Source organism: Cydia amplana, chromosome 10, assembly GCF_948474715.1.
Source record: "Cydia amplana chromosome 10, ilCydAmpl1.1, whole genome shotgun sequence".
Lineage (NCBI taxonomy): Eukaryota > Metazoa > Arthropoda > Insecta > Lepidoptera > Tortricidae > Cydia > Cydia amplana.
The window spans coordinates 11429577-11497815 of record NC_086078.1 but is presented as its reverse complement, the minus strand read 5'-3'; the positions used below and the strand labels follow the sequence as shown (position 1 = coordinate 11497815).

Genomic DNA, 68239 nt, shown 5'->3' with positions numbered 1-68239 from the left:
CGAGCTCTTTGAACAAGGACAGGTTTCCTTTAAGCTGAAAGTGAACAAATACTCCGACATGGAACGTGAAGAGTTTAGCCAAATCATGAATGGTCTCATCTACCATGCTGAGTGAGTTAAATTTCTGATAATATCATTAAATTATTATTTATACTTTAACGGAGTTTAACGGAACTTAACCGCGTATAGCCAAGTTTTTAAAATTACCACCAACTCTATGAGTTTTTCTCCGAGATCACGGGGACAATGCGGTCCTTAACCTTTTCGACGCCGTGTCAAACATAAAAACTCTCACGCTGACGCCACGTCACCGAAGTGTCAAAACTGAAATTGAACTTTATGCATATGCACGTAGGTCTATGTTGCTCTATGGTCTGTGACCGATTAATCTGTCTTTGGCGTTGAACCTACGGTGCGGACATATCGGTCATTGGCGTCCAAAAGCTTAAACGTCGGAGATAATTTTAAAGCTTCAATATAGAAGTATCAATTAAGTCTCGTTAAAACAGATAATAAAGTGTGAAAATCGTGAAACTTTACATCAAAATATCATTTAATATCGATGTAAGTTCAAATGTGAAACTCGACAAACAGAAGTGTTTATTGTGACATTTGGTATGAGCCGGGACAAAAGATATCCAGTTTTTAATTTAGTTGGAGCCCCAATACGCTACATACCTAATACACTTAATAATATACTAGCGACCCACCCCGTCTTTGCACGGGTTAACAAATTATACATAAACCTTCCTCTTAAATCACTCTATTAAAAAACCGCATCAAAATCCATTGCGTAGTTTTAAAGATCTAAGCATAGGTACATAAAGACATACAGACAGCGGGATGCGACTTTGTTTTATGCTATGTAGTGATTGACTTACCTACTGCCTACTTCAAGCTGTTGTCTAATAGGTTCATCCATTTTTGTACCTACATTTAAAGTGTACATGTTCAAGTTTACGTTACATTGATTAATGGTGATTGACTGAGTATTTGGCAATACAAAAAAATTATGATTACTGAAGAATTGACTCACGTTATATCTTGCCGAGCCGAACCCATTAGGTACTCTAAAGTATAATCTAACGAATATAAATTAACTCAGCCTCCTTGCGGATCATCCGTGGTCCAAAAGGAGCCGGTCACAAGCCCGGATAAATGAGGAGTGCACTGGTCGCGTTGTCATCTTGGGGGAAACTCCATCATGGCAACGCGCCCCAAAACCCCCAGGGTCAAGGTGGGAGGACGTGCCGAGGGCCCTCACAGCCGGCTGTGGGCAGCGGGGGGTTGGTGCTGATTGGGCTCGCAAGCGGAGGAGGGGAGGGGAGGCAGGGTCTGTGGTGTGTCTGGTGGAAGGGGAGGGGTGACTGTCGGGGAACCCCGGGGTGTCCTTGCGATGCCCTTGGGGTGAACCACTTTTGCTCTGAAGCGGAAACTGGAGTGGTGGGAGATATGCACAAGTGTTAGCCCCGGGAGGTCAAGAGAGATCTCCTTGGGGTAAACCGCGTGCATTCCCATCACAAATAAGCAACACAGGAGCTGTCTTCCCATGCCTGCGAGCTCACTCAGCACAATCGCTGTCGTTAGCGACTATGCGTAGGGGAGTGGCGTCACTACGTAGGGGTAAATGTTGCTGGGTATAGGCAAGGGAGCACTGCCGACCACCCTAATTTTAGTTCTTCCCATAAAATTAAATAGTGCATGGAGACGTCAAAAGATAAAAAACCAAAAACCAACACCGCGCAAGCGGCGAAGCGACCCGTCAGGGTATTAGCATGTAAGGGAGGGAGATCAGCTAGTGAACCCCCGACCGAAGCACGGGAGGGGGGGAAACCAGAGGATGGACCCCCGAACATTAAAGAGAGTGGAACTCTGAGCTCCGACGAGGAGACCGGAGGAGCACGACAAGGAGCAAGGCAGGGTACTCCGGATGTCCTACAACTGGGGGGCCTCACGCTGAATGAAGAAGAGCTGCTGCGTTCGCCAAAGGCGAGGGAAACCGAAAGGGAAGCTACACCGGTGGTGAACGAGCCGTTCCATAAGTATGAGTCCAAGGCGCAGAAGAGGAAAGCCAAGGAACTAAGGAGAAAGGCTGCGATTGCTGGGGAAAGGGGTGGCGTTCCAGGGGGTAATACCGGGGGGGATGCCAAACCTGGCACGAGCAAACGTGGCCTAAAGATGAAAAGGCAGAGTACTGATGAGGGTCGCTCGGAGCGTCCTCCGGCGAAGCGCCAGAACCAGGGCAAGGCGGCTGCAGAGGGACCACGGAACGTCGCGAAGGCGAACCGAGGTCTGGCTGTAGCAGTGTGTCGTGAGGATGGCGTTTCGGTGGACGAGGCTCTGGCGAAGCTCATCAGGAAGAAGCTTACGCAGCTGATCGAGGTGGTCGTCCTTAAGGTAGTAAGGGGGGAGCCTGGTTTAGTAGCACCCAGATTCGCTACGTCGGGGTTGGTGTCGGAAGGATTCTTCCTTGTGACACCAAAATCGACGGAGTCGAGGGAGTGGCTGCTAAGTCAGGACTTCGGTGTGCTGGACGGGCACAAGATCAGCGTGCGTAAGCTGGAGCAGACCAGGGTGCAGGTCTGGGTTCCGGGCGATGCGGATACTGAGTACGTAAAGGAGTTCCTTTACGCTCAGAATCCTGATCGACCGGAACTCAAAATCCTGGACTGGAAAGCAGCAGGGAGAGAGGCTCTGGAGTTAGGAACCCGACTGACCTATATGGTTCCAGACGGGGTTGAGGAGAGCTGGGGGCAAGAGAAGACCAAGATACTGGACTTCTCGGCCACCAGCGTAAGAGTCCGGATTCTGAGGGCAAATCCAAATCCACAACCCTCAGAATCCAAACAAGAGGGACCGGAAGGAGCACCCGAGCTGATGCAGGAGAGTGCTGAACCCGTCGATGTCCATACGGGAGGAGAGGAGAGTATGGATGTCGTCGGCAGTGAACTCTCCGGGTAGCAGCTCGGGGACAACAACACTACACACAAGAAATGAAAAGAAAGGGAGACACACAGGGAACACTACACAAACACACACACACCAACACACACACGAACATATGTCAAGTAAACCTCCAACATTGCAAGGATGCAATGTCCGAGCTGGGACAATATGTTGGGAGGGCAGAAGTTGATATAGCACTGCTGCAAGAACCTTATGCATGGAAGAATCGGGTGGCAGGCCTGGGACATCTGGGGGGAGCTCTCTATTATGAAGGGAATGGTGAGCTGTCTCCTAGAGCATGCATCTATGTGAGCAATAAAATAAGAAATATGGGTTGTGTCATGACCTTATGTTACAGAGACCTCGTTGTGGTGGAGACTCACTTCATGAAGGAGGAGGGGAAGAGATACAAGGTGGCGCTAGCGTCCTGCTACTTGCCGGGCGATGGAGTGGCACCTACGAAGGAATTAGAAGAAATGGTACTGTGGTACAGAGGTAAGGGGATTCCCCTGATTATTGGCTGCGATGCTAACGCACACCACGAGGTGTGGGGTAGCACCGACACTAATGAAAGGGGCGAATCATTGATAGAATTCATAATTAGCAACGACCTAGAAATTATGAACACAGGTAACACACCAACGTTTGTAACAAGGGCCAGGAAAGAAGTACTTGACATTACCATGGCAACGAAGGAGGTGAGCGACAAGGTAAAGAGCTGGAGGGTGGATGTGGAGGACAGCATGTCTGACCACCGCAGACTACTCTACAGTATCGATGGTCGCGTAGAGAAGATGAAGGTAAGAAATCCACGTAAAACCGACTGGACAAAGTACGAAGAGGAGCTAGGGGAACTGGCTTTCTCGGGAGCCAGGTATGAGAATGTGAACGACCTAGAAAATGGGGCTCGCAGACTAAAAGAAATCATAATAGGAGCATACCACAAGGCGTGCCCGGAGAAGCTGCTACAATCAGGCAAAGGGCAGCCATGGTGGAACAGAGAACTACAAAAGGTAAGAAAGAAGGTGCGCAGGGCAATGAGAGTGGCGACAAAGAGGGACGACTCTCAGAGCTGGGACGCGTACAGAGAGGTCAGGAATAAATACACCAGACTTAGAGAGAAGGCTAGACTAGAGGGCTGGAGGAGGTTCACAGGAGATTTAAACAGCTATTCAGAGGGGGCACGAGTGGTGAAACTGCTTGCAGGGGATCGATCGTGCCAACTGGGTAGTCTGAGAGTAAATGGAGACTTAGTCACGGAACCAGAGGAGGTACTAAGCGTCATGCTGAAATCACACTTTCCGGACTGCAAAGAGGTGACAGAAATGGAGGAACAGGATGGTCGGGAGGAGTCTGACTGGGCGGCGGCATTGGAGGTGGTTGAGGAGAAGAAGGTAGAATGGGCGATCAGCTCCTTTGCGCCCTTCAAGGCCGCGGGCCCTGACGGAGTCCTGCCGGCACTACTGCAGAAAGGATATAGATACATAAAAGAGGACTTAGTGGAACTATATAGGGCAAGTATTGCACTAAGATACATTCCAAGGGTATGGAGAGAGGTGAGGGCGGTTTTCCTGCCGAAACCGGGTAAGAAATCATACCAAGAAGCGAAGTCATTCAGGAGCATAAGTCTGTCGTCTTTCGTACTGAAGACTTTAGAAAAAGTGATAGATAAACATATAAGAGAAAAAGTGGAAAGCAGCGGAGACCCGCTACACGGGAATCAGCATGCTTACATGGCAGGAAAGTCAACGGAGACAGCTCTACACAACCTAACGGTAAGGGTGGAAAGGGCACTAGAAACGAAACAGTATGCATTAGGCTGCTTCTTCGACGTGGAGGGGGCTTTTGACAAAGCAACCTTCGAGGCCGTAGAGGAAAGTCTGAAGAGAGAGGGCATCCGACCGACAATAGCGGAATGGATAGGGAGAATGTTAAAGGGCAGATCCATTACGGCGGAGCTGGGAGGAGTAACAAAGTCGATTAGTCCAAGAAGAGGGTTCCCACAAGGGGGATGTCTGTCCCCCCTGATGTGGTGCCTACTTCTAGACTCAATGGTAAAAGAGCTCAACAGAGGTGGTATGTACATGCAGGCTTACTCTGATGACGGAGTGCTGCTAGTGAGAGGAATGGTTCTTACCGTGATGAGAGACATAATGATAAGAGGCCTCAGACAGGTATTGGGGTGGTGTAGAGAGAGAGGGTTGGATCTCAATCCATCAAAAACAAAGCTAGTGTTATTCACTAACAGAAGAGTAAAAGAGATGAAACCTATAAAGGTACAAGGTATAGAACTAGACATGGTAGATGAGTTGAAATATCTGGGCGTTATTTTAGACAGTACGCTTAGGTACAAAACTCACATCAAGGAGCAGACGGCAAAAGCTATAAGAACACTGTTCCAATGCAAAAGGGCAGTCGGTAAGAACTGGGGACTGAAGCCAGGAATGATTCACTGGATCTACAAGGCGATAATACTACCCAGGGTGCTATATGGAGCTGTAACATGGTGGCATAGAGCACATATTAAAGAAAACCAAAGAGACCTAACCAAAGTCCAGAGACTAGCGTGCCTCATGATGACGGGGGCTATGAGAACGACCCCGACACACGCAATGGAGGTAATGCTAGGTTTGAAGCCACTCTGGATTGAGGTTGAGAAAAGAGCCACAGAACAGTGGTACAGAATGAAAGCATGCAAGGAATGGAGAGGAAGCTGCGTGGACAAGAGACATGCGCGGATACAAAGAGAGGCACTATCAAAACTTGAGATGTTGATGGCCAATAATGACCTTATAAAGAGGCAGGAGATATTTGACAAGAAATATAGAATACACATAGGAGACAGAGACAACTGGAAGGTGGAAGTCGGTCACCCGACGACCATTTGCTTCACGGATGGCTCAAGAAGAAGCTCGACTAAACTGGCAGGAGCGGGCATAGTGATCCCCAAACTAGGGGAGAAAATATCAGTACCACTGGGCAGATATGCTAGCGTGTTCCAAGCAGAGGTATGTGCAATAGCGCGCTGCGCAAGCATAATCAAGAAGAGTGTAAAGCAAGAGGGCGCTGTCGTAATATACACAGACAGCCAGGCAGCACTAAAGGCACTAAAGAGAATATCAGTCACCTCCTCTCTCGTGAGAGAATGTCGAGAGGAGCTCAACTTGATAGGCAAGCAAAGAAGTGTCACGGTGGCATGGGTGCCAGGACACCAGGGAGTAATGGGAAATGAGAAAGCGGACGAGCTGGCGAGGATAGGGGCGGAGACGGAATATATAGGTCCGGAACCGGCTCTGCCTATGTCAGCGGATGTCACGAAGGGAGTAATAGAGAAGGTAAAAGAGATGGAAGCACAGAGAGAATGGGAAGAAGAGACTGGGTGTAGACAGTCGAAGATGATGATCAAAGGGTTAGACCACAGGAGAACCAGATATCTTTTGAAACTAGGTAAGAGCAGTCTGAGACTACTGACAGGTATCATTACGGGTCACAATACTCTCAACAGACACCTTAAGATAATGGAAATTAGTAGAGACGCCTCCTGCCCACACTGTGGTAAGGAGGAGACTAGCTTACATTTACTAGCAGAATGTACTATGTACGCGGCACCGCGATATAATACATTCGGTAGAGACACACTGAAAGAACACGAACTAAAGGATGTCGAACTCAAAGATGTCCTTCTGTTCTGCAGGAAAACAAGAAGATTCGAGGAGAATAGTGTGGGAATGCCGCCGGGACAGTAACCTGCAGCTCCAACTCCAGGGAACAGGGCTGAATGAACGCGACACGCGATCGACAGCCCGCCTGCATCCGGCCGGGCGTCCCTACACTACATCTACATCTACATCTACAACGAATATAAATATATAAGTATAGGTATTTTTCTCAGATTAAAGTTTGTTGAAAATTTCCTACTCACGCAATCTGTAAAGCTGAGTTATATGATGTATCTTGACTTAGCTCGGGTAACTTTTGTGTTTAGTAGGTAAATAAGTAAGTCGGTTCAAGTGAGTATAACTTACTTATTTGTATTATAATTAAATGTCCAATCCTTAGCGACAATTCTACAAGTCACGGTTCACGTGTTACGAGAGCAACTGCGAGCCTCCCCGATCAGGTGGACTGGCGTGAAAAGGGAGCAGTAACGGCCGTGAAGGACCAGGGAAGTTGCGGATCCTGCTGGGCCTTTAGTACCGTGAGTTAAATCTAATTCTACTGTTAGTCGTGGGTACATAGTAGGTAAGCCAAATATATCTATGATAGTTATCTTTAACGTTCACTTTTTCGACTGAAAGGAGGTCCGTGTTTTGTATAAACAGCGCTAAAATGCTCTAACCCGATATCTTCTTGTGTAAACAGACGGGCGCTCTCGAAGGCCAGGTTTATATCAAACATAATCGCTTGACATCCCTATCGGAGCAAAACTTGGTCGACTGTGCGGGCAAATACGGATGCCATGGCTGCCAGGGCGGTTGGATGAACAGCGCATTCTCGTTCATTAAGGATAATGGTGGGATTGACACTGAGGTTTCATATCCGTATCAAGCGAAAAACGACCAATGCAGGTATGAGTCTAAGTGTACATTAAACAAGGCGGCCTATATTATTAGTCAACAAGTGTACAATATCCACACTAAAATCGCTAACCAATAATTGAAAAATATATGTCCATAGGTATAATGCCAAGAACTCAGGCGCTACTAACAATGGATACAAGACGATCCCGAATGATGAAGACAAACTGAAGGAGGCGGTAGCAAACATTGGACCTATAGCAGTAGCCATAGACGCCGGCCACGCATTCCAGCACTACGCAGATGGAGTGTACTATGAAAAGAACTGCTCTTCTTCTAAACTCAATCATGGGGTAAGCTGTGACATTGTACCTAAATACTGTAATATAGACATTTTGAGAGTAAAGTTGTTTTACAATGTTGATGATTTTTGAAAGTCGGCAGTATTATTGCAGTGCTTCAGTATTGTGGCGCGACATTGCTGTGAACTGTATTGCTGCAACAAATGTCAAAATTAATGTTGATGCCCGGATTTTTGACATTTTCTGCAACAATGTCACGCAGAAATACTACAGCAGTATTGCTGGTGCAGTCTGAATCCAAATGATACATTTATGTATCTCATACTAACTTTGAGTAACATTGTCAGGTTCTGGTTGTGGGCTACGGCACAGACACGAACGGCGGCGACTATTGGCTCGTAAAAAACTCCTGGAGTAAGGGGTGGGGTAGGGATGGGTACATCAAGATGGCGCGCAACCGCAACAACAACTGCGGCATCGCTAGTGCCGCTTCTTATCCAACTGTTGAATAATGTTATGTGGAAGTTAACTACTACTGTTCGGAACGACCTTTTACGCCAAAAAATTTTTGTTGCTGTACGACAAATTATATTTTCTTAAATCCCTTATGTCCCACGGACGAGAGTCGAGACATCTCAATCAAAATTCTATTGTAAATTATAACCTCAACTTAGTGTTTTTTGTTGGCTTAAGTTAGACTCCTGTTAAAATAAGGGATAAAATAAAATATTAGGTAGGTTTTCAAATTTATAACAATTGAATATATTGTGGTGTGGGACGTTAATTAAGACAACCAATCGGTTATAAGTATGTCTTTATTCTGGATAATGTTCCTAAGTGCTAGCGTATATATAATAATAAGGCTACGTAAGAGTGTGCGTGGCTTAGCGCACACTACACCTCCCTTTTAGAAGGAAAAAAAAAAAAGATTACAATACAAGTAGCTAATAGTCTTTTTTTTTTTTACCTACTCATATTAAACAAAAACATCAAAACACAACTGATACAAAAAAGGTAAAATTTTAGAGTACATTAATCAATAATATTTTTTATTTGATTATCTGATTACCATAAAATATAATAATAGATTTTTATATTTAAATGTTATATTATACCTACATTATAAATTCAAGTTAGGAATCATAACAATAATGAAATATTACCATTAAAAAACATTGTTAAAAAATTACACGCAATGATGACGAAACAAAACTCTAAAACTATTTTCAATGTTACATGTTATTTAATAAAGATATAATAAAATAATTAATATAAACTAATCGCAAACAATCTTATAAAAATAAAGATTAATTAACCTTGGTCGTACATTTCAGTCAGTTTCAAAATTTTTCATTTTCGTTTAATATTCCGTGAATGAGGTACCTTTTATTCATTATAAATTCATTTGTATGACGTCCCTTTTAATATAATACATATTTCCATTTACATACTTGCATCTAAAGCGTGCATATCTCTTTCGGCAAGGGTACACAACGCATTCACATACATGGTCGGCCGACCTTACTATAATTATTTATTTATTTGCTCAGGATACAAGGGTATTTATTTTTAAGCGCGCACACATACTATTTATTTATTCATACAGGCAGTTCTTTTAACACATCCATACACAATATTATTCCGTGTGTCCAAGGGTCTCCACGATTGATGCTCGATCGAATCATGGTCAGATTCATATCGTATTTTTGCCTCATTTTCCTGTTTCCTAGCTGCATATTATAGCTAGTAAATACGATTTGCAGTAACTACATAGTTAGGTACTAATAATTATATAATTAGTAAGAAATATATTTATAATTATCAGCGCGTATAGTGGAAGTCTTCCCACGTACTAGTCAAATGCGTATGATTTAATGTAAATATATCCAGAAGAAAATTAAGTTGTTGAGATAAATCGGTTATGGAAAATTTAACATGAAAGTCGGGATTGAGAAGGTATTATATGGGTAACGTATTTTGGTAGAATTAAGGATGACTCACGCTAGAACGGTCCGGGCCCAGGCCGGAGCTCTCTTCTTCACTGTTTACGGTAAGTGATCTGTGATCATGTGATTCTTTCTATAGAAAACGAAGTGTAGTCGGTCGGTCGGTCGGTCGCGTTGTACATATTTATTTAAATTAGGAATGGACTTTTGTCTTACAACTACTGCGGCCAAATATGTAATGCATTAGTTTCAGTTTTAGTTCAGTTCCACGTAGACGTTACGACAAACAATTTTCCTTATATATATTGAATTTGCTAACATTCTAAATCAGTGTCAATACGTAAAGCCTGGCAGTTCACACGTCATTCCATTCATCTTAAATCACATGCTTGAAACAAATGCATTACCTAAATCTTTAATGCCAAAGATAAGTGTTTTATCTGAATACAAGACAAATAAGAATCTACATAAAGTAAACATGTATATAAGTGGGTTGTGATACGAAGCGGTCACTATTTCAGTGTCAGAGGGCACAACTGCTCAGGTAGGTATAGAAAATTGTACTGTTCAAATATCGAGTTTCATTCAGAAAATATTTTAAAGGTAATTGCTGTTTTTTATGTTTTGTTTAAAAGTTACATAAGGTATATCCAATACACATATTACAATGTTGTTAATTAGCAGGCGTATTCTAAATGTAGCTATATATTATATGCCTAATTAATATTACTTGTTAGTTACCTACTCGTCTCTATACTGTTGACTCCTGAGTCCTATGCATCGTTTATATGTTTCATATAAATATATTATTTCAGCAATACAATGAAGGGTGCGTTTTTGCTCGTATTTGTGATGGCCGCGGCGGTGATGGCGGTCTCTGTAGACGACTTGCAGTCGTTTCGAAGTTTCAAGGTAAATTCATGTTCATAATTACTGTGACTCATTTAGAATTACCCAATCAAATTTTGAATCAAGATTATCTGTATCCCATCAAAAACATTACATGTAAAAAGGTGCAAGTCTCGCAACGCTTTTACTACAAAAAAGTTTTGAGATGTAATGTGAAACCAAGTCGGTTATTTTAATCAGTGCCAGGGGGTGTTAAAACCGTATCAATAAGATATCTTTAATTTGTAATACGTATAATGACTTGGCCATCGCACGGCTGCATAATGACAAAAGGGTCATCGTCACCTATTAAAAATAATTCTAATTGAACATAACGCTAGCGCTAATTGCAGTTTAAGCATTACACATATTTACGAGTACGGTACGAGTAAAGCATTATGTGCGATTGCGTGGCGATTGCCAAGTCATTATATGTATTACAAATTAAAGATATCTTATTGATACGGTTTTAACACCCCCTGGCACTGATTAAAATAACCGACTTGGTTTCACATTACATCTCAAAACTTTTTTGTAGTAAAAGCGTTGCGAGACTTGCACCTTTTTACATGTAATGTTTTTGATGGGATCTCATCTCTTTTTGTAGGCAGTCCTTCTTTTCGGGTACTCATACCCATACTATGTATACACATATCATAACTAAACATATCTTCATTCATACTCACATACATCGTAGTGTATGTACCTTTACTTTACCTACTATTTGTAGGAACTGCAACAGTAACTTTGTAATATCATATATTTATATGGGATTACAAACTTACTTATGCAGTTCTTAGATCTTTAAAACGTGACTGATATTGCAATATTTTTAGGTTTACCCTTTATGTGGCCATTAAACCCTAACTCTGTACCAAATTTCAGCTCTCTGAGTTTATGGGAAGTACTAATTCTATTCTGATGATCATGAGTGAATGAATGAGTGTCATAAATGCGAAACTTTGCTTTCGCTTAACTTCGGAACTAAATGACCTACAGACTTGAAATTTTGGATTTTAAGTATGTGATTATAGCTTACTGGATGACGAAAATTTCTGCGTTCTGATCTTATCCAGAGGTTCTCAAATAGGGGCCTGAAAATGCGGCGAAATGGTTCCAGTAAAGGATGGTACGGCAGTGTTTGCTTCGCGCTCGACTTGGCGGGGGCACTGCCGTGTCCCCAGATATTGGATGGCACGTCTGATTATTTAAATTTAAAAAAATATCAATATTTTTTTAATTATTGAAATATCCATAATATTTTTAAACTGCGCTGCAACGCTACAACTGCCAGATAGAATAGCGCAGATAGAGTTTTGGATCGCTTTCTTCAACTCCTGTTTTTATTTTAGTTAGAGCATAAGAAACGCTATAAGTCAGCGGTAGAAGAAATGCATCGCATGCAAATTTACGTTAAAAATCAGTTGAAGATTATGCAGCACAACATGCGCTTCGAGCAAGGACTGGTTTCCTACAAGCAAAAGCTGAACCCGTACTCTGACTTGAATGACGACGAGTTTGAGCGTAATATGTACGGTGTTCTCCCCGATATCGAGTAAGTATAGGTCTTTTTAACAGACTTCTTAAAAGGAGAAGGTTATTAATTTGAATTGAAATATGCAATTGTTAAAACGGTAAGTAATCAGCGATTCCTTTGATAAAACGCGCCTTTGGGTGTCACATAATATTTTAATGATTTCTCCTTAGTGACAATTTTACACAACATGAATTTGCTGATTTCAACCATCGTATGTCATCATTTGCGAACCTTCCCGATTACGTGGACTGGCGGGAAAAGGGAGCAGTGACTGAGGTTAAGACGCAGGGACACTGCGGCTCATGCTGGGCCTTTAGCACTGTAAGTACCAATACGTAGCTTTTTTTAAGGGTTAAGAGTCTCACGAACCCTCCGCCGAAGAGCCACTCCCATGCAATCGAAACACAAATTAATAATGTAATTATGGAAATAGTCACTTGACTTTACGTAGCATTTGTCGTCCCAATGCATTTCTTTTCGTTTGGCGTTTGTCGATGTACGATTTTCATCTTGGCTAGGGCTCTATACTTTAAAAAGAGTCACCCCTGCTGCCCGAGGGCCAGGAACGCACGCGCATTCGTTTTAACCAATGTATGGCGGTCGTCATCAGCAACGAACATGCGCTCGGACCGTGGGTGAGTGGGAGATGGTCGAGGCGTTAATATACAAGCAGTAGCGTCTATACTGCCGAGCGCGCTTATCTTCTGCCAAGGTACAAAATACTATATTTTTCTCCTGCGGCCGAAACATCCTTAGGAGGCGATCAACTGTTGTTTCATTTCTCTCAGTTGAAAAAATCTAGCGCTCAAAATCGACTCAAATGCAAAATGTTTCTGCAAGTCCTGTAACACTAATGAGGAAGTTTAAAAGGGATCATTATTATCATCATAATAATTCAATATTACCAACATATGTGTAGGTACAGATAATCATTAAAGTGTATTTTAGAAATATTTTCTGCTTAACAGACCGGGGCTCTCGAGGGCCAAGTTTTCATCAAGACTAATCGTTTGATATCTCTATCAGAGCAAAACTTGATCGATTGTACGAGCAACTACAGATGTCGTGGCTGCGGGGGCGGATGGATGAATAATGCTTTCCAGTACATTAAGGACAATGGCGGGATCAATACTGAGGCTTCATATCCATATGAAGCGCAGAATGACCAGTGCAGGTAAAACCAGTGCTGTATTAACAACATACCGATTCCATATATCCTGTAGCGATGCAACCTCCACTTGACTGTCATAGCAATGGATGCTAAATGCCGGAGGCTCGGAGGGTGTATCATAAAGTATACGAAACCAGAGCGGAACCAATCAGAAAAGTTTTCATTACGTATATCTTTAACCTTTACGAATGACTGCGCCTTTCATGAGAAATCACTCGTACTAGGGACACACGTTATCGTCACTCTTCATGAGAAGTATTAAAATCCTATATTAATCTTTACAGATATAATCCCAATAATGTAGGCGCAACCAACAACGGATACGTAAAAATTCCGAGGGACGAAAACAAGTTGAAGGAGGCAGTGGCAACTGTTGGCCCTATAGCAATAACCATTAACTCTTTGCCGTCAATCCACCATTACGGAGACGGGGTATACTACGATCAGGATTGCGATCCTGACAAACACAACCATGCGGTAAGCATATATATCCATAGGAACATTTATAGTTCGGCAGTGTCGTGTCCCATCGATCATTCGCGGCGCATCCGCCATGTCAGACATACATATACATTTCATATTCTTCTAGAGAACAAATCAAATATTAAATATTTTGATTTGTGTTTTTGTAAGTATGTAGTCAAACTACAGAAAGCCACTGAGGACATTGTTATTTTTTCTTTTGTATTTATACGGCATCTGTTTCAGTTTATAATTTCATACACTTAAATCTCTCTGACAAGGTACAAAGGGGTCCAGAATTTAATTTAGTTTACTATACCTCCGCTACACGTAAATTGGGGTTTATAATTTTTATCCCCTTTCAATCCACAAAATAATATATCCTCAAGGTCTGAATATCCTTGTAAGTACTAGTTAGAGTGAGAGCTATGGATAGAAAAGTGCTACTTTATAAAAACCCAAAGTTGAACAAATATGACCTCATGAAAGTCTCTGGGAGCAAGTGCATGTTGTTGGCTGATAGAAAAATAGATACCTACAACAACAATGGATATTATTTTAGGGATGATAAGATTGATAATGGCACTTATTAAAGCTGACCCATGTCTACAGGTTCTAGCTGTGGGATACGGCACGGACGCGGACGGAGGTGACTACTGGATCGTGAAGAACTCCTGGGGCAAGGGATGGGGTCGCAGTGGCTACATCAAGATGGCGCGGAACCGGGACAACAACTGCGGTATAGCTAGCAGTGCCTCGTATCCCCTTGTCTGATTTCAAGGACATTGTCGGCTAACGTCTCAAACCCACCATCAAATGGAGTTTAAAAGACCACTTACTACAAAAAAATCGCATAAACTATCTGGTTTTCCATACAACTTTAAAGGAAATTTTTATAATATTTGTATTTGGGTTATTTAATAAAATTTGAAATATTGAAACATTTTATAAATTTGAATACTAAATTTTTTTCCTATATGAATTACAGGAGCAGCAATAATATAGACTATAATAGTATGAATGCCTGTTTATGCCCAATAACACTACTAATCAATCCATAACCAAAATATCAATGAAGCATTTTCTGAAACGTGAGTATTGTTATGTTCTTCATTTATTTTTCGAACAATTTAATTAGATTAGGTTATTATGTATCTGTTTTAAAAGATTTCATGTCAATGTTACTAGAGGAAAACGGGGTTAGATGAGAAGTTTGATGTGATTTAAAAAATAGACAGGTATTGATCAGAAAAAACCATTACGATATATGGCAGACATGTTAGTATATTACCTACCACACATGGATTTGTCATTGTGATGAAATCAGAACGGAAGTTTTTGAGTAAAACCCGCATTTTTAACAAGCTTTTATTAGGTCGACCTGTATGTAACTATGTAATGGAATCTAAGGTAACTAATTTAACCATCTAACCATCTAATATTTCCCATTCGGGTTTTTAGAACTGTCCGAAAGAATTGAAGATAACAAGAGAATATATTTTATCAGTTTATTATAAAAGAATTAACGGCTTTTTTATGTTTTTGTCATTATAAAATGTACTTCATAAATTTAACCATCTTCAAAGGATCGTAGCGTCATAAAAATTGGCAGCTGTATGTAGTTCTGATGACAATACAATAATATGGTACTGTCGAACTGATCTGATGATGGAGACAGCAGGTGGCCATAGGAACCCTGTGATGAAACAGCGCAACCTAATTGTGTTAGGGGTTTTTAGAATTGTCTCGAATTGAGACGAAGGGAAGTTGATGGACGCAGTGGCAACCTTAGGGCCTGTAGCCGTTGCCATCGACGCACCCAACACGTTCCAGCAGTACGCGGAGGGGGTGTATTATGAACAGGCTTGTAGGACGAACAGTCCTAACCATGCCGTAAGATTTTTTTGGGACAAAGTGGGGAAACTGTACCTACTTCACAATATACTGTAAAACTCCTCTAACTTTTTTCGTAACAACAATTGGTAGCGTCAAATTTAGGTAATGTAGGTACTGTATGTTTTGTTATATATTTCCCGCACTAGTTCGGGAAAGTACTGTAAAAATATTTTAAGTTAAGGCATCTATTTTACTAGCTAAGTACTTCCTTAGTAAAACCCACCCCTCCTTTAGCCCCTTTAAATAATACCATCCGGTGTTCTATGTCCTTACATATACATAATAAGTAAGTGTTATCACGCATACGAGTATCATGGAAACAACAGGCAGACTATCTCCATTCCAAACTTCATCTAAATCAGTTCAGTGCGTTAATGGGCCTTTTTTTTTCTTGTTGTCCCCTACACTTTTTTTTCAAATTTGGGATTTTTATGTTATTTCTACTCAGAATCACGAGCTCTTTCTATCCTAATAGGAGAAAAAAAGTGTCCTAAGGTTTTTATTTCCATTACGTCACCATTTTTCATAGAATGGCGATCGCGGAATGGAAAGATTGAAAAATGTATGGAAATTTTGGGACACTTTTTTTCTCCTATTAGGATAGAAAGAGCTCGTGATTCTGAGTAGAAGTAACATAAAAAATCCCAAATTTGAAAAAAAAGTGTAGGGGACAACAAAAAAAAACGCCCTAATTCGAGGTAGCAGACAGACTAAGTTACTTTCGTATATTTATTAAATAGGGATTTGATAAATATGTTAATAATATTAAGGAAACATAGGTACTAGTAAAGCAAATAGGTAAATACACCTATCAGTTAAGAATAATTTAATTTAATAGCATATTAAGCAATAACAATACGAGTTAAGTGCACACGCACATAATATAATTATAATTAAGTACCTGCTTTCTTTGAAATAAACAGTATGTTTATCTAATAATTATAATATGTGTTATACTTATCTCAATATGTTCTAATAATTATATCTCACTGTCTGGCCGCAGTGGGACACATGCTGACAAATAAATAAATAATTATTATTTACAAAAAGTAATTAGATTTTTATTTAATATATTGTGAAAGTAACAATACTTCCACTATATAGTCTAAAATCTAATGACACCTAACATTATTTACCTGTCCTTATACTTATCCTCTTGGAAGCAAATTAACTCTTGTTTTTGTATACTGAGTGTTATTATCGTCAATATGTTTCGATTTATGTTTAATTTCTCATGATTACCTACATTTTCCAGATAGTAACGATTTCAGGTGGAAAGTTATGTACTTAATGCATTATTTATATTACCTCCCATAATTTAATTTTGTATTCACTAGTAAACAAAGTTTCGAAATACGTAAATAATCACAGGAAATAAGCGTAATAATCATATTTGGAGCGGTTGCAATCTGGTGAAATAATATTCCAAAGGGGTAGCGATATCGCGGTTGGATTGAAATTTCAGTCGAGTGAAGTTTCAGTGACGAAAGTGGACGATCGCATACAATCGCCTTTTCTTACAAACGTAGTTCTTAATTTCCTCTCTGGATGTTATTATTCAAATAGGTAATTGAAATATTTTTACACAGGGTCACTAGTATTACTACCCACTAGGCCAGACAGGTCGTCAGCATTTTTAATTATTTTAAGTACTAAGGTATATTATACTAAGAGTTAGGAGCATTTAAATATTTATATGGAATTCGTTTTAAATTTTTTAATCGCTAACGCATTGGACCGGGAATCCAGAAATGTTGGCCAGAGTTGCTCATCGTTGATTATTTCATTGTGATTGAATTCTGTATATACAACTCCTTATTCTTGTTATATATAATCAAAAAATCGTAAAAATTCCAACGAAGGGGCTATGGTTAATATAATTACATCAAATTATGTAAAAAATATGTTCCATTATGTACCGGTATCGAGGGCGAGTACGAGTCAGTACAATACCAGCGTAGCTAAAATCAGACGATACACCACATGACCGCATTGTCTTTGAATATGTCATCACCAAACATTGGCAGAAAAACGGCCGATCTCCAAGGGTCTACAGACCGATGTAGTTACCTACACTACATGTCTATTTACCTTACTCTACAACTGAAAGTAGAGTAGCAAGACCTACGATGAATAAATAATAATTCTCCGTGATTGGAGAGCACTCGCCATAGCTTCCACTGAAACTGCGACTGGGTGAGATATAGGAGTAACATCCACGCTTGTGTAATGAAGCTATATGTTCAGACAAAACAACATGTAGTAACTTAGTGGGACAATGGACTAACTATGACCATTCTAGCCAGATATGCCTTTGTCCCACCAAATATACGAAGTGTAACTAGTGCTGGGCCCTGTGTCGTTCCCAGAATATTCGACTCGAACGGTTATGGAGGACTTTAATTTTCTAAATGTTCATGTTTCAAAGATTTGTTTGAAACGTCGGTACTTTTGTATTGTTTTGTAACACAATTTTTACTAGTGGCTCTGTGAGCTGTAGACCTCGCGAGCAGAGCTTAAAACTGAATAAATGTATGGCAAAAATATTTATTAAAATATAGGTACCTATAGTACATGTAATATAAACAAAAAATTAAAAACTACATAAAGCTTCAAACAAAAATTAAACGAATACGCTTAACCCGCGCTTGATAAATAAAAAATACGAAATTTTTAATTTTTTCCAAAATAAAAAAATAAAATAAAAATAACTATACGAAATTTAAGTATAAAAAAAAAACAAAAAGTTATGTAGCAGTATACAATTACTAGAAGACGTCATAAAAACGCTTGCATGGGACAAGACCGGTATTAACATCCATGGTGTCTTCTTGTCGCACTTGAGATTCGCCGACGATATTGTTTTGTTTGCCGAGTCCCTGGATGATCTTCAAAGCATGATCCAAGGACTATACCATGCCTCTTTAAATGTAGGTCTTAAGATGAATATGTCCAAGACCAAAGTTATGACGAACATCACTGGCAATTCGAATCTCACCGTAAAGGTGGGAGCCGAAGAGCTGGAGGTGGTCGAGCAATACGTGTATCTTGGGCATATTCTATCTTTTGACAAAAAACATCAGGAAAAGGAGATCTCCAGGAGAATCCAGCTGGGTTGGGCAGCATTCAACAAACTTGCGGACATCCTTAAGTCTGAAAACTTTCCACAATGCCTGAAAACTCGCCTCTTTAATCAATGTGTCCTGCCCACCATGACTTACGGTGCCGAGACATGGACGCTCACTAAGCAGGCTGTGCATAAAATACGAGTAGCACAAAGAGCCATGGAGCGCACCATGCTCGGCATTAAACTGCAAGACCGAGTGAGGAATGTCGAGATCCGACGCCGCACCAAGGTGCGGGACGTGGGTGACGTCATTGCCAAGCTTAAGTGGAGTTGGGCGGGACATGTTGCTAGTCAGAGTGATGGCAGGTGGACCAAAATGTTGACGGATTGGTGGCCGCTTACGGATGAAAGAAGCGCCTGGCGTCCGTTGGCTCGTTGGGTGGATGACGTTCGAAGTATCGCGGGGCACTTTTGGATGAAACTAGCACAGGACCGGGACAAGTGGCGTACAAGAAGAGAGGCCTATGCTCAGCAGTGGGCGACCGAAGGCTAAAATGATGATGATGATGATAATGTACTGATAGTAATTGTACTAGGGATGGAACCAGGGACCTGCCGATGCAAACAAAAAAAGCGAACGTTTGCAAAATACACCATTATAGTTCTTACTAAAGCTGACGAAATTTAGCTACTCATTCTCAAGTAAAAACTAAATATCTAAATACCGCCAAAACCAGCGATAGCGATTTAATCTATAAACATATCTCAAAAAGAAAAAACTCTTATGATACCGATACGACTATTTGTTTAGGCGGGAGCTATCACGACTCCGCCATTTTGAAAAATTTCCAAAAACCGGATCGACAAAAAAAAATTATTTAGTCGTAGAATTCGGTCACAAAATTTTACGAAAATCGGTTAAGAATTGCGACCTGTAGAGGAGAACATCCGGACATACAAAAGCAAAATGCCCGAGTCAAAACGTAGACCTTCGCTACGCTTCGGTCAATAAATTATTCGTCACTTTTTCTGTAGACATCTATTTCTAATTGAATTTTATATATACAGTGAAACCTGGATAAGTGAGATCTCAAGGGACGAGCAGATTTGTCTCACTTAAAGAAGTATTCCACTTACCCAGGCTCTCAGTTAGCCAGGTACAAATAAATGTCTGTCTCATTTACAGAGGGTCCCACTAATAGAGGTGAGAATAGAGGATATATTTCAGTTATAGAGGTGGTTAATAAGGTATTTTGTAATTATCTTTAAAAATAAATAAGATAAAATAATCCTTGTCCCTAAATATTTTTTAAATCTGTTTAAATATTTCATCGAATTTATTTTGAATGATTCTCCAAATGTTATATTTTTCAATTAAATTTGATACGGACTTCATTGCGTCTTAGAAATCTATTAAATGAAAATGTATTTATTCGTGTTAGGTACTATCAAGATTTCAGCTTTCGTTTCGATAGTTTTAACTACATAAAGTACCTAAATGAAACGAAGTCGTTTAGACACAATTAAGCAAATGCGGAATTTGTGGATAGACTAAGATTTAGTAAGAATATGGATATTGATCAATAAAGTCCAAGTTAGAGAGGTCATAGATTGACGTTATCTCAGATACAGAGGTCAATTCCTATTAAATTCTAAAAGAACAATTAGGAAAATGTCATCTTATAAATACAGTCTCAGTAAAAGAGGTAAAATACACTCTCTGTCTCAATTATAGAGGTAAATGTGACTTTAAAATCACAACAACTAATCCCAGTTATAGAGGTTCGTTTTTTCTCACTAACAGAGGTAATTCAGTGCTAAAGTGTCGGGACCGCACCATGAGTCCCAGCTATAGAGGTTTCTCACTTATCCAGGTCCCACTTAACCAGGTTTCACTGTAGTAGGGTGACTACTTAAAAACACAAATTAATAAATATTAAACTCACGAAGTTAACAAACACTCGAGCCCGTGGCTCTTATGTTCAGCGACGTATGCTTTTATTGTGCTCCTGGGACCTGGCAGAAAATGCTTAATGTTCCGCTTTTTGATGAATATTCCCTATATCAGGGGAATATTCCCACACACAGCACTACGTGTAGCGAACACTCTCACCCGGGGCTAAGTATCATACATTCGTATCATGTTCAGGCGGGACGTATGCTTCTATTTTGCCCCTGGGACCTCACAGACAATGCTCAAATTAAAACATTGCAAGCTTTGTTTTTAAATTTGTATCTGGTTTTTGTACGAAAAATGAATAATGCTAGTATTTGCAGACGGAATACAAGAGTAAGTGCCGTGCCGACTAAGGAAAAATGTGTATCATTACAATCTTCGTACCTACAGAGAAAGCTGAAGTAGACATGACATAATATTTCTGCAAGCTTCGTGAAAATGTTGTGTATGTCATATTATGATAATGGCACGAAAACCAAATCGTAGTGTGACTTTCTTTGCCGTTAGATTGTTTCATCATCATCATTAACTTAAGAGTTATTCTCTTGTCGGTGGAGTATCTTCCAGCATTCCCTATCTTGCGCCAGCTCTTTGACTTTCTGATACGACACGACCCCCACTTTTTCTTTCACTTGGTCTAGAAAGCTGCATCTAGGTTTTCCTTTACCCCGCTTGCGTCCTATCCGCCCCTCCAGGATAGTTTTAAAGAAGTGGTCATGTCGTATTAAGTGTCCTATCATTTTTCAGCGTCTATTTGCAATGGTGTTCAGGATAGCTCTCCTTTCATTCACTCTTCTTAGCACCTCCTCATTCGTTATCCTGTCTCTCCAGCTAATGCCTTCCATACGCCTCCAGCACCACATTTCAAATGCTTCCATTCTCTTTCTATTTTAAGACCCTAAGGGGTCATTGTCCACGTTTCACTTCCATAAAGGGCTATACTCCAGATGTACACCTTAATCAGTAGCTTCTTTGTTTACTGTACCGATAAATGAAATAACAATGAAAGGTTTCATACAGCATTTCCAGTACGTAACAGCACAATACTCGTAACGACCTGTAGCAGCGCACTTAAAATAAAATAAAAGGCTGTTTATTTCATGACAAGGCAATATTTGATAGGTACTACCTTTTACGAGCTCGTATAAATGAACAGAGAAACAAAGTTTTGCGCACCTACATCGTATAAAAGTAGTAAAAGCGCTATGAACGTGGGTTAACTTTACCTGATTTCTTATTTTTATATTCAGAAGTTATATTAGTTCAGCCTACACCGTTAAGAAATCTGGGAGTCATTATCTTTATGAATTGCTTTTAGGGTGTTTTACTATTACTGTTAATATTTGTGTTTGTATAAACGTTCAAACGGTAGACACATTTGCATGATTATGAGACTAGAGGGATTAAGCTGTTGTCATTGCCATGTGATAAACTTTCTGAGCTTTGTTATGTTCTTGTAATGATAACAAATTAAATTAAATAAATAAATAAATATTATGGGTCAATCTTACACAAGCTCTCGGGGTGACCGGATGGCCGAGAGGTCTGCATCAGTCGCGTAAACAGAGGACGCTGGTTCGATTCCACCACTGTACGGCTACCATCAGTTTGTCAATGTCATAAACGCCGTCGAGAACGTAATTTACTTTCTATACATCTCGCTCGTACTTGCATATTAGTGCAAACGAGATGTATAGAAAGTAAATTACGTTCTCGATAGCGTAAATTTTATGTCAGTTTTGACACTGTCAGTGACTCATGGTACGGGCTCTGGAGGCCTTGGTCATTTTTTCCTTCGTATATGACATTGTTTCGGTTTATATTCTCGTAAGGTCCTAATCAACAACAATCAACTTTACTTTATATATTATTTATAAAAATGCGCTTCGTTAGTGTGAGGTGTGTGAAAATCTATCACATACTTACATTCATTTTACGATGGCCATAGTCGGCAATTGACCATTTTACTATTAGGGGAATCATTATTTCAGTATAAAATGAAACTAAACGCATTATTAAAAGTATTTATTAATTTAAAATTGAGGTTGAAACGTAAACTTACAAACTTATTACCTATAATAGTATACCTATATAGTAAATTTAGTCGAAGTTTTTTTGGCACAATTTGAGCAGATCATCAAATTGCTTTTACCACTTTCCCACTTTGATGGCTCCTCTACACGATGGGCCAACGGCGGCCACTCCAAGGGACGCAGCCATGCGGTAGAATGAGATAGCAATATCACTTCCTCCCTCTAACGCATAAATGCGTCCCTTGGAGTGGCCGGCGTTGGCCCATCGTGTAGAGGAGCCATGACCAGTACTCTGACTGGAATCCGTCCGTTTGATTAGGCTAAAGTTCAGTGAGCATTTCGTAGTGGAAGTTCGATTTAAGTGTGTTCATTACAAATTGTTTTATCTCATTATCTGTACATCTTTATCTACAATATTATCTGCTCATTCAGTCAAATCTCAAACCGCAACCTGTCTATTATTAATAAGTCGGGTAACACTAAGTAGTACATTATTTCAATTTAGTGGTCATTTTATTGTATGTGGAATCATTTATATATTGCTCCTTTTATACACGTATCTCTAAAGTTAATTCTAATTTGGGATTAATTCAGAGCAACGCCGATGTCCGATTTGTGATGGGCGAAAAATTTTATGAAGGCTATTTACAGCATAATAATTAGATCATAAGAAACTGTTTTGAAAATCATATTTATAACTTTACTTATAACACCAATCGTTTTTAGGATTCCGCAGTTGAATAGGTTTCTTTACCGCCGCGGCATACGGATGGCAGCGTAGCCCTGAGTTAAGACGAATTCCAAAAAAAAATATTATAAAATTCTTAAATTGTTTGGGTATGAAATGTCTTTAAACAATTCACAACATGTGTGAATACTTATTCAACTCCAATACGTCCAAGAAGTCCAATACGTACAGTTTTTATAGACTTAAACATATATTATAATACCTAAAGTAAAAAAATGTGCAAATACATAATATATCCATTTTTGGCCTGAGTTTTGGCCTATGATTACATTAGATCTATGATTATATTTTATCGTCAAGATTATAGCCTGTAATTGTCTGACAAGATAAGTGTCACCATGTCTATGATGGGGCGTTATTCCATATTTTTAATGTATAATACACACCACATTTTAAGTAGGTATCGAATATTTACACAAAAATGGCAGTATTATTGTACTATTTACAAAACTTTTATATAAAAAAATTTTACTTTACCTTCTTCTGATACCATCATTATTATCTTTATATAAAGACAAAATCTTATTCAAACATTTCGGATAAATCAATGGAGGAAATTTTCCTAATAAGTCTAGACCGCCTACGTGCTGGAACTATTGTGTTTATATACCTACTTTTGCTTAGAATCATTTCCCGACACAAAAGCAATTTCAATTTGAAACACTGCAGTACCGACTGTGTCTTAGTGCATAAGTACACAAACACAAAAGTTGTAGGATGAGAATGAATGGTCCTGCCTTACTAGACGCTATTATTCACATTGACCTATAAAACACATAAAACATTTATAAACATCTCAATAAATTAACGTTCTAAAATGATTAATGTAACAACCGACGTATTGAACAAGTTCATATTCAATTAAAAACTACTTCTTCACTCTTTACACAATAATAAAGTCTGATTCTCAGTTCTGCTAAGGAAATTGTCACGTTAACATTGATTACACTATTACGGCTATTCAATACGTACTATCAAGATATGAGTTAGATCACAGAACAAGTTAGAATGGCGATGCGAGCAGGGTACGTGTCGCCGCCGGTTATGAGCAAACGCTCGCATGCTAGTACTCGCCCGCGCTGACCGAAAAACGTAAACATGCCTTTTGCGCCACAATAACGTTCAGATTAAGAAGCCAGACATCAAATCTGTCTAAAGGAGGCGTATCCATTCACCAGGCGCACAAGTTTTTACTACCGTTGCGCGAGAAATGTGGAAATGTGGAGAGGAACGAGCGGCGACACCGGTTCCGATACTAACTGGGCTTTTTCTAAAATAAATATCGAAACCCCGATTCTTTCAAATCTGGACGTTCTTGGGCTCATTCTACTCAGAATCGACAGTACTCTCCATCCTACCATTAAAAAAAGATGTCCCAAAATGTCCATTCCATTACGTCACGTTTTTAGTATGAGAAAAATTTTCACTTGTATGTAACGTGATGTAGTGGAATGTACAATTTTCATACAAAATTTTGGGACATCTTTTTTTAATGGTAGGATGGAGAGCGCTGTCGATTCTGAGTAGAATGAGCCCAAGAACGTCCAGATTTGAAAGAATCGTGTTTTCGATATTTATTTTACAAAAAGCCCAGCGCGCAATAGCCGTTCTAACCTTTTTAATATGTTCTGTGAGTTAGATATTTACAAGGTTCAGACGAAATAGCATCGTATTTGTGTCGATAAAGCATGCCCTCTTACACTTGCTAGTAAGAAAGGAATTATTTGTCACACTAGGCCGGTGCTAGCTCATCAGGTGGTCACAGTCACTCTCACATGTCCTTAGTCGCCTACACATCGCTCGGGGATGAGGAGGCGGATGTTGGCCGCTAGTGAAGCTGGGTCTTGGTGCTAAAGCCATAGTGCAGATATGGAGAGGAGGCCCCATCCCTTGGCCCTGAGGAGTTGCCCCCCGCCGCGCCGCTAGGACACTTGAGCGCCGATCGCAGCTCCGAGGCCATTTCCGAACACAGTGAGGCCTGACCACACAAAGCCACGGTACAGTTTAATATTTATTAGAAAAAACTAATTCTTAGTTAGAAAAATTGTACCTCTTCTTTCTGTAGTTCCGATGTACGGCGGCATTAGGAAAACAAATAAATAGTGTTATTGGAGGCATTAGGAAAAATTAAGTATTATCAGATCTTACTTACTACTATACTCTTACTACTATATCTTAAATAGCGTTAACCACGGCTGCATACCCTACTAATTTAATACTAATTTAGTGCGTGCTGTTCAAAAATTACCTGTTGAACGTGCTATGCTACCCATGTCTGGCTGTCAAGTTTATACATAAATTTATCTACTCTACTGGTGTCACAAACACAGAAGATGCTAGCCAAAGACCATTATTAAATCGTAAAGATTTACCCATGTGCTGACTAAAAGTAAACCTAAAACAAAATAAAGTTAACGATGAAAAATAATGTAAAAAGGTAGAACTAAAGTAAACAAACATGTTGATAAGTTCATAATCACATGTGCACATGACACTGACAGTTCATTATCATTGTCAGTATAATACAAAGATAGGCTTGGCCTGATTTAGACGCATCCATACAGATCTTGATATTTTACGACGCTGACGATATTATAGGTTAAAGTAAAAAAATCTGAAACTGGTTCGGTTTCTACAGAAACAGAAGGTAATTAGCCAAAAAATAAATTACTCTTACTTTGCCTATCAGTTAATCAAACGTAACATCACAATTTTATTCCTGTGATGAGGATAGGGCCCTAATATTAACCTCATTCCATATAAGTCGTAAATGGTTGTTTTAACATTAATAACGTAAAATTAGAACACACATACTTGTAACGTGCTTGTTACAAATAACCTATTTGTAACCTAATTGACTCGCAATGCGAAGTCTAACTTAATGGTGCTTTTGTGTATTATTTCCACAGTTCGGAATGCCCTGAGCATTGTTCTGTAAACTTTGGATGCTTATAACTTCTGGAGTTGCACGATGCTGACGATTAATAGGTACCATGTACCCATTTACTATGTCGAAGACAAGTTTCAATCTCAGGTTTGGTCACTTTCCTCACCTCAAAAAATACCTGTAGTGTTACTGTACTATGGCTGTAGTTTCGAGTACTTACCTATTTACTTCCCCAGTTGCACTATTGATGTTTTACCATAAAGTACGGAGTAAACTCACCCGTTCGTCCACAGCAACTTTGCGACTCTTCCACACGAATTCGCAGACTGCGATGACACACGCCACCCCCATGCCACCCATCAGCACCACGAACACGCCGCCGACGTTAGCGAGACCCAGCTCGTTTGCTGTCGATGACGACTTCGATGTCTCATCCTAGGAATGAAATAGATTTGTTATATAGCTAGCTTGTTAAGCTTCCTATATTTTAGGCATCATGTCTTACTTGAGTTCTGTTTCATATTTTTGTTGCCGTCAAAAAAATCTTATCATTTACCTTTATTAGCCAAAACAGTTTTGCAATAACAAGCGCTTCCTTGTGCGGGGATGATTGCTCTGCGGTACGATACTCTACGGTAAGGCCGTAAAACACAGAAAACAAGATCTAAGTGATCCCATAAGAGCTCCGTGAACAAAGTTTTGTAATACGGAGCTCTAAAAACAGTAGTTTATTTTTGTTTTCTGTGCCTTAAAATCACCATGAAATTCACCTAAATGCACAAAGTTCTCACAAAAATCTGGACATTAATATAGTTTTACCAGGCTCGTTGCCAGGATGTTTATACGTCAATGTTTAGGAAGGACGTTTATACGGGTTTGTAACTTCGATACCAAGTTTCAAACTGCAAGAGCACTCTCCGCCGGTGACGAGCTAAGTAATATGTAAACTGCATCTACTTAATTAGAACTACAAACGCAATTACACCAATAAGCAGTTGCAGTATAAACAAAATAAGTAAGTAAGTATAAGTAAATAGGCTTTATTATTGGAATTCCACTATCAAATCAAAGGATTTGGTAGTGGAATTCCAATAATAAAGCCTATTTACTTACTTACTTATATTAGTTACCGTCTCGACTTACCCTACAGGATCCTCCCCCTCTTTTTTCTTTCCACCATTTCGTTTTCAATATATGCAATTTGCCTTCCTCTTGCAATTTTAAAACAGCACCACTGATTGCAGTGCGGTATGGGGAATCTAAGCAAAGTTAACATATTCTTCAATTTCAAACATGCTTCAGTTAAGTGTTAAGTGAAACGTAACAAATATATGATGTAAAATGTAACATATTAATCCAATAATATTTATCTAAAAATAGTACCTACAAGAGTTTTTGACAGCAAAAGTAATAAGCGGACATAAAATAATACCTACCGATGAAAGTGAATAAGTGCAAACTTTTGCTAAAAACTTCTTGGAATTTCATGAGCCGAAATGACATGTTTTTCAAAGTTATGGGCATCATCAGATGTCAACCAATTATGTCCTTGTTTGTTACTTCATAAATTACACTAGGGTTTCGTATCGAAAAATGTATTTTACCACAGCATTTAATTAGATAAGGGCGATTTAGAACAAAGACTTACTAGGTGGCATCGCGATCCCGTAGCCCTTGGAGTCGAGCATACCGCCGACCTGCGTCAGGTCGCAGTTGCGCTCGACCACGTACTCGATGGTCGTGGACTCCATCAGATACGCGTACGCGCCCTTTCCGCGCATCACACGCTCCTCGCCCTCTTTGTTGGTGGTCGCGAACACTGACGGCCTCGCAGACTCCATAAACGACCACATGCGCTGATAAGTCGAGAAGTTTGAATCCTGTAGAATATAAATTAAATTATAGGAATCAGCAATACCAAAATAAGATTAAGTATAGCCTCATCCTCAGCCGTCTTGATCATAAAATTTTATTTCTTTATAATAAATTTGTCGTCGCTTTAAGCAAAACATATTAGTGAATTTGTCGACGCTTTAAGCAAAAAATATTAGTGTCATCGCGTAAAATTGTGTACCTTCGGATTTTTTTACGAGTCATGCGGGACTAGTTTTAAAATCAAACTATAGCGGCTATCAAATCTGAGTTGCGGCACTATGGCCGAAACTGAAAATTTATGAACGATTTTTATATAAGGTACCTTATAATCCACTGTGCCCAGGTACCTTATCATCGTATTAGATTAGGCTTTATATTCTAATCAACACTTTGAAAATTTAATTTACTTAAAAGAGTACTAACTTTATTTATCTAAAGAATCCATCATCTAGTCATTCAAAGAACAAAGACGCGTAAATTTGAAGAAGCGTCGCCAAAACAAATTTCGCAAATTCTAGTTTACATTTCATTAACGCTCGCTTCTACGAGTACTCATTCTTCACTCGGCTTGAATAGGTGCGTAACTAAGAAAAGTTATTTATTATGCAAAATACTTAATTTTGTTGTCTACAGCTTTATTTTTTACACGAGTAGCCTAAAAATAATCTTACCCTGAAGAAAGCAGCGGTGGAGCCTCCTTTCAAAGCGCCATACTTGATTTTTGTCTGTTTTGCGAGATCCTCCGCGCTCTCAATAGGCGAGTCCATGCGCTCGACGGTAAGGAAAGCGGCCAAATTAGCGGTATACGATGATATCATGATCAAAGTGAAGAACCACCACATTCCAGCGACCATTCTTGTTGAAACCGCTCTGGCAATACATTCAGATAACAAAAGTTAGTTTAATTTATCAAGTTTCTAAGTGCCGCTACATCAAATTACGTTAGTGTTCATAGGAGCTGAAATCACTAAACTAACGTCTGAACATGTTGAGCATCTACTTGAATTGAAAGTGTAGTGATTTGATAACTCGTGATAGGTATGTAGTTTCAAATGAAAATCTTTGTAGGTAGCTTAATCAACTAAATACTGTGTGTGTCTTCTACAATCAATTTCAAAACTCAATCAATATCAGTAGCTTCTTAGATCGATGTTACATGTACTTATTATTTCACAAGACAATGGGTTGTAGAGTACATTAATTTAAAAAATAATTTAAATACTTGTAACATAGATCCTTCAAACTTATCTATGACTTAACTTTAAATTTTGATGCAGCAAGCTATGGATACTACACAAGCACAGATAAATCTTATCTGGTGTACTAGCTGTTATCGGAGAGCCATACCGAATACAAAAACGAAATTCTCAAAACCATATTAGCTAACTATTGTGAATTCAACGCTCATCGAAAGTTACGAAACATCTCTATTTAAACCGGACGGTGTAGGTTTACTTACTCAGTAACTACCGATGCTTGAAATTCACAAAGGGTTGCGGTCGCTTTGAAACTAATTAGTGAAAAGGAGTTCTTCATTCAAGCTTTGTAGTAACCGAAGGCTACATTTCCGTATTTACAAAGATGAATGAAGATTAGCGCTATCGGCTAGATAATTTTACCGAATAGGACCAAATAAAGTGCCTTCAAAAACCTTTTGCGCCACTTACGAAACTTGAAAACTGAGGGTGCAGAATTGTAGCCAACCGTTAGTAGGAGATGGGACTTACTTCGGTGCGATATCCGAACCTTGCTGCATCAAGGAGCCGATAGTGAACCACAGCGAGTTCAACAGAGTGAATTGATTCTCCAGCACCTGCGGCTCGTCAAGACAGTTCCTCGGGCTGTCCCACTCGTACGGGCTGAACCTGCGCCCAAATACCGCCCATTTAATGACTGTCCACTACTCACGCTCACCATCAATTGCTCATCATCATATTCGTCATTTATTTGTCAGAGGCGTAAAACTGCTATTTGTTCAAAATTATGTCCAAATCATAAAATAGTCAATAGGTAATTAGGTAGGTAAGTTATATCTTGAAGCATCAGTCTAAATTACACATTTAATTGATTCAAGACATAATGCCAAGTTATTGACAGTTTCAGATTTAGAGAAAATTTTCATGTTAACATTTTACAACTTTGACAAAAAATTACAAAGCTTTCTTTCGCTTTTCTTTTTGATGGTATGAGCGTATTTTCTAGGAAAAAAGGGCTTTGTCTATCGCACGGAAAAAGTACCCAAATGTTATCGATGTTCCTACCAGTACTCGAAAAAGGACGAGTCATTCTTGGCCGTCCTAGCTTTTCGTAATTCAGACTGTATTGATTTCGCTGAGGTCACTATTCTCCAGCGACACTAAAACCACATTTGAAACATTTTAGTGCCAAATATGTTTTCAAAATCGCTTTTGCGCAATTCATCTATCAGTTATCTTTATCTTACTTGGGTAAAAAGTCACAGCTCTGCTGCATTAGAGATCCAATGGCAAACCACAGACAGTTAGCGAGTGAAAATATATTTTCCATTTTCTCTCCGTCCGGCGACCGCGTTTGATGCCATTCGTACGGAGTAAACCTATTGGATTAGCGCATTTAGCACACATAAAAAGAGGGTTACTTTATACGAGAGGGGTTTTCCACAAAATATTAAATGGCTTTGCTTTAGCAAGAACGAAAGAACGTACCTGGCCAAAATAAACAGTAACACTGAAACACCCAAGTATGCGGTGGCCATATAAATCCAGACGTCCAGAGACAATGGCGAGAGGAAGGAAAACAGGTTCGGTGGTTGTTTTATAGGTTTGCGGTAGAGAACCGAAATTCCGAGGTTCATGAAAGGCATTGTAAAGTCGACCACTTGCTCCCTGTTAAAATAAAAGATTGTAAAAAGTAGAATGTGTGCTTTCTTTGTGAGAATAAAGTACCAAATATTTTTAACCAAATAAGTGTTCGATTACGTACCTGTCGTATGTAATAGTTAGATCCGCAATGGCTACGTCAGCACGTTGTTCTAACAATTCTCTTATCATTCCATCCCATTCTTTAGTCTCCCGATTGAAGGAGCCGTATCTGCCATCAGGGGCGAGCTTGAATGTGTAATTGAAGCCCAGAATTTTAGATATCTCATGAATAAGATCGATTGCGTACCCTTCGAATTGCGCATTGCCTGTCAACTTCTCGCTTGCTTCCTTCCGCATACAATATGGAGAACTCTATGGAAATATTGAATATGTAAATGTGAAAGCAAATAATGTACCTACTTAAGTAATATTTTGATGTAAAAGTAGTAATATGTAGACCTCAAAATTAGCTTTACACTGTAGCATCTTGTGATTTTTCTAATATACAGGGTGGATTTTCTTTTTGGGTCAGTGAGGGCAGCTACCAGATCCCGTGCCGCTACGAGAAAACGGTCTTAGAAGACCTTCCCTCGATTTCAAATTAATGAAGATTGGCTTTCACAGATTTTGGAAAAAACATACAGGGTGCGAGAAAAAGGCCATTTTTGGCAAACTTTTTTTTTTATGCCAATCGATCCCATTCCTATTGAGGATCAAAAGCTTGTATGGAACCAAAAAAAATTTCCGGCTAGAAAAGCCACAAATCGAGGAAAACTTCTCCCATACAATTTGTATGCAAAATTTAAACTTTTATTTTTCACATGCTATTTTAGTATGCCAATCGATTCCATTCCTATCCAGTATCAATAGTTTCCTAGGAGTCAACTTACGATAATGTACTAAAAAGCCACAAATTAATAAAAACTTTTTTCATACATTTACTATGGAGAAAATGTGAAATTTTATTCACAATTTTCTTTCTCGTCCATCAGTCCTACAGCAATGTCTTCATACAGTATTATGGTCCTTAAATGTAACAGGACTGATTGGCCAGATAGAAAAATGTGAATTAAATTTCACGTTTTCTCCATAGTAAATGTATGAAAAAAGTTTTTATTAATTTGTGGCTTTTTAGTACATTATCGTAAGTTGACCCCTAGGAAACTATTGATACTGGATAGGAATGGAATCGATTGGCATACTAAAATAGCATGTGAAAAATAAAAGTTTAAATTTTCATACAAATTGTATGGGAGAAGTTTTCCTCGATTTGTGGCTTTTCTAGTCGGAAATTTTTTTTTTGTTCCATACAAGCTTTTGATCCTCAATAGGAATGGGATCGATTGGCATCAAAAAAAAAGTTAATCAAAAATGACCTATTTCTCGCACCTATTTCATATCGGAACACTAGCTAACAAATTAAGTTCGGCCGCTTACGCCGTGAGGAGAATTAGACAACTGACTAATGTTGAAACAGCTCGCCTTGTTTATTATAGTTATTTTCATAGTGTAATGTCATATGGTATTCTGGTTTGGGGCAAAGCAGCTGACATACAGACTATATTTGTCTTACAAAAGAGAGCCATTCGTTCTATATATAACTTAAGAGCGCGTGAATCATTAAGAGAACTTTTCAAAGAAATTAATATTTTAACTGTAGCTTCCCAATACATATATGATAGTATTATTTATGTTATTAAGAATCTAGACTCCTTCACTAAGAATTCTGATGTCCATAACTTTAACACTAGAAATAGAAATAAGCTTGCTATCAGAAAGTTTCGTGTCCGTAAAGTACAAAAGTCATTCGTTGGGCAATGCATTCATTTTTATAACAAGTTACCTGAGAATGCTTTAAGATTACCCTTTCCAGCTCTTAAGAATTACTTAAAAAAGTCATTGATGTTAAAAGCTTATTACAGAGTCGAGGACTACTTGACAGACAAACATGCATGGTCCAAACCAGAAACTAACTAATAAAAAGTAGTAGCAATTAAAAACATTGTATTATGTATAGAGTTATAGGTGACACAGCTCAGGTAAGCAGGAAAGCACATCAAATATTATATGTTGGTAATTAATAATAATCAATCAGAATTATATAATATGTTTTCCCATTTCTTTTAATAACTTTATTTTCTTTTCCTTTTGTAAGAATTTGATATGTTTTCTGAAAGAGCTACGATTTTGTATGATTCCATGTACATATGTATATTTTCTAAATCAAATTTCTATTACACCTTATGTGTATAATTGCATGAATTCTATAGTAATTTAAATTGTATTTTTTCCCTTATTTTCTCGTAATGCATGTTAATTATAAGATGTAATTATTTTTGAAAAGATGTGTCCCGCCGAGTTTGTTGCCGGTCCCATATTGGGATACCCTCCTCCAATTGAGGGGGGATTTAAATCTTCTCGGGGCAGAGGTGTAGGGTTGGAGCCGGTCTACCTAGCTTTATTTGACGTTCATAAGCGCATTGTAATTATGCCTACTTGAATAAACTATCTTTTATCTTTTATCTTATCACCCTGTATGTTTTTTCCAAAATCTGTAAAAGCCAATCTTCATTAATTTGAAATCGAGGGAAGGTCTTCTAAGACCGTTTTCTCGTAGCAGCACGGGATCTGGTAGCTGCCCTCACTGACCCAAAAAGAAAATCCACCCTGTATTCAAATGCGATTTACTTTAGGTGCCTACTTATTTTCTCGTTTACCTACTTAATCTGACTTCGACAAATACTAATAATGTACTAAAGAGGGGGCGTAAAGCTAGGGAATTAGAAGGAAACAAGATATATGGCGCTCCGAACGAAACATGGAACCCCGTGCGTGTGATAGCTGCAAGCGAAATGAAGTGAAAGTCGTCTGTGAGATGGCGCGCCAATCAAAAAGACGATCATCAAGGTCGTATCATTATAAGATCAAAACCATAACAAATTGTTTAGTTAGAATTTACCTCTTGGGTTTTAACATTTCACCTCAATAACTCTCAATGTAATGTTACGATATAAAATTAAAAATAAAGGTTTTTCGACTTATTTTCCAATATAATCTAGTTTCCGTGTGAATTATTTCATGGTATTTGCAAAACGTGTAAAAATTCAATATAAGAACTAAAATTTATCGTTAGCCCCCTCTTAGGCCAACATCGATTTCCGAGGCCGACCTTACAATAGGTACAATAAGTACATAGTGATGTAAAATAATAGATATAAATGAGCGACAATGTTTCACCAACTTATGCATTGTGATGTGATTTACACGTTATGTGAGTCAAGAGAGTGTACGAGTAAGTGCCAGTTGCACCATCCGCTCTTGACAGACTGATCATCATCACCCGGCGTGCCGCGGCGGTTTACTATGAAACTTTCCATACAATAAAATTTTGCAAACTTCTTAACGATGACAAACAGTTTGGTGCAACCGACCCTCGTATAAGTGTTGTGTGCGCTAATTTAGGTTTTGTGGGACTCAGGAGAGTATTTAAATGTTACCAAGAGATTTATGTCAGTGCGTGCTTACCAAAATCGTCGTCACTATTAGGGTTTTGTTTTGCAGGATCTCAACAATCTGCTTCTGATTCTCGCCGTAAGATCGTGTATAGTTTACGCCTTCTGATGAGTTCCAAATACCGGCTTTCTGGAGGCCGTCCCTTGTGAGTTCTATTATGTCGAGAGTGAAGTCGCTCCTGAATCCTTGATGGTCAAACTTTATAACTCCAGTTAAGCCCTTCATCTCTACCTGTGTATTGAAACAAACGAGCGTCGTGAAACTTGCCTAATCAGCCTGTTCAACTATTTAGTTGCGGAGAGAACTTTGGATTATGTTCGTGCTGCACGTTTATGTGAATTCCGTTCTAGGGCATTTTATTTTTAAGTTGTACCCTCTACTTTTTTTTCAAATTTGGGTTTTTTATGTTATTTCTACTCAGAATCACGAGCTCTTTCTATCCTAATAAGAGAAAAAAAGTGTCCCAAAATTTCCATAGGTACATTTTAGGTCTTTCCATTCCGCGACCGCCATACAAAGTCTATGAAAAATGATGACGGAATGGAAATAAAAACCTTAGGACACTTTTTTTCTCCTATTAGGATAGAAAGAGCTCGTGATTTTGAGTAGAAATAACATAAAAAAATCCCAAATTTAAAAAAAAAAGTGTAGGGGACAACTTAAAAAAAACGCCCTCTAAAGGTGACGGTCCATTTCCAACCGCAGCTGCACTACTGTTCATTTTACTATGGAAATTGACAGTAACAGCGACGCGTTCAGTACCAGTAGTGCAGCTGCGGTCAGAAATGGAATGTTACCCTAACGAATGTTGTCGACTGCTGCTAGGAAGTTAGTTTAGACAAAGCCAAAGACAAATTCACGTTTTTGTGCGTGTCTTGTCCGCCGGTTGTCTACATTTGTAACTATGAACTTTATTGGGTAATTTAAAGCATTGTTTCAAGTGCCTTAATTACAAGGTCAAAAACAATTGATCTTAGGTAAGCATTACGTTATTATTACGTTGTAAACCATTGGCTTAGGAGAAGAAACAGTTGAATTTTTTAATGTAAAATTAAGCACTAATATTATCTCTTTAATACTAAACGAAGTCTTTCAACTCAATATTCACAGTGAAAAGAGAGAGATTGCAATACAATTTTCCGACTTCAGATCTGTCATAATAATAAGGAGAAAAGTTAATTTTATAACGTTCAGCTTTAACGGGGCCGTTTTATGAATGAACGTCGTAAACTCGCAAGCAACTTGGTGATATTAAGATTTATCTTTGACAAGAACCTAAATAAAAACATGATTTATAGTTAAGATTATAAATATGATTATATTATTACTTGCAAAGATACAATCAACATAAGCGGCTCAAGCTGGCGGGAATGACTTAAGGTTAGACTTAAGGTGGATTAGTGCATTTTTAATTTTGCCACCGAAATGCTTTATACGATATACTTTGATAATATTATTTATGCTATTTTTAATTGTTTAACCTTGATGGCACAATAAAACTTGTGTTTCCCGGTAATAATTATAAACCATAAGATAATGAGTAGGCTCAGTGTATTATGTTCTAGCTTTAATGTATGTAATGAATGACCAGTAGCCCCGTTGGACCACCGGCAGTCGCTAAGCTCGCTAACAATGCAGACAACTAATCCTTAGTACCCACTAATCCGCCCTACATTCTCAACTCGAAACAAGAGAACTACATATCCTGTCTCCTTTATACTGCACATGAGTGAGGCAGAAAGCATGTTGAATTAATTTTACTCTAAGTGATGCTTAATCTCACTGTTTAGTCGGCTTTTATTCGGTATTTAGGTGCCTAATATTCAGACGGAACGAGAAATGAAGGTGGCCAAACTTTAATTGCGGGTGCTAATTATACATTTCTCGCAGCGCAGTTTGTTTTAATAGTTACTTTTAACAAGCACACCGTGCCATTATTTTACCCCACTTTTTACATTTATAGCGAAGATGAATATTTATTTTGCTGAAAGGTGAAAAGACACGAGATCCAGTACAAAACATTGCAATTGTTATCGGATAAATTCCTAATTTAAAAGCTAGAGAACTGACAGTTGATTCCCGCGAAGAAATGTTCGAGTTAGAAATAAGATTGTTATTAATGTTTTAAGTCGTTTATAGTTATACTCGTATACTGTTCGAAAAAAAAAGCCTATAACTGAAAATTTGAATCAGCAAAATGATTACAAATAAACCTAATAAAGGCGTCTCACGTTCATTGTTCACACCTGTATATTTAATATGATTCATTGATACAAAAAATTTATTAAATTATACAGAAGAAATACTCACGATCTTCATATAATTGATGAGACTGTAGCCATGAGGCCATGTGTCTTCGGCTTCACACGACAGAGGTCGCACGTCGATTTGCTGTGACGTGTCCAGGTCGTGCAGGGCCTTCGCGAATAAATGTACGGCGTCATACATTAACGCAGTTTCCGTCTGTGTAAAAATAGTACATTACGATACAAGTGCGAAAAATTCCCAACGAGTGGCGATAAATTGAAACACGACTGAAGTTTTAAACCGACACTAGTTGCGAATTACCTTTTCGTACGTATATTGTAAAACGTTTTACATTAGGTGCATATGGCCCTTTAAATTTTAGACATACTTAGGCACGTATAGTGCTAGTTACCGCACTCTAGGACGGTAAATTAGCGCCATATGTACTGTAATAGTTATTTACGATACAAGTGCGGAAAAGTGGAAATTCGAAACGAGTGGCGATAAATTAAAACACGACGAGTGTTTAAATCGACACCAGTTGCGAATTACCTATTCGCACGTGTATCGTATAAAGTTTTACAGTAGGTACATAATATACCATATTATACCATATTATGTACCATATTATGGCCCTTTAAACTTTTGATATACCTACACACGAAAAGTGCTATTTTACGCACTAGTGCGGGAAAATAGGGCCGTATGTACTGTAAGTAGTTATTTACAGTACATATGGGGCTACTTATGGCCCCATATGTACTGTAAAAATCTTTAGATGACATAGAAGAACCCGGTACTATTGATAGCGATGGGAACTGGTTACATAATCATTCTACCGCCATAAAGCTAATTATTTTTACAGTACATATGCCGGCTACTTTTCCGCACTAGTGCGTAAAATAGCACTTTTCGTGCGATGTCGAAACTTTAAAGTGCCATATGTACTGTAAAACGTTGTTCGATACACACGCTCTTCGGTCGTGTTTTAATTTATCGCCACTCGTTTCGAATCTCGGATCCTCTTTTTCGCACTTGTATCGAAAATAACTATTTCGAATTTATTATTAGGCTTTTCGTATAATAGACAGAGCAGAATTAAATCCTGGTTCTACAAAATGAATACGTCAAAAAATTTACAAAAGTGTGTTTACGGACGAAGGTAATTACCTATTATAAGTACATTTAATTCGAGATATTTGTAGTTGATGAATGAATTAATGATAATTTTATATTATTTCGAAGAGTTGAGGTTGGCAAACAAATTAACTTGTTAGTAAAGTAAATAAATATCTTGTGAACTGGTATACTCACCTTTATAAAGGTCATGTTTTCCTGTAAACAGAAGAAGTAATATCATTAATACTAAACAAGTTTAGTCTGCTCTATTTTAGGAATTGATCAATAATTTGGTATTACGCCGTTAACTTTGATATTTGCGGGCCAGACACTCGCAGTAAATACCTTAGTGTAAGGCCTGAGTGGACGCTCGAAGCGGAGCGTTCGGCGGGGCGTGCAGCGTGGCGTCGGGCTCACAAGTGATTTGAGCAGCGTGCACTAAGGCTGCTACTATACGTTTGCATTTGTTTAACATGCACGCCGCACGCCCCGCCCCGCTGCACGCCCAACTCGAGCGTCCACTCAGGCCTTACACTTACAGGTTATGACTTTATTATTGACTATTGATAGTGTAGTGAGTGGAATGAAATTGAATAATATGAAATCTGGTATAATACGACGGATTGATAACATTATTACTATAATTATGTTTGTATTTGCGTGAAAATTGATTGACGACAACGCGTTATATAAATGTTTATTAACATGATGCGATTCTGCCTATATAACAGACTATGGAAAACTCATTCAATTTTATTGATTACAGTATTATCTCATAGCAAATTTCAAATTCTAACTGACATTTCAATGACTTATTCTATTTGGTAGGGCAGTATCTATTATTTAATTTGTGTTCTAGTAAACAATTTGAAATGTACCTTAGCAGAGGTATGTCCTAGTTGCAATTTCCTTCCTTTCCTTGCCTCATCATAGACCCAGTCTCTGACTACTCTCTGCACGTCCGCCCTCTCGGGGTCTAGCAATCTCAGTGAGGTTATATTAGTTCCACCGTACTTGAATTCTTCTAAATCAACGCTATGTAAGTCCTGTTAAAAAAATTAGATGTATCAACATTTTTAAGCGGCACATTCACATACTTTCTATGTGAGGATTATACTCGTCGTTGCAATTTTTAAGAAGTGCTTAGAATAACAGTTTTTAATTAAGTGTCAGCTATCCGGCCGCCAGTGTTAAGTAGCGCTGAGTGGGCGAGATTTTTCCTTTAATGCTTCTTGAAAATGTCACATGAGCAAAACGATGTTTCTTTTTATATAGGTATACTTCAAGACTCGAGAGTGTGGAGTATTAAGTTAGGTAACCCGAAGGTATTGTGTTAGTATACAGCAATATTACCAGAGAGGTGATGAGATAGCTGTGGTAGTCTGACATCATCCCGATCTGCTGTGCTTGCTGTAAGACATCTCGAATCCTGTCCGTCGCACAGTCTAGCACTATGTGCGACTCCGCCGAGTTCTTGATTTGCTTTAGTAGAGGCCTGGTTGGATAAACGATTGACTTCAAATTTCGTATATTATTATATTACATGTAATCAAAAGCGATTGTAGATTTTTCATACATATCACGCCTATTTCCTGGAGGGGTAGGCAGGGACCACAGATTTCCACTTGCTACGATCCTGACATACGTATTTTTTATAATGGGTAAATAAATAAAAAGTCATAAATCCGAGTCGAGAGACCATTTAAGTATTTAACAGCAGAATAGCAAACAATTATTTGACATCATTTGCACAAAAATTACCCAGAATACTATATAAAACCATGCCAAAATCGTTTCATTTGAATTTCTCATACATTTACGAGCATAATTTCATTGGTATACCTAACGTCAAAGAAGTACATATACTTCTTTGGCGTACCAAACTTATTTGTACTTCTTTGACGTTATACCAATGAAATTATGCTCGGAAATTTAAGAGGAATACCTAATAGTTGTTTAATGAATTAATGCAACTTTGACACGAGGTAATAAAACTTTTAACTAATACAGTTCCAACATTTACTTAACTCATTTCGCATTTCACGGAGTTAATGATGTTACCCGAATATTTAAACATGTAATTTGGTTACCTAAGTATATGAATTGTTTGTTTTTGACGTACAAAAGATTTTAGTGTTCCATACTCAAAAACAGAATATAAAATTTCCTTGGTATCTGATGGATGAGAATGAATAATGATTCAGTTATCCCTTACGACACTTACACCCCCTTAAATGAACTGTTGGTAAAAGCTACGTACCTGTAGTCATGTGAGTCCGGCAGTTGTCTCACGGCAACCGGTAGCTCCAAGGGTCCATGGGCTTTCAGTAGCTCTTGAAGCCGTACTAAACCGTCGCTGTTTTCATAGACGATTGTAAACGACTTCCAACCCCACGCTCGTACCAGGTCCACATACGCCTGTTAGTAACAAGTAAAATTAAATGAAAAAAAAAATCAAGTCCGGCTATCTTGCAATTAAAATGCCTAATCATGATTCCAAAGTTGCATACATAATGTGGTATATATGACACAATAAGATTGTGAACCCATTAGTTTACAATTTAACGTAGGTTAGGTTAGGTTAGATTATAACCTCCCTACCGTCAGTTTATAATTTAACTAGCGAGATTATAAACTAACAAGTGTTTACAATTTTACGGTAACATATAGGTATACCAGGCTCAAGGCAGTATGAGAATAGAGGTTGATGAGATACGACTCGCGGTGCGTGCGGTAGTCCCACCAGCGGGCGCAGCACGGTTCCATTTTTATCGTCTATCACTATGCGCGTCCCTTTCGCACTTACATACTCGTTAGAACGTGATAGGCATGGTGACAAGCGATAAAAACGCGACTGTGCTACGCCGCCTGGTCAGGCGGGGCAGCTCCATGTGTCCCAGTAATGTATAGATGGTACATACCCGGCTCAAGGCAGCAGGATGTGGATAGAGGTTGACCAGACAAGACTCGCGGCGAGTGCGATAATCCCATCGGGTCTCCAGGTGAGGCAGCTCCATGGTGTCGCAGATGGACTGCACATGCGCTGCTGCCGGGGCGCTTTGCGGGCCAAAGATGGCCGCCACCCCGCTTCGGAGGAGGTGACATACTGCGAGCAAGAATATAATTTCAGTCTAAGGTTACATGTAAATTGCTCTAGCTTTCTGGAATGTATGCGTAATAATAGCTGATCAGTTTCTAGAAAACTGGATGATGGATGTATGATTTGCCATCACTTATGAGATACTACGCCTCAGACGTCACGCTCTTGATATTAGGTATGTATATTTGATAAAAATTATATAATTGATATAAATATGACGACATGTGTGAAACAACTCGGAAGATACCTATTGAAGTATTATGTGTCGGAAAATGTATTTATTCATAATCTGGCTCTTGGACGAGCTTATGTCTCGAAATAACTTTGTGCAAAAGAGTAAATAGTCAGGAATGTCTGTATAAGAAATAGGCTCTTAAAAAGTTCCCCGAGCTACTTTGTATTCAAAAGAAAGAGTTTGTCATCCCGTCAACCCATCTCGCTAAATTGGATGCTTACCTACAGGCGATAGTGCTGGTAGGTTTACCTGGTCTTTATATATATCAAAACTATTCTAGAACTGTTTTGCTGTGCTGAATACCTGTTTAATCTGAGCTGAATACCGTAATAGTATACTTTATGTATAAGACACAGATATTGGCTCAAAGCTAGTTTATTTCTACGGTAAACGAATTTCCAACACCAAAACGAATGAAAAAATATCTCCAAGATTTAAATTGAATCACTCGTTTAACCGTATCCCAATCGTTTTAGCAAAAATCCGAGTAAACTAACCCTCAAACGAAAAATATATTTGGACATTTCGTCTCTAAATGGCGTTTGTCATAATAACTACTGAGTTATATTAAGGGCCACTCTATACGTCGAGTGTAGCAATTACGAGTATTTCCCTCATTCTTTTCTTTTCAACTTATATAGATATTTGTTGTTGTAGGTATGCAATGCAATTACTTGTACTCTAAGTTTTCTTTGTTACAATAATTGAACAAAAATTAAAACGCCTACCTTATCTGACAACAGTTTTCTGCTGCTATAGCTAACTCAAACGACTCTGAAGCTACTCGGTATCAGCATGTCGAGCAATTAACGACACACAAAAATGAGTTATATATATGTAAATACTCTAACTTACCTCTCTTGGAAGCGTGGAAACTGTCCTGCGGCGAGATGGTCTCAACTTGCGCCAGCAGTTTAGCCCGCGGCAAAATAGCGCGGTCCGCATTGACGCGCTCCACGGCGTAGCGGAACGCAACCTCCTGCTTGTCATCTTCAGGGTGGAACAGGCCACCTGTCACACATAGGTTAACCGTGATCGTAATCCTAATGAATAGGCACGTAACATAGCGACCCGCCGCGCCATCACTTTGCTTTTTGTTTTTAAAAAGATACTTAAAGCGCGCTGCGTGTAGGTTTAATTATGCGCTGATGCGCTGAGCCATCTAATGGATTCAGTTAAAATGCGTTACATCATCTCGTTTCACCGCATTGCTAACGTCCCTCAGATTGACTTACCTTTGCCCAAAGTTTTAAGCCAATTACAATACCTACAAATAATTACATAAGTAAATAAATGTCAATTTAATATCAATTTAACATCGCTCACTACTTAATTGCGAAATTAACAAATCAATAATAGGTTTTTAACAATAATAAATAAATATTATCAGACGAGACGCAATTCAGTCCCGTCTCAGCATAATTATACCTAATTGTTGCAGATGTCAGCGTCAACGATCACGATACGTCTAAACACCTTTATTAGGTACTTACTCGAATTTAATAATTAGAAAATTACCTTCCAAGCGAGAAAGTTCCAAGAATCAATTTAACAGTAGGTTGTATTCGTTCTCGGGTCTTCTAATTATATCGTTAGCTCTGAAGTTATTTCACTTTATCCGTAAGTACTTACAATTCTTAATTTTCTGTTAAATTGTTGAGAGAATGTAGAATTGGTGTTATGTACAAACTTAGCTTGAATTGACATTTAATTATTTTCATACCTATTCGATTTATCGTGACAAATAACTTTAAAGTTAAAGTTCTGAAGGTATTTTCACTATTATAAAAAAAATTGTGTTATTATTCGGTTTCACAGTCTTTCATGAATGTCACAATCTACTTTTGGGTGTTTAAATAAAAGGATTAATTATATTTCTCGAAGTAATAATTATGAATAAAGTATTGTTAGTCTGACCCACGTATTTTACAACAGCCTGACATCTTGATTGATAGGTAATAGAGGTATATATATTGCTTTTTTTTTCAAATTAATAGATAGTTACTATCGGCAGTTAATGAATAAATTCCACTACAATTGCCAACAATTTAACAATGGGTATTTTATTCTAATAATTCTGGTAGGTAGGTGTAGTCGCTGTTTAAATATTAGAAAGTTACAGATTCTAAGAAGTTTAGTTCGAGAAGTAGAATCAATTCTTACTTAGGTATAGTCATGATTGGGATCGATAAAAACCCTTAGAAAGAGGCACCCGGTATGAAATAAACAACACAGTACACAGTACAGTAGGTACGTGCTAGAAATATCCAAGTCAATACGTAATATTTCTTCTCTTTGTCTACAATCCTGCACTAAGTATAAGTTTTCTGTTTGACCCATTGGTTGACTGGTAGAGAATGCCTTAAGGCATTAAGTCCGCCATTTGTACAAATGTTATCGTGCAATAAAGTTTAAATAAATAAATAAATAATATCCTTACCAATCCTTATCGTATCTGGCAACGCAGAGAGGTGACCAAAAAATAGGATGAGATAAATTGCCTTGGCTCCTCTCATCCTGAAACAAAAAAGTAATAACTTTTTCAATTTCGCCATTTTGCGCATAGTTTTGGTCAACACGACCTAACTTTTAGAGGGCAACGGCTAATTTAGACAACACATAAATCAGACCATGATATCGGTTGGAAATATACATAATTTAGATTTAGGTATTTGTCTAAAAAATGCCTAAGTGTAAGGCCTGAGTGGACGCTCGAAGCGGAGAGTTCGGCGGGGCGTGCAGCGTGGCGTCGGGCTCACAAGTAATTTGAGCAGCGTGCACTAAGGCCGGTCCTATACGTTTGCATTTGTTTAACATGCACGCCGCACGCCCCGCCCCGCTGCACGCCCAACTCGAGCGTCCACTCAGGCCTTACACTAATGCAAACGAGCCAGTTTGCGAAGAGTGTTTCGAAAATCCTGTGTCCTATACAATTCATGTGTGTGCTTATAATAACAATTAATCTCGATGATATCTAAGGAACGAGTAAGACCTAACCGCGCAACTAATCACGTGTGGTGTGACAATGCCACTGCCACACACCTCATATTAGGTATATTTACTAACTACTTTCATACATCAGCTTAATGTCTGTAGGTTAATATTCGTACAATGCATATTATGGTGTGTTTAATGTTTATTAAACATTAAACACAGCTATAACGAAGTAGAAAATAATGCGTCCTATTTCCTTAAAAGGCGAATGATCAAAGACCACGAAAATTTCTCCAATAAAACCATAATATGCCACGCGAGGGGTAAAATAATTATATTAAATGTGCCATGGTGATGTTAAAATTGGACAATTTTGTTCAGGGCCTTTTGAGGGAGATACATTTAAGGATGACTCACCTTAGACCGGGCCGTGTCCGGGCCGGAGCTTCAGGAGCTTCGTTTTCTATGGAAAGAACCACGTGATCACCATCTGTCATAGAAAAGTAAGCGCTGGAAGCTCCGGCCCGGACACGGCCCGGTTACGGCGCGGTCTAACGTGAGTCATCCTTTATTTGTCTGACAGACAAAGAAATATGTCTGTAAATTTTATATGAATACTTAGGCATACAACTCAGTGAAGAACTCAAAGACAAAAGGGGGGAATTTATAACACAGAGTCCCCAGTGATATAATAATTACAGTCGTACAAACTAGTTTTGTCAGTAGAAAATGGTGGGATGGCAAATCAACATTAACAGATCCATGAATAGAGTTTTGCCTGTCTTGGTCTGGGCTTTTTCTAAAATAAATATCGAAAACCCATTCTTTCAAATCTGGACATTCTTGGGCTCATTCTACTCAGAATCAACAGCACTCTCATCCTACCATTAAAAAAAGATGTCCCAAAATGTCCATTCCATTACGTCACGTTTTTAGTATGAGAAAAATTTTCACTTGTATTGTATGTAACGTGACGTAGTGGAATGTACAATTTTCATACAAAATTTTGGGACAATTTTTTTTATCATCAGGATTGAATATGCTAGTGATTCCGAGTTTAAAGAACCCAAAAACACCAGGATCTGGGAGAATCGGGTGTTCAATATCTATTTTAGAAAACGCCCGTCTACTATCGCCCAACTTTATTGGACGTGTCAGTTAAAATAGCATAGAAGCGCTAGAGAGGAATCAAATTCATTGCATTACGTTTTTCTTCCAACTACGTAAAAGCAATACCTTATACAATACTCCGGCACGTGCTCAATGAAATCAATTAGAAATGCCGCGGCATACTTGTGGTCGGGTGGGGAATGTAGGGCAATTGAGCATCCACCGTTCGCGCATTTCAAGAGCTTCTCATTACTTGTACAGGGTAATTATTACACATTATTTGTCCATGAATACGTAGTCATGTCTCAAGAACGTGACTAAAGAAGAAGTAATTTAAAGGACTGATGACACTATGTAATTTTAAATAGAAAGAAAGAAAGAAAGAAAGAAAATACATTTATTTATGACAAACACAGATGACAAAAACTTGTTGACAAATATACAAATGTATATATAACAAAGAGCAAATGCACCGGCAAATGCCATAAAAGGGTCACAACTCAGCATGTAGCTGGCAAAGCCAGCGCTGTTCTTCCGTTGTGACCCAGCCGTACGCCGTTCGGCGACGAGGCGGCTATGCTTTAATTAACTAACTAATTAAAAACTAGAACTATAACTATACCTAAACATAAAAATTAAACTAAACTATTAATACACTGCAACATTGCGGCAATTGCCGTATCTAGAACAGCCCTGACAGCTGTCACTTGTCGGTGACAGTGAAATAATATAATATTTCAATCAGTAAAATTAGTTTAAGAGGTAATTGCATAAAAACTAAGCGTAAATATGAATCCAACCAAAAACATTTTCATGTAAAATGTTGCCAAGACGAAACCATAAGGCTCGCACTGACAAAAAGTTATCAGATATCTTGTAGAGCCAAGCTTCTAACTCTACAGGCCCTACCTTGACAGACTCTACACCTTAGTCAAAATATGTGGCTTGACCGCTTCGTCACATGGGCGTAAGGTGAAATATGTATTCACTATTCATTATTTTTTATTATAAAATAGTTCTTGTAATAATGAAACGGCCAAGCCACATATTTTGACTAAGGTGTAGAGTCTGTGAAGGTAGGGCCTGTAGAGTTAGAAGCTTGGCTCTACAAGATATCTGATAACTTTTTGTCAGTGCGAGCCTTATGGTTTCGTCTTGGCAACATTTTACATGAAAATGTTTTTGGTGGGATTTCACATCTTTTTGTAAGTTGCTTATGAGTATGACAATCTTCTGATTTAAAGGGTTGCGGGTGATTTACTATTTTAAAATCCTGAAATACGTATACTTGGGGGGCATCTTTTATATACAATCTGCTTTTTACTGATTCCCCATACAAACTTTAACCCCCTTTTTCCCCTAACGCCTTTTTCCACCCCTTTTCACCCTTACGGGGTGATTTTGGGGTTGAAACTATTTTATATCCTTCCCCATAACAATAACTATCTACATACCAAATTTCAACGAAATCGGTTCCTCGGTTATCGATTTCCCATACAAAATTCCACCCCCCTTTTCACCCCCTTAGAGGCTAATAATTTCATGTTTTTGAATTATTTTGTTATTTGTGGACTAATACTATCTCACATACCAAATTTCAGCTTCCTAGGACTTCAGGAAGTACCCTAGAGGTTTTGATGATCAACAGTGAGTGAATGAGTCAGTGACGAAATCGGGGTTTTTTAGACATTAATAAAATCCAAAGTATAAGAGCTATGCAATTGAAATTTTTTATGCTCAATAAGTCCACTATTGACATCATATCCCGAGAGTTTTGTTTATCTGGTATAATCCAAACCCAAGTTAAGAGGGTTCAAAAAAACGACGAAGCGCTTCGAGAAAAGGTAGGTAGTGCCCTTGCGCTTCGTTTTGCTCGTCTTGGCGGGGGCACTACCGTGCCCCCAGATATAAGTATAAATAAATTTAAAAAAATCTATTTAATTTCAATTTCGTAGAGAGACAGATCTCTGAAACCGTTTAGTTTATGGGATTGTAGTTAGATACATACTTACATTGCAAGTTAAATAATAGCTAGTAAAATAGACTTGACAAACCATCTAACTAAGCAGTGAAATCGTGCTTATCAACATCAGCTGCCAGTCTAAAACGAAATAATAATAATATGCGTTACGATACCGCGGTCCGCGAGGAAATGTCGCCAGCATCCTTGGTACAATGCCTCAAGGGCCTATTTTAGATTTAAGCTAGTTTTTAATTTCGTTTAGTAATACCACTGTATATATCGTGTTTGTTTTCAGGTTGATAAAACTATGTTTCATTAAAAAGTTCACTATGCCATGTTTTATCTTTCGTAATAATCGAACGCCTATAGTTTTTATACGAGCAATTTCCCCGGAACCCTCATTTATCATTTACAGGGTGTTTTTTCAACCCTTAGCCATATTCTGCTATATGAATATATGTATAGTTCATACTTGAGCATATTTTACCATGGGAGAAACCACGACATCGCGGTTTCATTCATTTTTGTCTGATCAGATGTTGATGTTTTCTATGGGAGAGCCAAAATGTTTTACGCGTTTTCAGGGTTGATTATAGTTAAAATTGCTCAGTATGACCTACATCTTCACCTCGCTCAATTTGGCTCATTGTTGAAAAAAAATAGCCCGTGTAAATGTCTATAAAACACGATAACTTCGATAATTATGGTTCAATGAGTAGTTTTGTTTCTGTCAGGGGATAGTCGAGTCCCTAAGTGTAAGGCCTGAGTGGACGCTCGAGTTGGGCGTGCAGCGGGGCGGGGCGTGCGGCGTGCATGTTAAACAAATGCAAGCGTATAGGAGCGGCCTTAGTGCACGCTGCTCAAATTACTTGTGAGCCCGACGCCACGCTGCACGCCCCGCCGAACGCTCCGCTTCGAGCGTCCACTCAGGCCTTACACTAAGTCTAAGTCTGTCATTTTTATACAAACCCAAGCACGCGAGAGGCATAAAGAGAGACATAAATCTTAACCCTCTTTTCGCTTGGTTACGATTGTTTTTATATAGAATAATGTACTATCGCTAGGTTAGGAGGCCGGTTCGAACTTACAGATTAGTATTAATTTCATCTCATTTTAAAATTAGTCTGTTGAATAATGGTTTTCTGAGCCCAGCTCTTTAGGTTTAATAAAGCCTGTAAAGCTGTAGTGGGTGGTTTGAAAATCTGATGTCTACCCCAAACTTTTTCCCTCATACACTTTTCGTCGGGTAGCTGCACAAATCTCTGTTTTGACATTTTGCTGGGACATCAGTTAGCCTCGACCACGACCAGTGGAACCTGTGCCGAAACGTCGGTAAATAAAGGCAATAAAATAAATTTCGCGATAGACCCGTCTTTAAATGTAAGTTAATATAATAAAGCCTATTTCTCACTGGCCATATCTCGTAAGCGTAGCTTCGAAAATCGAAATTGCTATGTCGCAATAGCGGACAGGACGGATGTTCACTGAGGACAGATAGATTTAATTTTCTTGCAATTTTCGTTGGATTGATGTACCAATCCGTCATGTCACCGTAAAACAGCAAGCAAGCTCCCGTCAGTTTACAGTCTTTCTAGTTAATTTGGTGGCTTCTTGTCGACCGCCATCTTGGTGACATCGGGTCGTGATTAATTTCTTTATTTTTGCCCATTAATGTTGTTTAAAGTGTAAGTGTAAGGCCTGAGTGGATGCTCGAGTTGGGCGTGCAGCGGGGCGGGGCGTGCGGCGTGCATGTTAAACAAATGCAAGCGTATAGGAGCGGCCTTAGTGCACGCTGCTCAAATTACTTGTGAGCCCGACGCCACGCTGCACGCCCCGCCGAACGCTCCGCTTCCAGCGTCCACTCAGGCCTTACACTAATACTGATAGCTTATTATACCTACAGTAAACTAATATGGAAGTGTGCGAATAATGAAGAATTAATCTTGATACGAGTTTAATCACCATTCTGGCGTCAACGCCAGGTAGCCCCACGTGGCCCTTGTAAAGTGCAGTAATCACCTTACAAGAGATCATAATACAACCTTTCTATCCTTACTGAAAAAATTGACAACGATTTAGCATGTAGGTAGGTAGGTACTTTTATTATAGCGAAATAAAAAGCTCAGCCTCTGAAAGTAATTTAAGAAAATATTCAGTTCAGGACATAAAGAGAACTGTTGTTTTCATTACGGAAACGAGATTGTTATTCTCGGTGGTAACGACACGTACGTTGGTAATAGTACGGTCATCAATCTACGTCGGGCACAACCACAGATTACCTACCCAGTCACCTTCTAGACGGCGCATCGCTTAGAGACATATAGGTATTAGAGATTCTTATTGTAGCGCAATAACACGCTGCTGGGTCGCTCGCTACATATAGATACGTTAGAATAACTTTCCGAATCACTATCACTACATAGAATAAAACAAAGTCGCTTCCCGCTGTCTGTCTGTCCCTATGTATGCTTAGATCTTTAAAACTACGCAACGGATTTTGATTTGTTTTTTTTAATAGGTGATTCAAGAGGAAGGTTTATGTATAATTTGTACCCGTGCGAAGCCGGGGCGGGTCGCTAGTGTATTATAACATGAGGTTGTTATGCGTGGTGATACAAGCTTTCGTTAACGACCCACATGCATGCATGCGTAATCTGTGGGAGGTGGTCTGTGAGCTATTGGGCACAAACCTTTTTGACCCGTGCAAAGGGAGCCCTAGCCAGGATCTGTGAATGACTGGTGGAACCCAAATCGAAGTCATTTGCAAAACAATGAAATAAATAGTCATGTTTGTATTATCCTTATTATTGATACTATATTGTAACATATGATACAAAGTGATTTTTTAACTGAAAACGCTGCTAAGGTGTTAATGTAAATAAATTGTATGAAGAGATGCTAGGTACATATACCACACACAACTTCGTAAGTTGGGAAGAGCTTATGTTAATCTATTTTTATTATGCGAAGTTTTTATCAGCCATTTTTATCACCATAACATATTATGAAACGAGCATAACTTCTGCGGCCACTGTACCATATTCTCTGCTATTATATATCATATAGGTACTAGCTTTTATTTACCTAAATAACATCTAGGTATTCCAGATCCTAACATTCAGTCAGGCATGTATACAGCGTGTGGCCTGTAACACGGGCGAAAAATTAAAACGTAGATTCTATTCCTCTCCTTAATTATTCGCCCGTGTTCCAGTTTGTCGATTAAATGGGGCAGTATGCTTAAGATTAAGGGCCAGTTGCACCAACCACATTTGACAGACTGATCAGCGTCAGCCGGCGCGCCCCGGCGCTTTACTATCAAACTTTCCATACATAAAAATTTAGCGAACTCTTTAACGATGACTTACAGTTTGGTGCAACCGACCCTAAGTATGACAGTTGCCTTCATAAAACGATTCGAACAGGGTATTCACTAATAACTAAATGCAACTCTATTGTCAAGGCGTATAAGGGTGTATGTTGATTATTGAGCAGCTGAACCTTTTTATTATATGTACCTAACGAATAACCTTGCAACAATACATAAACAAATCAATTGTTCTTCTATTTTCCCGCTTAAACTGCCTTGAATTAACAATAAAACGAACGCGTCATCAATTAATTTCAAATTCATATAAAAGTTCGTTACTAATGACAGTTGAAACAAACGAATATCAGTTTCAGAAGTTGCGTGATTTCTGATTTGTCTATAAACGTTATATTTTGTAAATTAAAATATGATTTCTAGTTTAATTGGTATTCTCAAACCGTTAGATTTGGTGATCATAAATTTGGTGTGTTAATATTATTAATACTAAGCACACATGTTGTTTATTAATATTATCATTATCTAGGACTCTAGGTTAATATTAGTACAAAAGCTAAGGATTCACAAGTATTAAAAAACGGTAAAATATTTAAATATATAGAAAATATTGACAATTAGACAATAATTCAAATGAATTCGGATCTTGTTTTATAAATGTACCAACATACGTCACGGCATCTTGTCGTTAGCATCATCCCTTATATTTTTCATTCAGAGATAAGTCTAATAGAATCAAATATGATCTCAAAATTGAAAACAAATGCCATTAATTACAACAATACTCACTTAAAACTCGGCAAACACTTGTAAACACGCACTGGTCACAGTAAAAAAAATTAAAAATAATTCGTTGTCATTATGGCAGAATCCTTTTAATGTCAGTTGAGAATTTTGAGGAATCGTTGAGTGTTTTGGCACTGGCACTCGATAGTTAGGTATCGATTCATGGGCGCTCGGGGCCAGTGTGGGGCGGCCGCCCGCGCGCGAGGTCTGGCGTTGGCTGGGCGGGCGGGGGCTGAAGCCTTAGCGCGCAAGCGTACGATCCCTACGCTCTATAGCGCACCATCCATGGGAACTAAATATTATTTCAAAATTAACATAGTACGTACGGTCCTGTATAATATCGGTAAAGATATTTAAAAAAGATTATTATTATCGTATGGCCTTATTGATGAAGAAATACAAAAATCATATTTACAAAGATAACATTAACATTATGTGTACGTCTATAGTTTAAGGTCTAACTTTGATAGCCATTCCCTAGCATCCGCAGTAATTAAGATAAATTTGTTAAATAAATTCAATGTTTTACAATTACTGTAAATAGATTATAAAATGCATTCAAAACAAATTCCGCATATTTTAGCGACCTGAATTCATGGCCAGCAGAATTTTTTAGGCTACCTACGTTGACTTTGTGTTAAAACGAGATGGAGTACAAAGGACTACGAGAACAGTGTACGGCTCTCAGTGACCGAGATCCTACACTTTTAATATGAGAAAATTGGTCCGATGCTTGAGGTCATAGCTAACATTAGCTGATAGGAGTAGGTGTCTGACGTGGTCACTATTAAGTAATGTTGGGTTCCGATATCGAATAAAATGAGAACGGCATAAGATGGGATGGGATTAGGAAAAGCAGATCCCACCAAAAACATTTTCATGTAAAATGTTGCCAAGACGAAACCATAAGGCCCGCACTGACAAAAAGTTATCAGATCTCTTGTAGAGCCAAGCTTCTAACTCTACAAGCCCTAACTTCACAAACTCTACACCTTAGTCAAAATATGTGGCTTGACAGTTTCGCTATTGTCACAAGGTGAAAAATGTATTCACTATTCATTATTTTTTATAATACAATAGTTCTTGGAGTAACGAAACGGCCAAGCCACATATTTTGACTAAGGTGTAGAATTTGTGAAGTTAGGGCTTGTAGAGTTTGAAGCTTGGCTCTACAAGAGATCTAATAACTTTTTGTCAGTGCGAGCCTTATGGTTTCGTCTTGGCAACATTTTACATGAAAATGTTTTTGGTGGGATTTCACTTCTTTTTGTAAGTTGCTTCCATCCCCTAATTTAAAGGGTTGCGCGTGTGATTTAAGGTACTATTAAAAATCCTGAAATACGTACCTCGGGGCATCTTTTATACAATCTGCTTTTTACTGATTCCCCATACAAACTTCAACCCTCCTTTTCCCCTAACGCCTTTTCCACCCCCTTTTCACCCTTACGGGGTGATTTTGGGGTTGAAAACTATATTCAATGCCATTCCCCATTACAAAAACTATCTACATACCAAATTTCAACTAAATCGGTTCAGCGGTTATTGATTTCCCATACAAATTTCCACCCCCCTTTTCCCCCCCTTAGGGGCAAAAAATTTCAAGTTTTTGAATTATTTTGTTGTTTGTGTACTAATACTATCTTACATACCAAATTTCAGCTTCCTAGGACTTCAGGAAGTACCCTAGAGGTTTTGATGATCAACAGTGAGTGAGTGAGTCAGTGACGAAATTGGGGTATTTTAGATATGAATAAAATCTTAAGTATAAGAGCTATGCAATTGAAATTTTTTACGTTTAATAAGTCCACTATTGACATCATATCCCGAGAATTTTGTTTATCTGGCATAATCCAAACCCAAGTTATGAGGGTTCAAAAAAACGACGAAGCGCTTCGAGAAAAGGTAGGTAGTGCCCTTGCGCTTCGCTTTGCTCGTCTTGGCGGGGGCACTACCGTGCCCCCAGATATTTTATACATTTGAATAGGTAACCTTATATCTCCTGTGATACTTAGCATCAGAGATGCGATTTATTTGAAATACTTCTATTTAAAATGCAAATACAAAATGCAAAATACCTATTTTGTATTTTGCATTTAAATGCCTTTTAGTAAAAAACATTTTGTATTTTATTTGAAATACTTTTCGAGATGTATTTTGCATTTTTAATATTCATTTCAAAATGCGAAATACTTTGTGATTAAGTTTAGCCAACATTACCAGTCAAACAAAATGAAATGAACGAATGACGCTTGTATTGCCGAATTTGACCGATAGAGGCGCCTGCTAGCGCCTGGCGCCAGCGCCAGGTATTGTTAAAAAGCGTAATAAATAAAAATTGATGTTTATTTTTTTTACTTTTTAACAATACCAGTCCAGTTGTTATTAATAAAATAAAAGTGTAATAATAATAAAATAAGAACTAAAAAATGGAGCCATGGCTCTCTTTTCGTTAGTCTAGTTTTTTATATTATTTTAAGTGAGTATTATTTTCTCTTTATTTATTTATCTTCTCAGTTTAGGTTCTCTATAATATGAATATAAAAGTAAAATATAAAAACACTTACAAAACAATAAAAAATACATATTAACACATTATAAAAAACCTAACCTAGGGTGCCGCCAGCAGTGGGGCAAGGCCCAAGCTACGAGTATTATACTTGGTCAACCAGATCTTGACAGTAGAAAAAGGCGGCAAATTTGAAAAATGTAGGCACGAAGGGATATCGTCCCATAGAAAATTTGAATTTCGCGCCTTTTTTTACTAACAAGATTTGGTTGACCACCTATATTATTATTAATAACATAACAGAATTTATTGATACGCGTACTGATAAATATGACCAAAATGTCATGCATAAGGTGCCATGTTATTAGACGTTTTTGTTCGGCTCGGCATTGTGTCTCTATTTCTCATTACAAATACCTAAAATAAATAAAAATATCTGAGATTTGGTCAAAAGGTATTTTATTTTGAAAAAGTATTTTGAAAATACCTATTTTGCATTTAGCATTTGAAATACAAAACGCAAAACTATTTGGTATTTTGCATTTGAAATAGTAAATCTGAAAAGTATTTTGCATTTTGTATTTAAATGCTTTTTTAAAACCATTTTGTACATCTCTGCTTAGCATCGTGATCGTGATCGCGGTATGTGTGGCGCCGACGCCGACCGACGAGGGCCCTGCGCACGCTCAATCGTGTTGCTACCCGGATTTGTGTGTTCCATTGTTCTGAGAATGGCTTCAGTAAAATCACTTTGTATTATGTTATAATTCTTAGAAATAATTGTTGTGTTGTGTTGTTTTGTCCTATGTAAATATTTGCTACACTATCGCACTGGGCAACTGTCATGATAGCTGTACTGTTATTATAAATAAAATAAAAAATAAATAATAAAATAAAATAACTACAAACAGGAGATAACTAAGCCATTCATCCAATGGATGCAGAGCTACGCGAGCCGCGCCGCGCCGCGCCGCCTGTCCCCGCCGTGCCGTGCGTTGAACTCGCGAGGATTCGCATCGTCAACGCAAATTGTCTTTTCATTATTCACGCCGCGATTCTTTCGCCCTTTCACATTCCACAATAAAAGTTTGTGCATAAAAATGAAGGGTGCAAGGCTACTCAAATCCTTTAAAGGACCGGCCGACAATTAACCCAGACGCCGTTGCCAAACGGAATGAAAAACGTTACAACTGCGCGTGTTTTGTTTTGACAAAACACTGCCGTTTACACGGACAAAGCTGAAGTTTAAGAAGGATTTGGAAGATTTAGAGGATCGCTTTCTATACTCTTACTCAAATATACTTATCATCCTATTTCAGATCGCTTCAAAAGGAGCGTCTTCAGTACTATTTATTTTCAGTACCTACAAAGCCAGTTCCCGGGAGAGTTCGAGATATTAGAATATGTGTCTGGACTCCGGATAAGCTGGGTCTATTATTGGCGCTATAAATGCTAGAATGTTGTCGGTTGATGTGATGGTTCTCAAAAAACCATATTGTTTTTTTGAGTGACAGTAAGTATGGAGATATCAACTGTAAAATAAAATACATTAAATAAAGAAATGAATTGTGTAAAAATAAATAAAAAAATAAATCTATATTCAAATTGATTTGTCATACCAATTAATGCAAAACTGATTTGGCTTATTTTCGAAGTCATAAATTAGGCCAGATAAGTTTTGCATTCATTTATATAGCATATATTGATAATACTAAATAAGTACATATATTATTATGTGAGTCTGACGCACCAAAACAAGGATTTTTTCACCGCGCATACAAGCCTGACTCTAGATACTCTTGACGAAAAAACCATCATAGATCAAACCATAACGAAGACCATATTTGTTCCAGCGTGAAATAGCGTGATACAAAACGAAAGCTACGTAACCATATTTTTATAAATTTTTTACACGTCGGATAATAAAGCAACCCACCGACAAACAACTCCAGATTTATTTAAGTAAGCGGGGATTTCGCGCTGGATCCAGAAGCCATTAAAGTTTAATTCGTTGTATTGCGAGCGAATAAATAAACCGCCTGAAAAAAGGTTGCATAAATATTTTACCTTCACAAAAATATTTATACGTTAAGGACTCGTTAAAGCGGGGAGAGAGAAACGGGAATGAATTTGTATGTTTTTTTACTGTTAATTGAGATCTGAACTCGACAGAACGCAAAAACCTTTGGTTTCCAATAATTGCCACTTCAATCAGCAGCGAAACACGAGTTTCGGATATTTCATTTTTATGTTTTTTGTGCATGTGAGTGTACCGGTGTAAGTGATTAATATTACATTGTATCATACATTTATATACACTTATTGTCACCCACATTTCAATATTCACATACCTACACAGTCAAGTCACAGTTAATAAAGCTATATTACTTGAAATCAAATCGCAGCTTACTGAATCCCATGAATTATTCTATAGATTTGTAATTTCTAGTAAAAATATTACTGAAAATAAGAGTGCTGCTTTATTGTTTCCAAGCAAACTATTGTGAATTTTAGTCACGGGATTAGTAAAACCAAGAAACAAAACTTCCGGTACATTCAGCCGGGTACCTATATGGCCTAAATGCATACAATACCATTAATTTTTATATTTACCTAAGTATATTAAGTTTGTAAATTTCTGTACCTAATAAATGAACACTATAACAAGAAACAAAACACTAGATAAAACTTCTCAGCTTTATAAATTCCATGACTTTTTTTTGTTATTTCTAGTAAAGTTTATTAGTAAACAGTATTGTTGTTCCAAAAAGGACAATTTTTTTGGTGTTAGTAAATACAATTAGTAAAACTGGTTCATAACCGTTAGTATAATCTACTTGTCATGGGATTCACTAAAATTTTACTAATGATTAATATTTTTTACTTGATTCTACAATTTTTTTCTCTCCGTGTAGGAGACTCGTTTTAACTTGGACTTAGGCAATAATAATCATAAAGTCTTGAAGGTCAAAAATGTATTTTTTCTACCTATTATATTATATTTTTTGTGGCCGGATAAGCCTTAGCCTCCAAAATAAGTTCAACGCGCGTAACGGAACGCCTACCATAACCGAACGGCAATGGCTCCACATCAAATTGTTTGTTATGTTATTCTGGTGCAAGGGTCAAAGCCACTCCTGTCTTTTCTGTCATTTCCCATGTATTTCCTTATAAATTTGTATTTTTTTTCTGCAGATTCAAAATATCACTTGTCCTAGGCAACTTACATGTACCTACAACTCATATACCTATCGGACATAAGTTCCTAAAAACTTATTGGTACGACCTGGGGTTTGAACCCGCGACTCCGGGTTAAAATCGCCCGCTCCCACCGCTAGACTACCTACCTACCAGTGCCTCTTGATTGCGGCCGAGTTAAAAATATGAATTTATTGATTAAGATGAAACGCTCTAAGTATTATTGTGTAAAAATAACAACAGAGTGCAATTACGAATGTAGTAAACTGCAGTCGCGTTGAACCCATATTGGGTAGAATCATGAATAGGAAGAATCCCGATTGCGTTAAAATAACGGCTGTATGAAATCACGGATGCAGTAAACTGCGGTTGCGTCGATAAAATATTGTGTAAAATCACAAATGGAAAGAATCTCGATTGCGTTAAAAGAACAATTGTGTGGAATCACGAATGTAGTAAACTGCAGTTGTGTGGAATCCATATTGTATGGAACCGCGAATAGAAAGAATTGCGTTTGTGTTATCGATCGCATAATATTTTCCTAGTACCCACTACCCACCAACAAAAATCGATTTGGAAACTATCTAGAGACTCATTTCACTTATAGTAAAGTCTCGTCGTTAAAGATTGCGATGTTAATTTTAATCAGAGAAGTTAAAAATAAATAATGTATCCAGATTGGAAATAAATTATCGCCTTTTTGAATTTGTGAGGTCAGTATTGAGTTTATAAACCGATATCCGAAAAACCATATAATATATGGCATTAATATATAAAGCTTCGAAACAGTTTCGTTATTGTTTAAGCTCTACATTCTGAAGTTATCTGTTCAAGTTCAGACTACGAAGACTAGATAGATATGTTCACGTCCTTAGTCAGACGGCTTCCAACTAGGTATCTGCATTGTTAGTTCACTAAGTAAGTTTTAGGAAGGTACAATACCTAGGAAGATCAATTTGTGAGCAGGCTGTTTGATAGTTGATGTTGATTGACAGTATATTAATAATTTCTTCAAATAAACAAAAAAATACAGACTGAGTTTGATAAATTATGCTAAACTAATCTACATGAATTTATATTATGATCGTCATTAACATTAACATGATATTATTTATTAGATACAAATTAATTTGTGATACATGCTCTCCCGTGTATTATTATAGGTACTATGATATTAATAACATTGATCAATTAATAGTATAGTGACCTTGACCCCAGAGATGCGAATGACCTTGCTGATTAGATACGTCTGTACCGGATTCTTGTCTGAGGCGCAACTGATGGAGTACGTCAATCGAAAATAATCTCGATCGTGAGAGTGTGCGTAATATAACCAAGTCTGGACCACAACACTATGAAAAGTGACCGGAAAGCGTTGTGAATACAATTAAAATAGATAGGCCGCTTATAATGACTATTCCCCTGGTTCGATCCCAGCCCTGGGCACTGGAGGCCTTGGCGACTTTTTCTTTCGTATAATTTATTTCAGTTTATAATTATCGATTTTTCGCCCCCGAATCCCCCATACTTGTAGCAAATTTCATCGAAATCGTAAGAGCAGTTTCCGATATCATATCCACTCTTCTTCTTTGCACATTCCCACGTTAGGTGGAGTCGGCTATCCTAATTTTGCTGCGCCATGATGACATTCTGTCAGGCGTGGCTCACTCCGCGATTTTGTCGCTTTGCTACAGGTAGCTAAAAGTACATCCGTTCGGCCCCAATTTTGGGGAAAGCCATAAGCCGCGCGTGGCGCTGTCGCCACCTAGCGGCCATATCTGTGCTGATCGTAACAGACGCGTTTTGTTAGAGAGTGAGTCTTCTGTACTTAGTACTATTATTTATTCTGTGATTTTGTCTAGGTTTGTCGGATCAGGAAGCTTCTCCTTCTTCAACAAGCTGGTCATGCTGATCCACCACGTCGTTGAGGGCCGGCCTCTTCCTCTTTCTTTCTCCGGCAGGTATAGCGCTCTCAGTTTCCGATATCCACATATGTGTGTATATATATGTATATGTACGAGTATATTGTATATCTAGCTGGGTCTTATCTCACACAAATTATAGTATTTATTAAAATAAGGTCTAGGTGTACTATTTACCATTGTCTAGTAATTTATTGGTGGCAAATTGAATACAGGCGGTAATCGCAAGGCTCAAAATTCCATTTTTCGAACCACGAGTGTAGCGACGTGGATCAATTTTGGAATCTTTCGCTTGCTCGGGTATCAATAAGCACGAGCGGTTAAACAACAACTTTGTCCCCTTGTAAAACAAATAACTATTAATCTATCACCATCATATCAACTAAAAGATGTCCGCTAAAACTCCGCTCTGAAGACTCCGGTACCATATCACCACAATATGTAGGTACTTGAATCGCTCCCCTGTATCCATCATAATACAGTGGAGTCCTAGTTATCGAAGCAAACTCACACAGGCTCAAACGTTTTAATATTATTAGCTTTATTTTACAATAGGGATGATGACACATGTTGAATTTTATAACAAAATCTAGTAAAATAGATAGCAAACGAGCAATTTATCACAATACTGTGGATATTAAAATAAAATATTGAAAAATTACAAAATTTCAGGACCTGAAAGTTTCAAAATTTAAGTTTTTTTTTAACTTCCAAAAACGATAAAAGTAAGGGTACCATTCGATTCCTTACATTTCATCCAAAAAAATATTGTATAGCAACTATATACATAAACGCAATATTTCACCGACAAAAACGCAATTTTCTTGTTTTGTCCATATTACAAGATGGGCGATGACGTCACGGCCTCTGGCCGTTTTGTATAGGGCGTTTCGCGAGTGAAGTGCGACTGTCGGACTTTGACTACAATTTCTGACTTTTGTGTTACTTTAATGCAATGGCTCCCATATATACATTTGATCCTAAAAACAAACCCGATCGATTGATACCATAAAAAAAATAAGTCATGTAGCCTATTATACCTATCTGTGGCTAAAAAATGTAGGTACCTATTCGTCTTGGCGGGGGCGATTTTTAGGGTTCTATATTTCTGTTGCCGCTATAACAACAAATACTAAAAACAGAATAAAATAAAGATTTAAGTGGGGCTCCCATACAACAAACGTGATTTTTGACCGAAGTTAAGCAACGTCGGGCGGGGTCAGTACTTGGATGGGTGACCGTTTTTTTGCTTGTTTTGCTCTATTTTTTGTTGATGGTGAGGAACCCTCCGTGCGCGAGTCCGACTCGCACTTGGCCGGTTTTTTTAATTTCTTTCCGCGGGCCGTTCGCTAGATACAAAACCTATACATCTGTAGGTATCTAAGAACGTACCTACTTCACAAAAAGCAGGCCATTTTCGTTCATTATTATAATATCATAAATATAGAGATATGTAGTTCATACCGGCTGCCCTCTACTCGCTGCACGCCGTTGTCATTGTAAAGGTTAATAAGAATAAAATACAAATATAGGTGTGAAAAGCCTCTCGGCTCAAAGAGATGATGGCCCGCATCCGGGGCATGCACGTGGTCGTCTCGGGTCGCGTAAGCGCGAACACTTGTTTTCTTGCCTTGGACAGGCGTGGCTCACTCCGCGATTTCGTCACGTCGCTACAAGTACCTACAAGTACATGTGGCCCACACCAATTTTGGTGACCAGCCACAGAACATATTAAAGAGGTAAGAATGGCTATCGCGCGCAGTTAGTATCGGAGCCGGTGTCGCCGCTCGTTCCTCTCCACATTTACTAACACTCGCGTAACGGCGCAATTCTAAACTTGTTCTGTGGTTGCCGCGCACCGCTACGGGACGGGGACGCCTGCTCGCGCTTGTCATATCTATCGTAATACACGCGTTTTGTTAGAGAGTGAATCTTCTGTACCTAGTACTATTATTTATTCTGTGCCTTGGATGGCTGACCAATGTGCCTGGCCAATTCTGCCCCCCATAGTCATAGCGGTACCAAGGACCGGAAAACCCCTCTTTACGCTTAATCCTATCCATTCGGTAACCCAATCAATTCGGTTACCGTATCATTCGGTAACCCTATCATACTGTTACCTGATTGTAACGGTAAGCTTATTGAAACGGTAACCTTAACCTTTAACCGAGTTAATCTCAAAACCCCATCGCGTTAGGGTTTTTGTTAGGGGTTTTTAACCGGTTTTTATTCAGTTATGGTAACCTTTATTATCGGTTGCTTATTGGTTTGCTAGTTTGCTACATTCGTATTTAGTGATGTGCCGTCAGTCAAATACCTACTAAAAGAAAAAGTTAATTTATTAATAGAACTAATATATTTTGTTATTTTTGTATTTTTTTTAATTTTGCTTATTTTAATGTTTTTGTTTATTTTAATGTTTTTGTTTATTTTACTTATTTTGTCTATTTCTTTATTTTGTTATTTTACTTATTTCATTTATTTTATTTGTTATTAATTTTGTTAATTTTATTTATATAATTTATTTTGTTTATTTATTTTATTTATTTTATTTATTTTATTTATTTTATTTATTTTATTTATTTTATTTATTTTATTTATTTTATTTATTTTATTTATTTTATTTATTTTATTTATTTTATTTATTTTATTTATTTTATTTATTTTATTTATTTTATTTATTTTATTTATTTTATTTATTTTATTTATATTATTTATTTTATTTATATTATTTATATTATTTATTTTATTTATTTTATTTATTTTATTTATTTTATTTATTTTATTTATTTTATTTATTTTATTTATTTTATTTATTTTATTTATTTTATTTATTTTATTTATTTTATTTATTTTATTTATTTTATTTATTTTATTTATTTTATTTATTTTATTTATTTTATTTATTTTATTTATTTTATTTATTTTATTTATTTTATTTATTTTATTTATTTTATTTATTTTATTTATTTTATTTATTTTATTTATTTTATTTATTTTATTTATTTTATTTATTTTATTTATTTTATTTATTTTATTTATTTTATTTATTTTATTTATTTTATTTATTTTATTTATTTTATTTATTTTATTTATTTTATTTATTTTATTTATTTTATTTATTTTATTTATTTTATTTATTTTATTTATTTTATTTATTTTATTTATTTTATTTATTTTATTTATTTTATTTATTTTATTTATTTTATTTATTTTATTTATTTTATTTATTTACTTTATTTACTTTATTTACTTTATTTACTTTATTTACTTTACTTATTTTACTTATTTTACTTTATTTACTTTATTTACTTTACTTTACTTATTTTACTTATTTTATTTATTTTATTTATTTATTTTATTTATTTTGTTTATTTTATTTATCTTATTTATTTTATTAGGATAAAGTTCTTCAGTTTATTTAACTTAAAAGGTAATAATAAAAAAACATTACAACTATGAATTAAAAATTTAAAACCTAAACTAAAATTAAAATAAACCTACTGTTCGATAGCAAAGGTGGACTGTATTTAGCGAAAAAGGGGCGAAAGAGAGAGTGAAATTTAGGGCCGATGGAGCAAGAAAGTTGGGATAAATCGGGGATAAATAATATGGAAATTGAAACTAAAGTGTGTATAGGTGTAAGCGAAGTTACCTTTGATCCGGAGACAGTGGGAACCAAATCGTTGGTCACCGTTGGAGACCGCTGGTGGTGATTCTGGCTTTCTGTCGCAAGCTAGAGGAAGCGTAAAATCGTTACCTGCAGTCGGCCAACTTAGACCTCAGATTTTCCCCGCCACGGATGAGTTCGGCGTCCTCCGGTACACAACACTGATCTTAATAATGTACTAAGGTACTTAGTATAGTAGTGCTTTAAATAAAAGGTGCGAAAATAGACGAGAGCAACGAAAGGGGATGTGAACTGGTGGTAGGTTTTTGATACACTGGCTCTGTCAACTGTATGACAGAGCAACAGTTTATTTTTTAAATATTTGAATTTTAACTGTGACAAGGTGTTGCCACAGTGAATGCGAAAAATACATTGTAATATGAACGGCATAATTGAACATTTCCGCCCACCAAAATACACTAGTATTTTGACTAGACAAAAAGAAAGACGATACAAGTAAAGTTAGAACGATAATACTAATACTATACACAGAATAGACGACACGATAGTAGCGCTCAACGAGCGATTAGACGGGTAAAGGGCACAGCTTGACCACGGGCCGTTTGTACAATCCCGTAGCCGTGCGCACGGTCACCACACGACAAATCCCGTCGGACCCGGGATGAGTGTCGACGATGCGACCCAGAGGCCACTTCATGGGGCCTGTCTGCTCGTTAACCACGAGCACGAGAGCACCGATTTGGACGTCGGTTTGCCGGTCGTGCCACTTCATTCGCTGCTGCAGAGTATGCATGTATTCTTTTGACCACTTGTTCCAAAAGTCTTGGTGCATTTTCTGCAGCAACTTCCACCGTTGAAGTGGCCCTACCCGAACATCCGAGAGATCTTCCTCGGGCACGACAGATAAGGGCTCCGTTGTGAGAAAATGGCCCGGAGTGAGGGCCGATAAGTCATTAGGATCGGTACTGAGAGGAGTAAGAGGTCTTGAATTAAGGAGAGCTTCAACCTGAGTCAAGACTGTCAGAAACTCCTCGTACGTCAACCTCTGGCTACCGATGACTCGAGCCAAATGTGTTTTGACAGCCTTGATTCCGGCCTCAGCCAGACCTGAGAAGTGAGGGCTGCCTGGCGGATTAAATTCGAATTTAATCTCGCTATTCGTAGCAGCATTTCCTACGAGACGTTGCAGAACATTGCTCGCGCCGACAAAATTCTTGCCCTGGTCGGAAACCAACCGATTACACCGACCACGACGCGCGACGAAGCGGCGAAGCGCGGCGAGAAATGCGTCTGAGGACAGCTCAGTGACGAGCTCCGTGTGTACAGCCTTAGTCGAAGTGCACACGAAGACGCAAATGTAAGCCTTGTAGGTCTTGTTGCCTCGCCCGCGACCCAGAGCTATGTCAAAAGGTCCTCCGAAGTCGACAGCAGCACTCAGGAACGCTTTGAGCTGGGCTACCCGATAAGACGGCAAGTCGCCCATGAACGGCGCAGGAGCACCGAGTGGTCGAACACGGAAGCATTTCATGCATTTCGACGTGACTGAGTGGATAGCTCGTTTTGGGGACAGTATCCAGAAATGCTGCGCTAGCAAATTATGAAGCGTTTGCACGCCTGGGTGCATGAAACGCTTATGGTACTCGTCGATCAAGAGGGAGGTAAGACGATCGTCGCGAGGTAACAACAGGGGATGTTTAACATCGAATTCGAGAGAAGCTCGCGACAGGCGTCCGCCCACCCTCAAGAGACCCGCGTCATCGAGGAATAGAGACAATTTCTTGAATGCCTTCGGGAGAGAATTCGACAGATTGTTTTTAACTTTCTCGACCTCCGGAGCAAAGTGGTGTTGTTGAACAGAACGCACGAGGAACAGAAGCGCCTGTTTAATCTCCAGGGGTGTTAAAGGACCGTCCAACAGGTTGTTGGGCGTCTTTTGGTTCCTTACGTTGTGTGCGAAACGAAGACAATATGCGAGGACACGTTGGAGTGGAGAGGGCCTCAATACTCCATGGTGGGGAATGGAGAAGAACTTCCCCCCATCCACCCTCGGAGGGACACACTCCTCGAGGTGGCGACAGCTTTCGTAGCCCTTCATGAAGGCTACATAGTTTTTATAGAAGTCGGAGTTACTCAATAACTTCCGCTCCAGCGACGAAAATCTCTTAAGAGCGATGGCTCGAGAGCCCGAGAAGGTGGGTTTATTGGAATGGTCAGCGAAAGGTAGAGGAACGACAAATCTACCTTCTTCTGTGCGACGAAAGTTAGCGAGAAAATATTCCTCGCACAGCTGATCCTCCTTCGACAAGATGACGGTGTTCGGAGAGCTGACATCTTCCAACTCCCAGAACCTCTTAATAGAGTCGTCAATCGATAACTTGCCCACGACCAGTTGGCAACTGTTACCACGGAACCGAGAACGACAGATGTCCGTAGCACAGTCGCCAGCGTCACCCATCAGAATCCACCCGAAAATGGTGTTGAGGGCAGTCGCCTGGCCAGGGGCCCCATGGATTAAACCAGGGCGCAACGAAGAAGCGAGAATGTTAACGTTCAGGAGCAAGTCAACAGGTCCTGGAATGTGCCAATGAGGGTCAGCCAACTCTAAGCCCCTGATATGTCGCCATGATGAGACATCAACGTGATCCGTTGGCATTTCCGGACAGATTTTTGGCAACAAATAAGCCTCTACCGAAATAGCAGTATCAGAATTTCCAAGGCTGGACGAGACGGTACATGACAATGTGCCACCAGGCCTAGACACCACTTCACCGATACCAGTCACGGCATGCTTCCCATATTCTGCCCGGAGACCAAGCTTCTTTGCACATGCCTCGCTTACAAAGTTGCAAGCACTGGCACAGTCAAGCAAAGCCCTTACCGCTACCAAATCGCCTTGGGCATTCTTCACCAAAACCTTGGCAGTTGCAAACAAAGAAGAGGCCGCAACATTACTTGCCACCATTGCCAGCGGATTTGATGTGTCAGGTGGATGTTTCGAACTATTTACAACCACTGCCGGGGAGACAGGCACATTTACATTATTAAAATGCAACAGCGTATGGTGGGAGAAACGACACTGCTCACACCGCTGTTTTGACTTGCAGGACTTGACAGAATGAGATCCCGACAAACATAGAATACACAACTTGTTTTCTTTCACGCATTTAAACCGATCAGCGGGGTCATATTCTAAAAAGGTTGGACAGGATACGAGGCTATGAGCCTGTTTACAAACTACACACGTTGGAGCGGTGACCACCAAGGCCATTTTTGGCTTACTAGAAGGCTTACTACTACTAGGCTGAGGAGTACTAGCGACAAACCCCATTGACCCTGCAGCATCTAGTGCCCGATGTCTTTTTTCAATGAAATCCTGCAATTTCCCAAACTCCGGGATATCATCCGAGTTGTGCTCTAACTCAAACTGCTCCTTTGTGCTCCTATCCAGCTTTGACCACAATAATTGAATAAGCAAGAAATTCTTGTCCGGCAATTTGAAACCTTTCAGGATAGACAGATTCTCAGTGAAAACCCGATGAACCCGCTGTAGGTCACTAGCCCGGGACGCCTTTACAGGTTCACACTGAACAAGCTTGTCATAATAAGTTGTAGCAATTAATCTAATTTTATTATATTGCTTGTACAGCGCCTCATATGCTACCTTGTAATTGTCATCGGTGACAGGATAATTTTTAATAAGGTCATATGCCTCATTTTGAACGCTCGATAACAAATAATGTAACTTTTCAACCGGGGCAATGTCTGTTCGCTTATGTACTAATGAGTTGAATAATTGTATAAATGTTACCCAGTTGTCAATTTTCCCATCGAAAGCTTTAATTTGCAACTTCGGCAACTTCGGCAAGACCGGCTGCGGCGTCCCCGACACTCCGGAAGCCCCAGCGAAAGCCTGCTTTCTATTTTGCAAACGCGATCTCACTGCCCTAACCTTAGAGTCGAACATCGCGGTATGGGAACAAATCTCGCGGTGTTCGCTTCGCGGAGCAGTACTTAGAAGCTTTATTTGAGCTTCATGAAAGTTCTTCGCAATTGTACACAACTCACTCTCGTCACACAACGCTAATTCAGCATCCGACAACATTTGCAAATACTCAATTCTCATTACCTGATAGTCACGAGCAATCATCACCGTATCTACACCAGCATCCTCTTTCTCGACAGATTTATCACCGCCTGCCATATTAATAAACACAAAACTCCACAACAATTGCAGTAATTACACAAAAAAATGTTCAAAACAAACTGCAATTCACCTTCCACAATTTCAATGAGTTCAATGACTGGCTGGCAGCTGACAGTTGACACTTGACAATTATGAAAAATGTTGCCAGTGATATTAACAAGGTGACCGAATGATTTTATTAAAGCACCACTACACGACCAACTTTCTTGCTTACCCTCGAACTTTTATAAGTCTACCCTAAATTTTAAATGTAAAAGATGACAACACAAATTCGATAAGCAACTATGAATACTAAAACGAGAAACGACAAACCATAGGTGCTTTATCAAAATATGCGGATCGAAGGCCAAAATGTTCGATAGCAAAGGTGGACTGTATTTAGCGAAAAAGGGGCGAAAGAGAGAGTGAAATTTAGGGCCGATGGAGCAAGAAAGTTGGGATAAATCGGGGATAAATAATATGGAAATTGAAACTAAAGTGTGTATAGGTGTAAGCGAAGTTACCTTTGATCCGGAGACAGTGGGAACCAAATCGTTGGTCACCGTTGGAGACCGCTGGTGGTGATTCTGGCTTTCTGTCGCAAGCTAGAGGAAGCGTAAAATCGTTACCTGCAGTCGGCCAACTTAGACCTCAGATTTTCCCCGCCACGGATGAGTTCGGCGTCCTCCGGTACACAACACTGATCTTAATAATGTACTAAGGTACTTAGTATAGTAGTGCTTTAAATAAAAGGTGCGAAAATAGACGAGAGCAACGAAAGGGGATGTGAACTGGTGGTAGGTTTTTGATACACTGGCTCTGTCAACTGTATGACAGAGCAACAGTTTATTTTTTAAATATTTGAATTTTAACTGTGACAAGGTGTTGCCACAGTGAATGCGAAAAATACATTGTAATATGAACGGCATAATTGAACACCTACTTAAAAATTAAACTAATACTTATAATATTATATAAAAACTAAAATGTAATACTAATAAAATAGATGTAAATAATATAATTTATTTTATTTGTTTTATTTATTTCATTTATTTTATTTGTTTTATCTATTTTCTGTTTTATTTATTTTAGAAACTTACAAACTTAAAAGTAGTAGTATGTAACTAAAAAGAAAAATTATAAACTAAAATTAAAAACTATATAAAGCTACAACTAAAACATAAACTAAAATTATAAATAAAAAAAGCGGCCAAGTGCGAGTCGGACTCGGGTTCCGTATTTAGGCGATTTTGACGTATAAAAAAAAAACTACTTACTAGATCTCGTTCAAACCAATTTTCGGTGGAAGTTTACATGGTAATGGTAATAAATAAATGTACATCATATATTTTTTTTAGTTTTATCATTCTCTTATTTTAGAAGTTACAGGGGGGG

The 68239-nt window shown here is 38.4% G+C and overlaps 3 protein-coding genes across 5 annotated transcripts in view; 2 read left to right on the top strand and 1 right to left on the bottom strand.

The window, feature by feature from the left end:
- The window catches only part of LOC134651397 (procathepsin L-like), a 9041-nt gene extending 695 nt beyond the window's left edge, over positions 1 to 8346 (top strand). Inside the window, exons 2-6 of the mRNA XM_063506497.1 lie at positions 1 to 111; positions 7006 to 7144; positions 7309 to 7514; positions 7624 to 7816; positions 8113 to 8346. The exon at positions 1 to 111 is cut by the window's left edge and continues 92 nt beyond it. Of these exons, the coding sequence (XP_063362567.1) occupies positions 1 to 111; positions 7006 to 7144; positions 7309 to 7514; positions 7624 to 7816; positions 8113 to 8277 (814 nt within the window). The 3' untranslated portion in view covers positions 8278 to 8346. The remainder of the gene's footprint in view (positions 112 to 7005; positions 7145 to 7308; positions 7515 to 7623; positions 7817 to 8112) is intronic.
- Positions 8347 to 12301: 3955 nt separating this feature from the next.
- On the top strand, positions 12302 to 14571 carry LOC134651436 (cathepsin L-like). The gene is made up of 4 exons (XM_063506543.1): positions 12302 to 12457; positions 13105 to 13310; positions 13592 to 13784; positions 14382 to 14571. Exons 1-4 carry the CDS (start codon positions 12350 to 12352, stop codon positions 14541 to 14543), a joined length of 669 nt encoding a protein of 222 aa, XP_063362613.1. The 5' UTR covers positions 12302 to 12349; the 3' UTR covers positions 14544 to 14571.
- A 10544-nt stretch (positions 14572 to 25115) lies between these two features.
- Positions 25116 to 51715, bottom strand: LOC134651831 (glutamate receptor ionotropic, kainate 2). 3 transcript variants are annotated; one of them, XM_063506946.1, is made up of 19 exons: positions 51408 to 51715; positions 43727 to 43803; positions 42142 to 42297; positions 40873 to 41057; positions 40212 to 40369; positions 39305 to 39446; positions 38830 to 38997; positions 38147 to 38167; positions 36896 to 37048; positions 34598 to 34816; positions 31194 to 31444; positions 30917 to 31096; positions 30676 to 30807; positions 29960 to 30097; positions 28904 to 29102; positions 28006 to 28237; positions 27501 to 27616; positions 26637 to 26792; positions 25116 to 25448 (listed from the first exon to the last, which is right to left on the bottom strand). In XM_063506946.1, the coding sequence occupies exons 2-19, from the start codon at positions 43800 to 43802 to the stop codon at positions 25299 to 25301; spliced, it is 2832 nt and encodes a 943-aa protein (XP_063363016.1). In that variant the 5' UTR covers position 43803; positions 51408 to 51715; the 3' UTR covers positions 25116 to 25298. The 3 variants fall into 3 exon arrangements, with proteins under 3 accessions (XP_063363016.1, XP_063363018.1, XP_063363017.1); XM_063506948.1 differs by lacking the exon at positions 29960 to 30097; XM_063506947.1 differs by lacking the exon at positions 30676 to 30807 and having other exon boundaries at positions 25117 to 25448.
- Positions 51716 to 68239: the final 16524 nt, after the last annotated feature.

Bases quoted from the DNA above. Each gene is read 5' to 3' on its own strand.
- LOC134651436 (XM_063506543.1), top strand. From the start codon at position 12,350: ATGTCATCATTTGCGAACCTTCCCGATTACGTGGACTGGCGGGAAAAG. The intron at 12,458-13,104 runs GTAAGTACCAAT...TCTGCTTAACAG, and splicing joins CATGCTGGGCCTTTAGCACT to ACCGGGGCTCTCGAGGGCCA. The intron at 13,785-14,381 runs GTAAGCATATAT...CCATGTCTACAG, and splicing joins CTGACAAACACAACCATGCG to GTTCTAGCTGTGGGATACGG.
- LOC134651831 (XM_063506946.1), bottom strand. From the start codon at position 43,802: ATGAGAGGAGCCAAGGCAATTTATCTCATCCTATTTTTTGGTCACCTC. The intron at 41,058-42,141 runs GTAAGTTAGAGT...TCTTGCTCGCAG, and splicing joins TTTCCACGCTTCCAAGAGAG to TATGTCACCTCCTCCGAAGC. The intron at 37,049-38,146 runs GTGAGTATACCA...ATTTTTACACAG, and splicing joins AAAACATGACCTTTATAAAG to ACGGAAACTGCGTTAATGTA.